The sequence below is a fragment of the Ochotona curzoniae genome, unplaced genomic scaffold, assembly GCF_017591425.1.
Source record: "Ochotona curzoniae isolate NIBS_2020 unplaced genomic scaffold, NIBS_Ocur_1.0 contig_50, whole genome shotgun sequence".
NCBI classification, from domain to species: Eukaryota; Metazoa; Chordata; class Mammalia; order Lagomorpha; family Ochotonidae; genus Ochotona; species Ochotona curzoniae.
Window position 1 is genome coordinate 6,696,402 of NW_024466446.1, and position 61,135 is coordinate 6,757,536.

The 61,135-nt window shown below is 41.8% G+C and overlaps 2 protein-coding genes across 3 annotated transcripts in view; one reads left to right on the plus strand and one right to left on the minus strand.

The window, feature by feature from the left end:
• Window positions 1-45, minus strand: part of CD274 (CD274 molecule) — a 17,200-nt gene extending 17,155 nt beyond the window's left edge. Inside the window, exon 1 of the mRNA XM_040988882.1 lies at window positions 1-45. This exon is cut by the window's left edge and continues 53 nt beyond it. The gene's annotated coding sequence lies outside the window, so the exon portion shown is untranslated.
• Window positions 46-7,467: 7,422 nt separating this feature from the next.
• On the plus strand, window positions 7,468-31,703 carry PLGRKT (plasminogen receptor with a C-terminal lysine). 2 transcript variants are annotated; one of them, XM_040988884.1, is made up of 6 exons: window positions 7,468-7,700; window positions 8,921-8,978; window positions 11,518-11,604; window positions 29,801-29,931; window positions 30,637-30,746; window positions 31,283-31,703. In XM_040988884.1, the coding sequence occupies exons 3-6, from the start codon at window positions 11,524-11,526 to the stop codon at window positions 31,402-31,404; spliced, it is 444 nt and encodes a 147-aa protein (XP_040844818.1). In that variant the 5' UTR covers window positions 7,468-7,700; window positions 8,921-8,978; window positions 11,518-11,523; the 3' UTR covers window positions 31,405-31,703. The 2 variants fall into 2 exon arrangements, with proteins under 2 accessions (XP_040844818.1, XP_040844819.1); XM_040988885.1 differs by lacking the exon at window positions 8,921-8,978.
• Window positions 31,704-61,135: the final 29,432 nt, after the last annotated feature.

The following is a 61,135-nucleotide window of genomic DNA, read 5'->3' on the forward strand; positions in this document are numbered from 1 at the left end:
CTACAGAACAGGGCAAGAGAAAATTTTGAAGTGCCAGAGAGCAGGGCTGAGGCTCCGGGGCAGTGTGGTCTCCGGTGGAGGGGGTGGGGATAGAGGGTGTGGAGAACGCTCCCTACCTGCGGACGCCGAACCCTCCGCGCTGGACGCCGAGACAGGGGTGCAAGGTGCAGCTGGCAGGACTGGCAGGCAGCCCCGCGTTCCCATGCTAAAGACCTCCTGGGGAGGGCGGGGTGGGTCCCCGCCTCCTCCTGGGGCAGCCACGCCCCCAGGAGTCAGCTTGGAAGTGGAAGAGGTGATCAGTTGGAAGATTTATTTGGTTCTTGTAAACGAAAGTGAAACTTGGACGGGGTCCTCATCCTCCCATTCCCAGCCCTTTCCAGTAAATTGATGTTCAGCAGAAAGCAATTTGCAGAGTTACTCGCATGCTTTTAAAAGCTGGACATTTGAAAGCAGATTCTTACAGACCTTAATGCGTTTATGTTCAGCATCCAGACACATGAATACATTTTGCTAGCAGGTTTTTCCCCCATGATGAAAAAAAAAATTTTTTTTCAAGATGACTGATTATCTTGCTGTTAACCCCTTCGACATACAGAAAGTGAACGACAGACCTCATAGGTTCGGATTATATTCTAGAAAGCAGGGGAGGGTATGTGTACAAGGAAATATATTTTTAAATCGTGGATTCTGTGACTTCCTCAAAGTTCCTAGACATAATGAAACTTCAATTGCTTCGTCATTAAAAATAAAACAAGCCTTCCCATCTGAGCTACACCTTTGAAGAATGTTCTGGAGTCTTCTTCTCCAGTCCTCCTTAGGAACTAGGCAGGTAAAGGTCTTTTTGGTGAGACAGGAGAGGCCTTCGCGGTGACTGGATCAGCAACAGGGTTTGCGCTGAGAGTGCTGCTGTAGTTTCCATGGTGCTGGGCTTTCTTTCGCTCTCCTTTCCTCCTCTCTCCCCACCTCCCCCTTTCTTCCTAACATGATTTGATTTTTTTTTAATTTTCCTGTTTTATTTCAGCTACAATTCAAAAGAGTGCAGGATGAAGGAACACTGGTATGTCCCCCAGCTTGGGTACGGTGTCGGCTTCCCGTAGAAGAATTTCCACACTCAGCGTCAGAGTGTCATAGGTTTTTTTTTTCTTTTTTGTCTTGGGAAATACTGAGGACCGTAGAGCCTTAAAGATCAGGTTGGGGGCGTGGAAGTCTTTGGCCTTAGTAAAAACTGTCACAGATTTTTAAAACCTAGCTCAGACGCTTCCTGTTTCACATCTCTTTTGAGGCCACCTACTGGAATACAGCAGTTTCCCCAAATTTCAGTGGCTGTGAGCTATACTAAAATACAGATAGTGCAGGAAGCCAGTTTACAGTACATGTTTATGTATATATGTATGCACACATATTTAAACAAGTTCCTTCAAACAAAACGTAAAACTATTATCTGTGCTATCTTCTAGCATTTTCTATTTCTTTCCTTTTTCTAAATGCTATGGTCAAGACCCTGGGCATAAACTTCATGGTCCGCTAATGCGATCGTGACTTTGAGATCTGATGTGACTCCTTCTGGAACTAGTTATCTACCACTCCAATGCTGAGTTGTCCTGTACAAATAATTTACTGAAAAATCAGGATTAAGCCCTATCTTCTTGGATGGCCTCTATGCTATGTGAATCATCTGGAAGGCTGAGTGTGTGTATTTTACAAAGCACTTTTCAGGACCTTCCGCTAGGTCCACAGGAAGGCAAGGAGTGAGTGAAATTTGCCTTCATCTGAAGTTGTTGATGGGAACTGGAGATCTTCACTCGGTTTGTGGCTTGGTGATTTGTGTATTAGTAATCTGAGGCTATGTGTTCTCATTCATCCCTCCCACCTGTTTCCATACTTCGGCCCTTCATTTTCTCCTACAATGGATCATACACCTTAACAAAGCTTTGGGTAATCTCCAAGGGTAGAAAAACAGGATGTGCTTTGAAAAAGAGAACTTTTTTTTTATCTGCAAGGAAAAAAAAAATCTGTAAATCAAAAAAGACAGTGAATGTGGCATGAGTCCTAACATGTTCTGCTAAGTTTTAGGATTTGGAGAAAATAGATAAAGTGCCGGGAAAGAAGAGCAGCAGTGGCTACAGGGCTGAAGAGCTGGATGTCGTGGTCGACTCCATTTTCTGATCATATCCCTACCCTGCTGTATTATTATTTTTTTTAGAGGGAAAACTCATTATGGCCATGTACCACTTCTTAGAGTATTCCTAAGAGTTACTTGCTTCATGGTTGACTAGGAGCAGGTGTTTCAGAAACATATACCAGGCATCTGCTATGGACCTGCTAAGACCACAGCTCTTGAGGGGTGGGCCTGGGAACTGTCACTCTAATATGGTCCCCAGTTGAGTAATGCTCACGCTAGAGATTTGAAAACTGATAGTTTAAGGAAAAAGTTGGGCCAAGAGAGTTCTTGGAAAGTGCAGCTGTACCTCGCCTTCCTCCATCTAACGTGGCTGATTCATTTCATTGGACTCTGTTGTTTTTGCCTTTAAACCAGAGAAATGAACCTCATGGGAACCAATCTAGAAGGATGATAGAGTTCAATGTGTTACCGACGGGTCTGATGGGAAGGGAAAATTCCTGGTGCAGGAACACTCAATTCCCAAAGAACTTTGATCTCCAAAAGCAAGATGTGTTAAAGGCACTCTCAAAACAAATTTTAAAAATTAATGAACAGGGGCAACATGATGGCATAACAGGTCAACCATCCAGTTGCCATCACAGGTATTCTGTATGGGCACTAGTTTGTGTCCCTGCTGCTCCATTTCTTGATCCAGCTCCCTGGTTATAGCCTGGGGTAACAGTAAAAGGTAGGTCAAGTCCTTGAGTTCCTACATCCATGTGGGAGATCCAAAGGAGGTTTCTGGCTCCTGGCTTTGGACCAGCCAGCTCTGGCTGCTACAGCCATTTGGAGAGTGAACCAGTAGATGGAAGATCCATCTGTCTCTCTCTGTAACTCTGATTTCCTAAGTAAAATAAACAGATTTTTTAAAATTAATGAACAGTTTTACTCACTCCTGTTAATTAAAATTTAATTTTCTTATCAATAAAGACTGTAGGCAGATTTGTCCCCATGTTCTATTTTAGATTGTGTAGGGTTGTGTACTGCCTTTTTCCTACTGTTCCCACACAAAATCTGAGCTTTGTCACTCATATCCTTGTCACAGATTCACATCCTGTTGACTTTCTTAAAGTCAATAAGACTTCAAGAAAAGTAATACTTTGCTCTGAGTACACAAAACAGTGCTTTGATTGATAGGAGTCAGTATGGGTGTGCTCAGCTCAGCTCATGGGAACCCACTTTCACATGTACCCTGGCCTCCCACGGTCTCTTCTTCTTGTCCCAGCTTGGAGAAGAGCTGGTCAGATAAACCCCACCTCTTTTTTTTTTTAAAGATTTATTTATTTTTATTGGAAAGACTGATCTACACAGAGAAGGAGAAACAGACAGAAAGCTCTTCCATCCACTGGTTCGCTCCCCAAATGGCCCCAATAGCCAGGGATGAGTTGATCTGAAGTCAAGAGCCAGGAGCTTCCCCTAGGCCTTCTACATGCGGCCAGGGTGCCAAAGACTTAGGCCATCCTCTACTGCTTTCCCAGGTTACGAGCACAGAGCTAGATAGGAAGTGGAGCAGCAAGGACCTGAAACAGTGCCCATATGGAATGCCAGTGCTTGGCGGTGGAGGATTAGCCAATTGAGCTATTGTGCCGCCCCAGGTAGAGCACTTTCGAATTCTTTTCTTTTTTTTAAGATTTATTTATTTTCCTATTGGAAATTCAGATTTACAGAGAGAAAAGGTCTTCTGTCTGCTGGTTCACTCCCCAAGTGGCCACAATGGCCAGAGCTGAGCTGATCAGAAACCATGAGCCAAGAACTTCTTCCAGATCTCCTACATGGGTGCGAGGTCCTGAGGCTTTGGTCCGTCCTCAACTGCTTTCCCAGGCCACAAGCAGGGAGCTGGATGGGAAGTGGAGCAGGGGATACGAACCAGTGCCCATATGGAATCCAAGCGCATGTGTAAGGCTAGGACTTTATCCACTAGGCTACTGCACTGGATCTATGCTTTCAATTTTAAAAAGTAGCTCTCTGTAAGACAAAGATGAGGCTTCCAAACATGTCCTCTGTCCTGGGTGATGTCACCAACCCAGACATGGAGTGTTAGCTCTTGGATGGGGTTTTGGGAATGCTGTTCAGTAAATATTTTAATTTTAGGGCCTTTCCAACCATGAAAGGCCACTCAAGTTTCTAATTAGAAAATAATATTTTCTAAAGAATATATGATTGGTTTAATATCCTAAAATTAAAAAAAAAACTTAAGTGACTATCATATAAATCAAACAGCCAGCTTGCAAGTAATTTCATTTAGTTATAAGAACTTGTCCCTTTAAAAAGGCCTCCACAAGCATTGTTTAGTTCTTGAAAGGTCCCTAGTCATTAGGTGGTCATGGCGATAGAGGCTGACCCCTGGGGTGAGCATGGATAAGAGAGACTGACCAACAGAGTGGTCATAGGTGATAAAAACTGACCAACTGCAATCTTGCCAATTGTTCATAGAATCCATGGCCTATTCCTAGAATTGTAGCCAAAATCCTGTATAAACTATGTTAAATGTATGGTCAGCGTCCTGGTCAAGACTCCATTGCGTTGGGTGAGACTTGGACCCTAGCGTGCTAGCAATAAAGTTCCTTGGCTTTTGCATGATCTCATGTGGAACTCCTCTATTCAAGGTGGTGGGATAAATGCCAGACCCAGCAGCGGCAGGCACCAACTGGCACTCATGTAAGATGACAGCCTTCCAGGTAACAGCTTGACCCGATGCCAGCTGCTGCCAAACAACTCATTTTGAAGAGAGCCGCTCTTGCTTTCTGGTATGAGTAGGTGTTGAATCAGAGATCACTTTTAGTCATGCAGAGAACTGGACCAAGATCCTGCTCAGCGTGCTATTTACTATTGTAGGGTGGCCAAGAATGTGTTTTTTTGCCCTACCCCTTTTTAAAGTGACAGCATGTCTTTTTTATCCTGAAGTTGATACTCTCTTGAACAAGAAAGTAAGACAGAACAACTGGGTAGAGTGTGCAGGTGGGCATCTCATGTAGTGGTCAGGGCATGCACGGGGGGGATGATGTTTCAGAGACGAATGGTGATGATCATCATGAAAATATTTGCAGAAGATGCATATGTGACAGCAGAAACAACAGGTTCAAACACTACTGAGGGGAAGATAAGCTTGGCAAGAGTGAAACAGCATCACTGTGACCAGTGGATAGAGTGAAGGGAGGGCTACTGGATCCTTCTTAAAGGGCCATGAGGACAAAAGCGCAGCTGGATTCTAGCCACAGTGGAAAGCCACAGCAATTGAAGGCAGCTGAGTTATCCGATGGGTCATCTGAAGTTCTCACTCTAGGGGTGGTCTAAAAAGCAGAATGTAGATGGGCCTTACATTTATGGGAACTGCAAGACCATTAAGAGCATATTCCTGTGGAATTCACTCAAAATGGGATTTGGAAGTAGAATCAGTAGGATTTGTTGTTGATGGATATTAGTACTAATAAAAACAAGGGGGCAGGTGTTAGGTGCAATGGTTATGGTTATGTTGGTGCTTGGGATGCCCCAACTGTGCCTTCCTGCTAATGTGGACTCTAGGGGCAGCTGGTGATGGCCCAAGTGTTTGGGTCCTTGCCACCTATATGGATGACCCAGATGGAATTCCAGGCTCGTGGCTCAATTCCACGCTATTGTGAGAATTGGGGGAGAGAATCAACACATAAAAAAATCTCTCTCAGGCTTGGTGCAGTAGCCTAGTGGCTAAAGTCCTAGCCTTGCATGCGCTGGGATTCCATATGGGCACTGGTTCATATCCCCTGCTCCACTTCCCATCCAGCTCCCTGCTTGTGGCCTGGGAAAGCAGTTGAGGACGGCCCAGAGCCTCAGGACCTTGCACCCATGTGGGAGATCTGGAAGAAGTTCTTGGCTCATGGTTTCTGATCAGCTCAGCTCTGGCCATTGTGGCCACTTGGGGAGTGAACCAGCAGACAGAAGATCTTTTTTTTTTTTTTTCTCGCTCCTTCTGTCTATAAATCTGAATTTCCAATAGGAAAATAAATAAATCTTAAAAAAAAACCTCTCTCTTTTTCTCTGCCTTTCAAATAAAAATGAAGATAAACAAATTTTAAAAAGGATAATACATACATCTCTCTCAATATATAATATATAATATTATATATAATATATATATAATGTGCTGTTCCAGAGCAGAATATTGCAGCCAGATAACCTATACTATAGGATTTCACAATGTCATGTGAGTTCACTAAATTAAGGAAGTATAAGCACAAAGTTCAAACTTTCCCGCTCAAAGAGCAACCAGAAACCAGTTTTAGCCAATCCGAAGAAGAAAATGTGCTCCTTTTCTGGAAATGAAGAAGAAGTTGGAGGCAGTGTTCTGGGAATGGCTTCAAGCCTGAACCCTGTTCCTGAGGCTTCCTGTCCAACAGGTTCAGCAGTGACTGGATAAGGTCATTTCCTATCGGAATTAGCCAAAGGTCATGGGGAAGCCCGGACCAGACATGAGAACAGAGAGCTGTGAGTGAAGCTGGGATATTCCTTTAACAAAGTACAACCAGGGAAAAGCCTTGCAGGTTGTGGCTCTGGCATTGAAGGGTGTGGACACCAGCTTTGGGCAATGAATCATTTTATTTCCTTACAGAATATGGCAGAGTGAGAGTAATTGGAAAGTGCTGGCTCAATGTATGGCTGTACTTGAACGTGCCAGAGGAATATCACTTCTTTTTAAAAACTATCAAATTAACAAAAACAGAATGCAATGATAGTAATTAAAAAAAAAAAAAAACAGCAGCAATAGTAAAATGAAGACTTAAAATTACCAAACACTATCTTGGTCATTCACCTATGCCAGCACGTTCAGATTTGCCAATCATCATGCCATCTGTCTTAAAGAGGTGGGGACTGAGGCATGGAGCTTAGATAACTTGAAGTGCGCTCGACAATGGAGAACGTCTCATATAGACCCAAGAGGAGAGAAACCATGGGTACAAAAGAGAAGAAAAGAAAAGAAAAGAAAAGAAAAGAAAACCTTAGCAATATCATTCATGATAAGAAACGGAGGCAATCCAAAGAAATGTTTCTGAATTTTGAAGAAATAAACAAAATTTTTGTACACTGAGATATTACTTCACCACAGGAAGGGCAATACTACTACATAGTAAAACCTGAGTGAATGCTGAAAGTATTTTTTTCAGTTGGAGATAGATGCAAAAAAAGGCCATGTATAGTGGGCTTGTCTTTCTATGAAATATCCAAAATAATAAAATACTGGTAGGCCCGAGAAGAAATGGATCTGAGTAACTCTGATCACATGTTTTGTTTTTTTTTTCCTCTTTCCTGGTCCCACCCATCTGTCACTTTCAAGATGATCATTGTACAAGGCTTTGCCATTCTGCGGTTCTGAGATGGCCTGGTGTACGCTGCCATCTCCCGTCCACGCACGTCTCGCGGCTTCCTGGGTGCTTTAAGCCCAGGGATGCGCTGATTGGCCGAGCCCGTCACCCAGTGTTCGGCGGCTCTGCAGGGACAAGGCACGGGCTCTGGGAGCCGGAGTCTGCAGGCCTTCTCTCTGCGATCGCCTGGTCACTGCTGCCCAGTGAGTGAGCGCCGGCCGCGGGCGGGGAGGGGAGGGCGGGCCGGCGCGGCGTGAGCGCCAGCTGTCCACCCCGGATTGTCCGTGAGAGTCTTCGGATCACGGTCGCTGGGGATCGCTACCACCGAGTCCGGGAAGGGCGGGCAGGGCCAGTCAGCATTCCAAGGCCAGCCTGGGGAATGTCCCAATGATTGCGATTGAAAGCAATGCCGGAGGGTGGAGCTAACGACAGAAAACTCCCCCGGAAGCTGCGGTCTTCGCCCTGGAATTTGCATGAGGGGAAATGGCCTAGCTCGAGTGGAATCCAGTTTACTGAAATGGTTCTGAGTGTGTGAGGGGATTAAAAAATCCAGGTGATGTGTCCTTTGATCCGGAAATGAGTTTAGAGCACGTCATTATTACTTTAGGCACCATAGCAATTCAATCTAGATTTCTCAGGGGTAACCAGGGGAAAGTGGCTTTCATTTGCAGCGCCAACTCTGCTCCCCAGAAATATGAGGGTACTTTACCATATTTTCCACGAACTTTGTGTGAAGACACTTTCCTGCATGAATTTCGTCAACTTGGCAGGGCCAAAATCAGATTTACTTTTCATTTCGTTTTCCCATGAACTTTTTGAAGTGCCCTTGATAAAACTGTCATAGCAACCTACAGCACAGATGAGGCCAAGATGTTACAGCCAGGAGCCCTTCCAAGGTCTCAAGGGTCACCAGGGGGACCCTCTGCCCTCTAGGCTCCCAGTGTGAATTACCAGCGACAAGTCTGTTGCCTGAGATAAAGTGTTTCTTGCCAGGATGGTTCTCATGATCAGGGCGGGGCCAGGCGGAAGCCAGGAGCCAGGAAGACCCCACCAGGGTCTCCCACCTAGGTGGCAGAGCCCCCAAACACTAGCGCCAACTTGTGCTGCTTTCCCAGGTCATTAGCAGGGAGCTGGATGGGAAGTGGAGCAGCTGGGTCAGGCAGGAATGGGTCCCCATGGCAGGCTTTGCAAGGCAGTGGTTTTACTTAAGCTGCAACACTCGAATTTTTGCAAGACTTTACCTTACACAAATGAGTGAAACCCAAGTTATTGCTAGTGTAAGACTGCTGATGTTCTGATGTATATTTTTGTGAGCAGGAACGGAAAAGCTGAGAGGGTTGGGTTTACTTTGAGGAATACTTGGACCTAGGGAAATGGCTTTGTGAGGGAGAGGGCAAAGTTGACAAGGTGTGGTGTTCCATAGGGTGACTGTTCTCTCTGCCAACCGATTACTAACACAGATTCAAGGCACCAAGAAGGAGGTAAGTCTGAATCCTAACTTTCTAGACAGTTCTACTTCTCCCCATGATTGCTGCTCCCCATTGAAAGCGCACGTTACCCTCTTCCAAATAAGAGCACCCCAAGGAACAGCAGCTCCTTGATGTGCAGGCTGTGTCCCTGGGGCGGGGTGGCGAGGAGCACAGCTTTCTGCTAGATGCCTGCAGTCAAAGGAATGTCTTACAAGCGGGAGAAAAACAAGTGGTGGTAGGGAGTCTGCGCCAAGCTTTTGCCCTACTCAAGCTTTTTAAAAAATACATCAATTTATTTTATTTTTGATGTTGTTTTACATAGTGGAGAAGCTTGTATACTCATGTGGACCACTGATTAGGGTGGGGAGGGTCGAGGTATGAGGGGAAAGTGCTTGAGACAATTGCTTCCAATTTTTTTCCCCCTGTATTTTGGGGGAGGGGTGAGAGAAAGGGAGAGTGTTGCTCCCAACAGAGTCACCCTGAGATCCCCAATGTGGAGCATGGTTGCTGATTTCATGGCCCCGGGCTTGAGGAAATCATTAACAGCATATGTTACTCTTATCTTGAGCATGGGGGGGTCTGTGAATGCTTGGAAGAAGGGAAAGTTGCTAGGTCTTTCCCTCCCCTCTCTCAGGGAGAGACCTGGAGGGCCTGGCAGTGGGATGGTGGTGAAGGGGCGAGAAAGCTCCCCTCCCACATGTGTTCAGGGCTTGGCCATTTGGAAGCCAACTCTGACTCGGGTTGCCCTGTTCACGGCAGGGTGTGCCATGGGGAAGCCAGAGCAGGAATGAGCCCACGCTGGAAAGTGGGTGAAAAATGGAATTAAAAGGTTCATTGATTTTGCTGCCAAACAACCCAAAAGGAAATCCATGTACATGAAGTCTCCTCAAAAAGCACAGGAAAACATGTGTGTTATATGTGTGTTATGCATGTTATATGTGTATTGTATATGTGTTATACCTATGTGTGTGTTGTGTTAGCTTTGAGCAGGTGTTTCCTGGGCTTTGACCTGGCTCAGCTCTGGCTGCTGCATCTATCTGGGGATGGGATGAACAGATAGAAGATCTCTGTGTCTCTGCTTTTCAAATAAAAATGAAAAATAAATTAAAAATGTAAAAGCAATATTATATATGGATTTCAAAAAATTATTTGCACCCTAGTAGACTTATATTGTAATTTTCATTTCTCATGAACATTTTCAAGTTCACTCATAAGGGAAAAATCTGGCTTGCACCTTCTACTCATTTGGAGCCTCATTAGCAGGTGGTAACCCAATTCCACCTGACACGGCATCCTCTCTTCCGCAGTCCTGTTCTTAGTTAGCCAGAACCCAGGATGGTAATGGTAACAATGGAAGCTCTCCCTGGCCTTCCTCACAGAACACTAATGAATCTGGGCCGTAAAATATGCAGAATGGCTACTCTGTCCTGACATCCCATAACTTATTGCAACAGCCTACTAAAGAGGAAAGTGGCGTGGGCACGGGTTAAAACTCCTGGCTACTCGGCTTCCGGTCTGGCTCCCTGGGAGGCCGCAGTGGATGGCCTGAGCACTTGTATTCCTAACACCCACGTGGGACACCTGGATGGAAATTCCAGGCTCATGGCTTCACTCCCACCACACCCTTTACCCCTTCACCTCCTGCCCCAGGCCCTGATTGTTAAGAGCATCTGGGAAGTGACTGAACCACTTTGCCTTTCAAATAAATCAATACTTAAATAAAAAACATACTGGCCACATTGTCACATACAATAGTTCTATCTTCTGAAAGTGAAAGTAAATAACTGAATAGAGGTCTTAAGAAACAGGTTTTTCGGCCCGGCAGCGTGGCCTAGCAGCTAAAGTCCTCCCCTTGAATGTGCCGGGATCCCATATGGGCACCTGTTCTAATTCTGGCAGCTCCCCTTCCCATCCAGCTCCCTGCTTGTGGCCTGGGAAAGCAGTTGAAGACTGCCCAAAGCTTTGGGACCCTGCACCCACGTGGGAGACCCGAAAGAGGTTCCTGGTTCCCAGCTTCAGACCGGCACAGCACCGGCCATTGCGGCTCACTTGGGGATTGAATCATCGGATGGAAGATCTTCCCCTGTCTCTCCTCCTCTCTGTATACCTGACTTTGTAGTAAAAAATAGATAAATAAATCTTCTTTTAAAAAAAAAAGCAGGTTTTTTTTTCTTTTCTTTCTCTTCATGTTATTCTTCTAGTTTTTTTTTACCCTTTTATTTCTTTCCTTTTTTTAAAAAAAATCAATTTTCTTCAAGATTAATAGTGAGAAGAAAAATTAGGAGATATGAAACTATAAGCTTACAGAGCAAGGCGAGATTCTGGAACTCCTCAAGTTCAGTCAGCTGGTCTTACCTTAAGTCAGAGACATTGGCCACTTAGGCCTGTGGTCACAGGAGTGGCTAAGAGCAATAACGAGACTCCCACAGTGCGTTCCTGGGAATTTTTTCCCCTTACTTTGTCATAAGCGTGTGGTCGCGTAAAGCACACAACATCAGGATGCATGGAGTATCTTGCTCTGAATCTCTTCGCTGTTTGTTTTGCACTTTAGGTCAAGATGGGATTTGTATTTTCAAAATCTGTGAATGAAAACATGAAAAATCAGCAGGAGTTCATGCTCATGAATTCTCGGCTTCAGGTACGTGTGGCAGTGCTGAACGATCGTGTGGCCCCAAGGATTCCGTTGTCACTGTGTGTGTTCCAGCAGTGTGTTTCCTCCGAGTCCTCAGGGAAGGTGATCTTGGCACTCCATCCTCAAAGACAAGACGAAATGGATGAGTCACCATCCGGTGAATGGGTCTGTGTGAATGTCCAGTCCATTCCTGTGGAAAGATCTGCAGACACACAACACAGAATCTGGGACCTGACCCCCCAGGGCCTGTGGCTAGGCTGCCTTCCTGGACAAGAGGGACATTTCAGTGTGACCATTTAAAAGTTCTCATGTGGGGAAACAGATCATCCACTTTAATCACTGGGGGCTTTGTCCTTATAAGAGAAAGAGTGAAGCAGGCATGAGAGAAGGAGAGAGAGGAGGAAAGGAAGGAAAGGACAGGGGAAGAGACAGAAGGAGAAGGAGAGAGAGAAAGAGAGAGAGTGGGGTTTGAAGATGCAATAAGGACCACAAGCCAAGGTGATACTCTTTGCATGAACAGCGCTTGAAGTCGCTGACAAAATGGCCCTTACACTGTTTGTTGTTGCTAAAAAGTGAAAACGGTGTCTTGGGTAAGAGGAACATTTCTTTTTGGGGGGGAAGGGGGTGGAGCAATTGAAAAGATGGGTAAACTAATTATTGTCACAGAGTACTGTGACCAAGGGGAGACCAAATATTAACTGGTATGAATCATTCACAGCCCGGCATGCTGCAGGAGCAGGGGTCGAGGTGGTCTGCTCTTGCCTCCTCCTCCCAGGGGACCGATGGACACGCTGTGACGTGCTGTGTGCTCGCTGCCTTCGTGTCACACTGGGCCAACGCTGGGGACACAACTGCCTTTGTGGTAGTGGGAAGGAGGCTACGCTGCAAAGAGCCAAGGGCAGACCGAGTCTGGCCTTCCTGACTTTCCCAGCTACCGTGTGGGCAGGGCGATTCGGGGTCTCCTGGCACTAACCCATGAGACCAGGGCTTCAAGAACAGCACTGAGCTCTAGCTGCCCAGTGCCAAGGTGTGACACAGCTGAACCAGGGAGGAACCACACTTAGGCACGGAGGGGAACCTCAGTGGATGCAGGGCACTACTGAGTCAGAATATTCTTTTAGGCTGCAAGGTAGGTAATCAAATTTCCCCAAAAGGGTTTGCCACTTCTTCTTTATCAGAACCTGAGATGACACTAGGCCAAAGCCAACCATGCCCCTCAAATACATGGTTTTCATGTGACCAGCAAATGGACTCTTTTCTTGTAGATGTTCTGTCCACGTTGGCCCACTCAACAATGGGAACACCAGACCTGAGGATCAGACAGTCTCTGCATATTTGTTTTTTTAAAAAAGATTTATTTATTTATTTATTATTGGAAAGGCAGATATACAGAGAAGAGGTGAGACAGAGAGGAAAATCTTTTGTCTGTTGATTCACTACCCAAGTGGCCACAATGGCCAGAACTGCCCTCATACAAAGCCAGGAGCCAGGAGCTTCTTCCAAGTCTCCCACATGCGTGCAGGGTCCCAAGGCTTCGGGCCGTCCTCGATTGCTTTCCCAGGCCACGAGCAGGGAGCTGGATGGGAAGCGGGGCTGCTGGGATTAGGACCGGCACCCATATGGGATTCCTGTGCGCATGCAAGGAGAGGACTTTAGCCAAGAGGCTACAGCGCTGGGTCCAACGCATATTCATTTTTATAAGAGATGAGCATCATGTAAATAACTGTCCCCTTTCTAACCAAGGTATGTTATTTGTTGACAGCAATGTCTCCCTCTGAAATATGTGTTGAAATCTTAACTCTTATTTGTGGATAGAGTTTTAATAGACAAAATTAAGTTTAAGAGAGTTATCAGGGTAGCCTTTAAGAAGGAATTGACACCGAAGTAGGCGTTTGGGTGAATATTGTGTTAATGTGAAGTCAGCCATCTACAAGACCAGGAAAGAGACTTGTAACAGATGTGTCCTTTACAGCCAAACTTGCAGACACGCTGCCTTTGGATTTCCAGCCTCCAGAAATGAGGGGGGGAAACATGTTCTGATGCCCAGGTCATCCAGTGACCACAGAATCCCTTAGAAAGCGAATAAAGAGTGTTCTTGTGGTCTGTCCAGCAGGTGGTGCTGATGTAGCAAGAAATTGCTTCATCTTCTTTGCTCTCTGAATTTTGCACTACAAGGGAACACATGAATTTAGCTACACAGTGGTATGCAGGCATAAGATTCGGGGAGGGAAGGTGGGACAGGACCATGCTTTCTTGAATTAGCTCAAGGTTCCCCAAATTCTCCACTTGCACTGGAAACTTTGTTTAAACACAATGCCTTGAATTCTGAATGCAAACCTAGCGGTTTAACCAGAGGGTCTCAGGGGTGAGCCTAGCAGTTCTGGGTGATGGTGCCGTCTCTAAGCAGGGGACAAGGTGCGGGACAGAGCAAGACAGGCAGGGCTTTTACCCTCCTCATTGCAGAATGAATACGGCTTCTTGCCCTGGCCTCTGGAGAGCCCTGCTGGTTGTAGGCATGTTGCTGTTGGCTGTCACAGGTGCCACGGGGGCTGCCCTGATGCCCTCAGCTCCCAGGGTCTAGCACACACTTCCTCCAAGGGACCAAGCTAACGAGGTGCATGCTATTGGTAGCAGTGTTCTAGGCCCTGGGTGTTCCACGGAGAGGGTGCAGATGAGCCCGTGGGGATGCTGGGAGGGGTGCAGTGGGTCTGTGAGGAGACTGAGGAAGCGGAGTTGTGGTTTCCCTTGCTCTGACTTACTAATGTATAAACTCAACCACCATAGGTCTACAGGGAGTGGCTTGCCAGCCTGCCCTGTGTCTGGGAGAGAGGCTACTTTTCAGCATCGACCAGTAGAGGACGTTCAAGGACCATGTGGATGTTTCCTTGTAGATGTTCTGTCCACGTTGGCCCACTCAACAATGGAAACACCAGACCTGAGGATCAGACAGCCTCTGCATATTCATTTTTAAAAAAAGATTCATTTTTTTAATTGGAAAGGCAGATATACAGAGAAGAGTGAATGCTGAGTGAATGCCAACAGGCTGGGCTGGCACTGAACTGCTGTTCCAGGGTTCCCCAGAACAAACACCCCCATATGGAATGGGATGGGCCAGTGGGGGTGGAATGTGGCATGTCTTTGCTAGTGCATCAAAGGAGAAGTTAAGCAAAAATCTTGATTGATATGCAGTGTCCAAACAATCCTTTTTGTCTGTGGTGGCAAGTCTTTTAACTGCTTTCCTATTAAATGGGACCCCAGGGAAAAGGGTGAAGAAAAGAAACAAGACAATGTTTTGATTAAAGAAACTTTGGGTAATCAGAGTCCTGTTCCCAATTTTTTTTTTTGAAATAAAGATAGATCACAACTTAGTATTTTCTTATTGTTGTTTTTTCTTTCAGGGAAGAGGACCAGTATTAGGCAGTTAGTCACATCTCTTATTCCAGTGACTAGGTCCTCAGTCCTAGCTGAACCCCTTTTGGGCATTCAGGCCCAGATGTATCCCTCCATGGTCAGGACAGTGGTTGTTACTTTAGGCTGCCCAAGGGGATGTGAGCTTATAAACATTAAAAAAAACACTTTAAAAAAGTGATGTTTGTATGTTCTGATAATTAAAATTATTTCATGTGATTGTTTTCCTGGAAGAGAAAATATTTGGCTCATGTTCATTAAACACACATAATTAATTTGTTTAGTAAATTCATTACGTTAGTTTTAAGTTCATGATTAGGTTCAGTTCAAGTTTATGTACCAAAGGTGAAATAGAAACATGGGGTCTGGGACCCTCACTGAGGTACACTGGCAGCAGGCAGGACTGGTGCTCCTGACAGGAGATGCCGGCATTGTAAATTGCATCTTCACCTTCTCCATCACAACGCTGCCCTAAGCAAAACAACATTAACAGTGTACACGTGTCTGGGATGTTTCTATAGGTACAAGGCTTGAAGAAGCAGCCTGGTGATTGAGACTTCATTTTGAGCTACAGAAAAATATAGAGATTTGAGGGCTAAAAGAGATGCATGGAGACATATCATGGGGAAGCAAGGGAACGAACTACATGGTGAATAAAGATTTTTTTTTTTTGGGCCCAGCGTGTTAGCCTAACGACAGAAGTCCTCACCTTGTATGCACTGGGATCCCATGTGGGTGCCAGTTTGTGCCCACCAGCACCCCTTCCCATCCAGCTCCCTGCTTGTGGCCTGGGAAAGCAGTTGAAGACAGCCCAAAGACTTGGGATTCTGCACCCGCATGGGAGATCAGGAAGAAGCTCCTGGCTCCTGGTTTCAGATTGGCTTTTGTGGCCACTTGGGGAGTAAATCAATGGGCAGACGATCTTCCTCTCTGTCTCTTCTCCTCTCTGTATATCTGACTTTCCAATAAAAAAAAATACATAGCTCTCTTTCTAATAAGGATAGGTAAAAACAAATCTCCTTTAGCAAAGGGGACATTTATACTTTCTTTTAAAGAGCTAAAGGGATAGTAGGAAACTTTCCTGCATGCGGTAGACTTTTAATTTCTCGTAGATCAAAATAATCAGGATGCCAAAGTGACATATTTTGGCTTGGTCACTTTTTTGTGGTAAAATGCCACCCAGTATCTAACATCACATTGGTGTTGTGTTTCAATAAAAATATTTAAACATGATGGAATTCTCCAAATCTTCAAGATGGAGAATGAGATGTTTCGGTCATGGATCTGTCTGGTGAGACTCCCTGAGGCACGCCTGTTTGCCATTCTCATTCATACTCCATCACAATGTGGGGTGCAGGGGGAGGGAAATGCCAGTGTGCTGATGTTATGAAATCAAAAGCTAGGGCCTGGTGCGATGGTCTAATGGCTAAAGTCCTCGCCTTGAACACCGGGATCACATACGGTCGCCAGTTCTAATCCCACCAGCCCCGCTTCCCATCCAGCTCCCTGCTTGTGGCTTGGGAAAGCAGTCAAGGACAGCCCATAGCGTTGGGACCCTGCACCCGTGTGGGAGACCTAGAGGGTGCTCCTGGATCCTGGCTTCGGATCGGTGCATTACCGGCTGTTGTGGTCACTTGGGGAGTGAATCATCAGACGGAAGAGCTTTCTGTCTCTCCTCTCTGTACATCCTACTTTGCAATAAAAATAAATAAATCTTAAAAACAAAAAAGCAAATCAAAAGCTTTCTAAATCTGAATTGAATCACTTGGAAAGCCAGTTTTCTAGAACTTTCTTTCCCAGGGGACTCAAAGCAGTGACAACCCCAAGGGAAGAACACAGCTTATGTTTTTCAGTCCCTTCGTCCCACAGAGCCTGGTACCACTTCCCTTGGCTTAACAGAGCTGATGTCTCTTTGGACCACTTCTCCTGGTCTTCTAAGATATTTCGTATCTGTGTCCTCTTTGAAACTAAAAGCATATTACGTCTGGAAGGTCGCTGGCAGGATAAGGCCCTGAACCACGCCACCCTTTCATGGTCTTGCTGTATCTGAGCATACGCCACCCAGTTACACTTTATCACCTCACAGAGTCAGAATGCTTTGCGTTTGGGAGGCACCTTGACATTCCCTGTCTGCTTCCATTTTGCTGCCACACAGACATCCTAAAGTCTCTACCACATGTCCTCTGGCAACGTGGTCCAGGTTCTTCTCTAACCCTTTCCTTCATAATGGGGTCACCATGCTGTAGAAGTTAATAATGTTAGGATAATTTAGAATCTTTGTTGAGATTTTCAGCACCATTAACTACTACTAAAGTTTTTTTTTTTAATATATCCAGAGTTTACACAATCATAATAACTAAAAATCAACTGGGGTATACGAAATATAGAAGGCCTTTAAACGTGTTACTACTATGAGATGTTCATTGTTCAAATCAGCTATTTCTTGTGATATGTAAGTAGTGGGCAGGGGAGAGAAGGAGGATACTGTTCAAACCACTCACCAAGGGGGAAACAAAAATGTGGCATCATTTCTGTACCCCCAAACATAGCTAATTACTTGTGATAAACTGTTATTGTGGAATTTTCTTGATAGGAACCCAAGATGTCCTACTTGCGGGAGTAATACAGTGATAATCAAGATGAATTTATCACTGTAGAAATGTATGATTTCCTTCTCTTAGCTTTTATTCAATGATTTTAGAACAAGTTAATGAGGCATTAACTGCAACAGACCTTTAATTTTTCTAATCACTTAGGGTCTTTTATGGTGAACATAAATTCAGCAAAGCATTTTTGTCTGGCTTTTGAGATTTTTTGTGTGTCCTTTAATTGCTGTTTCTAGAAAAATCTGCTGCTTTGAGATTTAGAATGGAGAGATATAAGTAGGCAAAAGAAGATGTGTCTCTTTTGTTACAACATTCAGACAGCTGAATATTGTTGAGCAAATGGAAGTTCTAAGATCTAGTCACTTTATACTTTGAAGACATTTCAAAAATCCACTCCCTCCAGGGTTTCCCTTCTTACCTGTATCTCTATGTTTCACAACAGCTTTGCAAAGCAGGTGTAACTGGGCACATTTCAGAAGTGGATGAAGCTGCAACTTAGGAAAACATCACAGTTAGTATCAGGCAACTGGTTCCCAAAGAAGGCTGTGTTTGAGATTTTGATCAACCCCCTACTTGATTTGATGGGTTCAGGAATGCCAAGTAGGATAAGCATTGCTTGTGAGGAGAAGGTGAGAATGATGCGATGGTGTCTGTGTGCCGCCCTTGCATCGCATGTCGGGAAACATCAGCAGGTCCTGTAACCTGTCTGCTTGAGACCGCTCTGTGAACGCTCAGACTCTAAAACTGGTCCCACATCTGGCTACCTTGGACAGTTCTGATAAAAGGGTCCTAGTATGTTTAGGTCTCCCTTTGGCAGCCTGAGGATTTTGCAAGATCGATTTTACACGAAGGAAGGCAAACAAAACATAAGCAAGAATTGAACTAGGGACAGAGTTGACTTTATTTGGATTTTAAACAAAAGTGCTCTCCTGGCCTGAAACAGACAGGTCTGGCACCTAGGGTCGAGAACCTTATTGACAGCCTACACTCATTCCTGTGACTACTGGATTTCCTCAATGACTGTTTGACTCTGAAGATGTCTTGACATGTTAGTTGCCATGCTATACCAACATTATTGGGAATTTCACATTTCTGGTATAATTGACACTCATTCCTGATTCTTCCATGGTATCTCTCTTGGCAGTTCCATTTTCCTGGCATGCATTCTGGCAGGAAGTTCAACCACGGGGAAGCTGACATTTCCACCATGTCCCACAGGATAGTGCTATTTCACCCTGGAGTATAAACTGACTCACCTCTCTCTAGAAGTTAGCAGCAAACTCCTGTCTCTTCCTGTTTTTACCCTCTGGGCTTGCTTTGGGTCACCTATGGAATTCTCAATCCTTCTGAGAACTTCCAGAGAGTGTTTCCTTTGAAAAGCAGAGATTATAGGCATGTTTAGGACTAAGCAAGTGGGAGATTTCCCAGCTTAGCCTTGCTCTAACTCCAGGTTCTCGCTCGTGACCTATTATACATATAGCTTCAAAAGTGTCTGTGAAAATCTTTATAAAACCTATCCACGTCACCCCTTTAAAGCACATCACAATCGGGGGGCTGACTGGGCACCATCAAGTGGGTTGCAATGGTGTTTTCCGGTAGAAAATAAGGAATTGCAGAGCACATCACTGTCGGTCAAGGCCATTCTACAAAAAAAGAAAAATCAAAACAATAACAAAGCCACAAGACCATTAAGTGATCATCTCCGAGTGTAGATGACAAAATGAAGGTTGTTCAAACCACAGTAATGACCAAGCATTTCCCTAAGCTAGTAAGAAGGATGTTACCATTTTTTTTTCCAATCATATCTCCCTGCTTCATTCCTTCTGCTTCAGATGATAACCATGCTTGCCTCTCCCTGACAATGCTCTGCTCAGACCATCTTTTGAGTGCTCCCCTGTGTGGGTCCTGTGATAAGCCATTTCTGTTTGCTGTTACTGAAATGCCTCCAGATAACCAAGTATTTATCTCCTTCACTGCAACGTGTTTATCTAACCCAATTTTTCTAACTCTGGGTATGTTCCTGGTGTGTTTTGCTGGAAGAAAGGGACAACATAGTGGTACTCTAACACACATCTACTTTTCATTTAGCACTTAGTGGGAACTGGGAACTGTTCAAAGCTCCATATAAATTAATGCCTGTAATCCTGGTTAACAACTTAGGAGATGAGCACTATTGTTATTGCCATGTTGTTGATGGCGCCACATATGTGGCGCTACTATCGCCTCAAGGAGAGATCCTTCTTCACAGATTTGGGAGATCATTAAAGAACAGTTAAGAGAATCATTGACTTCTCTATTTCTTTATGACCAGGGTGGCGAAGGGTTAAGTTTATTCTAGGGCCACTCCTCATGGAGTCTCTTCTTACACATTCTAGGCCATAATCTCAAGGGATGGTAAAAGAACAGGCCAGTTTGTGAGGCACTCTCATTTTTCTTTCCAACGCAGAAATACCATCTCTTGTAAACAAAAATGACCTTATATAGATTTTAATGCATTATCTCCACATGCCCTGTGATGTGGAAGGTTTTCTCTGTATAATGGGCAAGGTTTCCAATGTTTACTACTTAAAGTTAAGCCTTTGACAGTTCAGCACACCTGTCACAACTAACTCTACACTTTTGACGTAGTTGACCGCTGAGCACTCCCTCTTTAGAAAATATACTGCACACATTTCTGGAAAACCATGCCATCTCAGGTTCCTGGGTTCCCACTCCTCCCTGACTGCTACACTGTCCAGCAGTGGCCTTGGCTTAGATGGGCCTTGTTTTTTTATCTTATCATCTATACTTACTTCTTAGGCAATCACATAATTTCAAATACCACCTATTTAATACCTCCAGATGAATATTTCCTAGGCTTTGTCTATAACTAGGTTGAGCTATTAACCTTCCTACTTGACACATGGAGGTTCATAAACATCTCACAGAAATGTGTCCACAACAGAATTCTTCAATATCACCCTATTAAATCTGCTGATATGGCACTCTCCCCTCTCTCTGTAAATGGTACTACTATGCTGTTCTCAGACTGCATACCCTGAGACATCTCCATCTCTTCTCCTCTTACACCACTCTATTCAGTCCATCTGAAAATCATTTGTACCTCACACTCCAGGTATATCCAGCATCCAACTGTCTCCTCACTGTTCCCAACCCCTTGCTCTCACCTGGATTAGTGCTAACTGCTTTGTCTGTTATTACACTTGTTCTCCACAAGTTCTTTAAGATGAATGTACTTCTTACATTAAAGGATAATTTAAGGTGCACACATCTTAAGTGTACAGTGTGACTACTTTCTTTCAATCTTCATATTTCTATAATTACCACCCAAATCAACAGAACACTTCCACCACCCCAGGAGGCTTCCTAATGCCTCTCTTACTGCTAAACACAGCCACAATCTGAGCAACTGTACACTGTGGGGAGTTAGTTTTTCCCACATTCAGAGTAGTGGGGTGACCTATGAAAGTTTTGTGCATGCAGATGCTGGCCTCCAGAATCAGAGACAGAAGGCTTAAATCACTCATATCTGTAGCAGTGGTCATGTGTTAGCATTTTCTTCTGTCAGTTCCCCTCGTTCTTCATCAAGTTCCATGGGAGCCATGGAGAAGATGCAAGGAGACACCTAGACATGCCTTAGCTTGCACTACCGGAGACAAGGTCTGAACGAAGGTTTCCCAAATCTTATACAATTCTTTTCCCTTGAGGTACTTTTCTTATGTCCTAAGACATAAAAGTATCTTTGTAAACACATTGTGAGTAACAGTTGATGCCTTGGTAGAGCCTACAGAAATGTGAGAACCCATAGAGAACTGCCTCTGGAAGATGCCTTTCTATCTACAGGCCTAGAATTCTGCCTGTTTTCTTTTCCAGCACCTTCTCTGACACTTGGGAGTTCTTCCTTCCCGAAGAGACTTTTTACACAATTGACCCTGTTCTCTTTTCTGTTGGTTTTCTTCAAAATAAGCACAGATGTACTTCATCTATTAAGGTGTTCTTCCTAAGCCTTATAAATGAGCAGCTGTCAAGTCACAATAGCAAATATTAGGAGAGTTTATGAAGGTGGAGATAACTTAAAAAGTTCTTATAATACTTATTTACTCTTTTTATTTTTATGGATCCAAGAAGACCTAACTGTGTAATGTTAACATGTAATGATAACGATGTGTTATTTTTTTGCTCTCTCAAAAATTTCCACTGGCTTTCAACATCACTGAGAGAATATCTGAAACACAATGACCCGTGAGGTCCTGTGAGATCTCCCATCTTTTCCTTCAGTCCTTGCTGCCTGACCTTCTTGACCTCTATGTTCCCATCTCTGGCATCATTTCCCCTCAAACTGGCTTTTGCAGTTAGTCTCATTTATTCTGTTTTTCAAGAAAAAGATTTTATTATTTTTGTTGGAAAGGCAGAAAAGCAAGGAGAGGAGAGGCAGAGAGATCTTCCATCTACTGGTTCACTCTCCAAATGGCAGCAATGGCAGGAGCTTTGTCGGCCCAGAGCTGGGAGCCAAGAGTTTCTTCTGAGTCTCTCACATAGGTTCAGGGTCCCAAGGACTTGAGTTATTCTCCACTGATTTCCCAGGCCAGAAGCAGGGATCTGGATCAGAAGTGCAGCAGCCACTCCCTTGGTTTTGCCTATATCTGTCTAGCCACCGACATGGGGAAAGCTAGAGCTGTAAGGAAACCAAAGGCCTTGGCAACTGCCTGGTTAAGATCTATAAATCTGATGGGGTTAAGGACCTGTACCAAGGTTTGAATGTGTCTGTACGGGGAATTATCATCTACTGAGCTGCATACTTCAGTATCTATGACACTGCAAAAACAATGTTTCCAGATCCCAAGAAGACTCACATCTTCACCAGCTGGATGAGTGCAGCCTGTCACAGCTGTGGCTGGGCTGACTTCCTAGCCGTTTGACCCTGTTTGGAGGAAGAGATTAGGGTGCTACATCCAGAAGCCAGGAATATCCAGAACCAACGGAAGCTGGAGGACTTGAAGAAGGTGTCTTCATTACAGCATTTGCAGAGGCCATAGTCCTGCTGGCATGCCTTGACTTCAAACTTGTGGACTCCAGAACCAAGAAAGAATACACAGGTTGTTTTAAAGCCACCAATTAAGGTGGTTTGATAAGCCACTAATTAAGGTGGTTTGTATTGGACCTACCAATACAGAGAACAAGGGAATTGCAACTCTAATACCAAGGGAATGACTTCAGCTTCGAAGATACAGAATTCGCAAGGACTGGGAAGTTGTGAGGTGGCAGAGATGTCATCAGTTCAGTAGTCTGCCTGACCACTTGGGGGCAGCCCTGGGTCTACAAGGCAGAGAGACTAATGATCTGAAACCCAGACAAGATGTCCATGTAAGAGCTGCCAACTGGAGAACTTCCAGCAGCTATCCATTGATGAGCATGTCAGAAGGAAAGGACATCATTCAAAGACAGCCCACAGAAGGAAAAACCCATAGACACCACACTGAGTAGTGGCCAGATCATGAAACACTGGGAAAGAAGAATGAGAATACCAAAATGGGACAGGTGTTCATCGGCAGAATAACAGATGGAGGCAATGTGGCATTGATGTATATAAAGGAATATTATTCAGCCATAAAACAGAAAGAAATCCTAATATTTGCAATAAAATGGACGGACCTAAAGGACTTCATGCTAAGTGAGATAAGCCAGACAAAGACATATACTTCATATCCTCCCTAGTACCTAAAAGCTAAAAAAAAAAAAAATCTCCATATGAACATAAGATAATGTTTACCAAGGCTGGGGCATGGGAGAAATAAAGTTTAGATAATAGGTACCAAATCAGAGTTTCGTCAAAAGAGCAAGTTCTTAATGGTAGTTCAATAAATATAGTTCATAATACACTGTTACATATATTTTATGAGGACGTGGAGGAGGAAAGCTTCGGGGTCCCATTCATAAAGAAATGTTAAAGAAGGGATAATGTGGATTACCGTGATTTGATCAGGACCCATTATGTATGTGTACTCACATGTCATGTTCTGCCCCTCATCTCTTCCTCCATCTTCATAGGCATTTTTTTTCTTTAATAAGGACACTACTTGTCACTGGATTTAGAATCCCCTAGGATAACACAGGATGATCTTAACGCAAGGTCCTTAGTCACATCTGCAAAGACTTTTTTTTTTTTCCAAATACGGTTATAACCCCTGGGAAACAACCTTTACTCCTTGTCATTCTCCCACATCCCAGTTCTCACCAGTTCTTACTGATTCTCTTTGGAGCCCATCTACTTCCTTCCAGAGATTTATTACTCGAACAGTCTTTAATTTTATCATTTTGAAAATAAGAGAAGTTATGAGGCTAATATTATTTTCCCCCCAGTGAGTCTCTGAGTTTGAGAAGATTAAGTAATCTCCACAACCCCATAAGAAGTGAAAAGTAAGAATAAAATTGCCTATAATTTGATGAAAGGTAGCCCAACATTTACTTTTATAACACTGTGGTATAAACTATGTGAGTTCTACTTTGTGGAATTTATTTGTATATTTTATGGTAGAATAATACAGTGTCCTCTGAATGTCTATAATGTTTTTTCTGTGTTTATTGAGCCTAATGTATACACATAATTAAGCTTGTTAATTACTTTGCATTAACCTTCAGCACTCTTATTTTTCTTATAAGGTCTGTAAATTTCTGAAAGCAGTTGTTAAATTTTACTATTATTATTTATACTTTGCAAATTGTCCTTATTTATACTAAAGTCTTGATTCATATATTCTAATGCTAATTTATCTATTGTCTAAAGATTCTTCATTGCTGTACCTTCTTGATTAATTATGTGTGATGCTTGTCAATGTTAAAGTTCGAGTCGTTTTCATGGACTGAACATTTTCCTCAAGCCTTACTCCAACGTCTTCTCCCATTATTCTGACTTCCACCTGACTTTCCATGATTTGTACTCTTTGGTATTTACCCTCTTTGTTCACTATTACAAATATGGAATTCACTCACGTTGTGGGTACTGACATCACTCTTTCTGAAGGCTGCCTCGGTGGAGCCTAAAATGGCAAATTGACTAGAGAATTTGGTGGTCCCTCAGGGGACCAGAATTAGAGAAGGAAGATTTGAATCACATGGACCCCCATTGTTCTATACTGTCCTGAATGATCTCTGACTCCCTACCCTGGGTACCTTATTTCCTTAATTTCATTCTTCCCTAGTGTGCTCTTGTTTTCCTTCAACTGTCTGATAGCCCTCTATTGCCTGTTCATGTGTATGTTGAAGAATTAGGTTGCTTAACATATATAACTTGAATAGATTGTCACTGTAGCTTGTGAGTTTTATGGGCTGGACAACATTGGCTAACATGGGAATGTCCTTTCAGAGTGGATGAGCCGATAGTTTATTTTTTATGTTGATGATTCCGAAGTAGAAAAAAAAAGAGGGAGAAGTCTGCATATTACTACCCACGAGTCTCTACTTGTATTTTTCCTTTTAACAGTTTTTAAACAGAAAAGTAATGAGTGACTCAAGGCAATGCATATGATATATGTGTACACAAAAGGAAAAGATTACCACGCTGCCACTATGCCATTACAGCCATAGCTGACATTTCTTCTAGTCATTTTGTATTACTTTTTTTTTAAAAGTATTCCCAATTGGTATCATATTATCTGTGAAAATTTATATTATGATTTTTGCACATGGCACTGTATTTAGTACTGTGCATAGCTTTCATAACACATCATTGTCAAAGCTGTAGGCTATTTGATTGTGTGAATATTCCATTAGCTGCTTATCTGCTCCCCAGATAGCTAACTTCCTAGGCCACCTGGGGACAGACAGATTCTTATTTCTTTGTTTATAAGACAATTACAATTTTTAAAATATCAATTCTGTGTACACGAATCACACTTTTGAAAAAGCACAAAGGAATATACAGTGAAAGTTTCCTTCTATTCCCGTGCCAACAGATATGAGTCACCTCCTCAAATGAGTTTCTTAAACACTCTTTCAAAGACAGCATATAAAGCCAGACACATTTTAATAAGAATAGTTGATGCATAGAAATGTGAATGTGCTTGAATGATAAACAGTAGCATATTTTATCCTCTGCTATACTGTTTCTTCCATTTAACAAGCTGATTGATTTGTCCACAGCTAAATAGGAACAATGATGATGATGAAGATGCTAAGCAGGAGGAAGGGACTGATATGGTGTATGACACCTGCAATGACAGCATCTTATATGAACAGTAATTTGAGTCCTGTCTATTCCATTTCTGGTCTGGATCCCTGCTATTGCTCCTAGTAAAGCCGTGGAATGTGGCCCAAGTCCCAGGTTTAGAGGGGGAAGGCAATTTATATCTTCAGCATGGTATTTAGCACATAGTCAGCCATGTTATTTTTGTTATTGCATCAACTAGCAAAGTCAAACAGAAACAAATATACCATTGTTTGTTTCTGACTTTATTTTTTTGAAACCTACCTTTGTTCTACGATTCTTAGATTTGAGGACTGCAGGACAGACCTCTTTCTGTACTGTAAGGACTGACACAGTGAAAGATGATCAAACTAAGAAATATGTCCTTTACAGAGCAAGGAAACCCAGGGGTAGTAGCACTGTGGCACAGTGAGTTAAGCCAGTGTCTGTAGTGCTGCTACCAGTGGGCACTGGTTTGAGTCCTGGCTGTTCCACTTCTATTTCAGCTCCCTGTTTATGGCCTGGGAAGGGCAGTGGAGGGTGTCCTTGCCACCCAAGTGGGAAATCTTGAAGAAGTTCCTGGCTCTTGGCTCAGGCCTTTGTGGCCATCTGGGAAGTGAACCAGCAGATGGAAGAACTCTCTCTCCGTGTCTCCTCCCCACTACCCCCATCCTGACTCTGTCTTTCAATCAGTAAATCAGTCTTTCTTTATTTACTAACTGAAGAAGCCCTTATGATTTTTATTTAAGTTCTGAAATTCTCTTCAACTTCACTTAACAGTTCTTGTAACGGGTCAGACTCTGTTAAGAGCTGCGGCTTTAAAGAATTTAGATAATTGAGAAGTTCATGGTCTTTTGGTTTTCATTTCCAGGTTCTGTTATCTGCTTAACTTACTGTTCTCTTCTGATACTGCTGGAGAAAGTCCATTTATGTTTTTATCTATAACTTAATATAAAGTTTTTTTTTTGGCTAAACTGCTAATTTTATCTTTGTGTATGGTAACACTTTTGCTTATAATAAGACTTTTGATCTCAAAGTAAGAATGATGTAATTATGTTGTAATCTTTGTTGGAAGGTACATAACAAGATGTTGTCACTAATTCTTCTAAAGTCTGAATAATGCAAAACTGCTTATATTTAATTATTTTTAGTAGTGATTGGATTAAAATGCCCCTTCACTTTTTTCTTTAAAAAAGCTCCGATTTCTACTTATTTCCTTATCCTGATTCTTCCTAAAATATTTACTAGACATTAAGTATATAAAATATTTATAGAGGGCATGGTATTTAAGCTAGCAGTTAAGATACACATGTTCCCTACTGAAGCAGCTCTGTGTGATGGCCGGCTCTGGCTCCTGGCTCCTGATTTCAGCAGGTCTGGAGGTCAATGTTAATGCCTCAGGAAGTTGGGGCTCTTCTGCCAATGTGGGAGACCAAAATTGAGTTTTTGGCCACTGACATTAGCCCAGCCAAGTCCTGGTCATTATGGACATTCGGAAGTGAACCCACATATGGAAGCTCTCTGTGTGTGGCTCTCTCTCAAGTAAATAAAATGTCTGTAGAACAAATTGAAACAAAAATGCTCACAGCTTTCCCGATAGTTGTATTATTTTAAACATTAGTCTAAGTTTTTTTTTCTTATCTAAAATACTGATTTTGATTTGGTTCCGAGGTATTGTCATGTCTATATTGCCTTAACAAAGACACAGCAAATAAAAAATTCTCATTTAATATAAAAAAATCCCAAGTCTTTGAAGAATCCCCAGGAGATCTGTTTGGAGTCGAACCAAGGTTGTGAGTTATTTCCTTTCAGGTGGTGGTTCTCACACTGAAATTACCTGTTTTTTATGAAAACAGAAAGCCTGATTCTATTTCACAAATCTGTTTAATTAGTCCCGCCTGGTTTACCTGGCCTGCAGAGGGAAGTCTGAGCATTGAGACATTGAGAAGCTTCCTAGATGCACACAGAATGCTGCCATGATTCTGAACCACTGGGCCTGGACTCTGCTGTGTCTTATCAGGATCTAGCTTATTTTTGATAAAACATAAATGCTTAATTGCCACATTCATATCTTTGGGCAATATTATGAATTATATATTAAGTTTTATGACTAATGTAGCAAGGATACATTTCACACATTAATCAGTTATGCAAAACACAACTTATTTTTTTAGTTACTAACAGGACTTAAATCTCAATTTCTGCTGATGAAGGCAACCATAATTTGGATAAATAAGAGATTTCATTATTTCTACTTCTAAGAGCATTCTTTCAGGATAAATAGTTGAATTTAGTCTGCTCCCCTTCCCCTCTGTTCGTTATGAACATCAGGGAAGTTATACCTGGTTGAAAGAAGCCTTCTTGTGATTATTTTTTGTTGGATCAACCTGGGAAGGCCTCTTATAGGCTGGTCCTTTGTGAGCCCCAAAACCTTGGGGATTGTCTGACAGGTTGCTTTCTCTTAGCTCTCACTGCTGCACTCCTCACCAGGTGACATCAGAACCTTGGAAGCTTTTCCACACTTCCTGGCAGCTTGGAGTGATCAGAGTGCCCCCTTGAACTTGCTCTATGCCCAAATCTGATCTCCAACTGTTTCTGCTCTGTCATAAGTGATAGCCACAAGAATTCCCCAAAGGGTTCAGGCTACCTATCCTCTCTGTTAGAGGATTCCCAAATTCATCTGAGATGTCCTTTACATCCCCCAGTTCTTCAACCCCCAGGAGGAGCAAAGAACTGAACCCCCTGGTTGTATCTTAAGCTTCCATTCTCCTCTTCCTATCTCTCCTCTCAGCAGAAACAGGGCCAGGGGCGGGGGGAAGAATGAGTCATGTTACCACTTCTCCCCAACCAATGGTTGGCACTATGGGTTCTCCACTTTCTCCTTTCTGCTTTGGCTATCAATCTACAGGGCATGATTTCAGAACTAAAATCACAAACAAAACCTACAACATAACACAAGACAACACTTCTCCTTCAAGAGCATCACTCTGCAAAAGTTGAGCTTGACTTTTCTGTTGAGCTTGACTTCTCCACTTTGTTTAGAAAAGAGGTCATTCATGGGCCCGGCGCCGTGGCGCAAGTGGTTAAGTCCTCGCCTTGCACGCCCGGGATCCCATATGGGCGCTGGGTTCTAATCCCGGCAGCCCGCTTCCCTTCCAGCTCCCTGCCTGTGGCCCGGGAAGGCAGTCGAGGGCGGCCCAAAGCTTTGGGACCCTGCACCCGCGTGGGAGACCCGGAAGAGGCTCCTGGCTTCGGATCGGCATAGCATTGGCCGTTGCGCTCACTTGGGGAGTGAATCATCGGACGGAAGATCTTCCTCTCTGTATCTCCTCTCTGTATATCCGCCTTTCCAATAAAAAAAAAATAATAAAAATAAATCTTTAAAAAAAGAAAAGAGGTCATTCAGGTACTCATTCTGCATCTGCGATCTGGGCTCTACCTGCCTTAAGTTTCAAGCAGTGAAAAGCACTGGCCAGTGCTCAAGGACGTGGAGCAAGTAACAGATGGTAAAGAACAATCTATTGATGTCTCCATGTAACAGCCCTCTACCACCCTATCAAGCTGTGATTTAGACCTAAGTACTTCAAATGAATTTCAATTCACAGTAGGATGGGTCTGGAAGACAAAATTATTTCCATGAAAGTAGTTAATTTATGAAGTCCAATAAGCTGTTTTTGTGTTTAAAGACCCCTAGATCGTCCCTCACACGTAATAGAAAAAGTTACATATGCATGTGATATTTGCATAGAAGCTACAGATCAAACACAGTCGAGACTTCCAGACACTGAAACTGACTATCAGTATATGTTCTGCATATAGTAGTTCAGAAAGATTTCACTGCCAAGGAATTTTTGGAAGTAGCTGTCCAGAGGGACTTTAGTAAAACTTGGGATTTTAATAACTGAAGGAAAGAAACAGAAGAAGGAAAATCCACTGGCAAAGTGACTAATTCTATGTTATTTTCAAAAAGTGAGTAACCACACTGTATCTTTTGCTTTGTCCTCAGCTGGAAAGGCAGCTAATGTTACAGAATGAAATGAGGGAGAGACAAATGGCCATGCAGATTGCTTGGTCTCGGGAGTTCCTCAAGTATTTTGGAACTTTTTCTGGCCTTGCAACCATCTCACTAACAGCTGGGTAAGTTTGCTATTGACTTTATACAGTTTTCTTAAAGAATTTGCTTAATTTTATCTTTACCAGTACCATATTATTAAGTGGGCTATTTGGTCCATGTAGTATACATGTAAACAGAGCAACCTCTTGCAGCCAGTCTTTGGGGATTACTCTGTAGAACCAGGGTAGTCATACTTAAAATAGTTTCATGTATTTCTCCTGCCATTTTCTCTGTCTCATTGAGAATGGAGGGTAGGAAGAAACAGAGGAAGAAAAATGCCTGTGATCGATAGAGCAATGCCAGGGCTGGAACCAGGAAATGAGAACACATAGGAAGCAAGAATCCAGTGAGTTAGGTCATGACTTCTGCCTCCCAGGGTTTGAAAAGCAGGAAGCTGGAGCCAGGAACCAGAACTGGGACTCAGTCACTTTGATATCGGATATGTGTACCAATCACTAAGTTAAATGTTCACTCCCCTTACCTTTTAAAAAATGAATCTGGGCCTCAAAAATAAAGATGACCAAGTCATAAACCTTGACCTTAAGAACTGTACAATCAGATGAGGGATACTGGATAAGAAAATTCTAGTTCCCGAGAAGTTACAGATGAACTTTATAACTTCTGAAATGGTGAACTTTCTTCCAAAAAAAAATAGGCAATTTTTCTGCAAATATATGTATGTGTATATATGTGTGTATGTATTGGTTGCTTTTTTGTTCTTGAAACAGAGCAATAAAACGAAAGAAGCCAGCCCTTCTCATCCCTATTGTTCCATTAAGCTTTATCTTTGCCTACCAGTGTGACTTGGGGTATGGAACCCTTCTACAAAGAATGAAAGGTAAGTCTTTGATAAATCCGAGTTCCTACTTTCTGATTTTTGTTGTTATTGTTGTTCAAGGACCCCCTGAACCTATGACGATTTCAGTAAGGCCCTGTGACCAAGCTTCCACTGGCCAGCTTTTTGGTTCCTTCACACACTAGCTCAGAGGAACTGACCATTTGTTACATTTCCATAAATTTTGTAAGCCGGTGACCAAATAAATATTTATTTAAAATTAAATGATATAAAGCAAATATTTAATTGTATAAATGCTATACTACTCATAGTATAGATGCTATATAATCATAGTAGTATAGAATCTATTAAAAATTATTTGTATTAATTATATGTTTTATAGAAATGTAAATACAATTTAAGTAAGTACATTACTTCTCTTAAGGAATATGGCTGAAATATTGAATTATGATATTTGGGGACATAACCCCATATAGTGTTATTGCCTGGCACTGGAACAAAATAGCAATCAGGTAAAAAAAAAAAACACCTCCAATGACCCTTTTGTCACTTTCCATTATTGCTATACTTAATTTCAGGTGAAGCAGAGGACATACTGGAAACAGACAAGAGCAAATTGCAACTGCCAGGAGGAATGATTACTTTTGAAAGTCTTGAAAAAGCCAGAAAGGAACAGAGTCGATTCTTCATAGACAAATGAAGTTGTATTGACCTACTGAATCTTAGAACACAGAATAGGTGGCTTGACTCGTGGTTTTTTTCTTTTTTTTTTTTTTACAACTTTTTAGATGCTCAAGATTTTGATAAATGAACTTAATTTTAAAATATTAAAATGTAAGATGAGTTTTGTTGAACTATCTTGAAATAAAATATGTAACAAACAGCACAAATTATAGAGGTACATTAAGCTGCTTTTGAATTTACTGTGTATGTGGGTTTTACAGATATCCAAATTGGAAAAATTAATAAATTATGTTGTTTTTAAGTCTTGGAAAAAAATGTCCTGATGCTTGAAGTTCTCTGTTAAATAGACTTTCTTTGTCACAGTCAACTCCCTTCAATGCTCCTGTTGTTTGAATGGACAGCTGTGTCCTGTCTCCACACAATAGAAAACAACCAGTACACATTTGTTGCAGTTACTATGGCAGGCGCTGGTTTGAGCATTTTGTACACGTTCTTGTGATCATCCCAACAATTCCACGGAAAAAGCATCAATTTGTGAATGTAGAAACAGAAGAACAAAGATATTGGACTATTTGACCAAGGTCATACATGGGCAGAACTTGGATTTGAATCTAAACAAAGGTTCCAGCGTTTATGCTTAAATAGACCTTGAAAAGGTCAGTACTTAAATAATGTTTAAGAAGCAGAGAACAGGGCCCAGCGCGGTGGCGCAAGTGGTTAAGGTCCTCACCTTGCACGCCCGGGATCCCATATGGGCGCTGGTTCTATCCCGGCAGCCCCGCTTCCCTTCCAGCTCCCTGCCTGTGGTCTGGGAAAGCAGTTGAGGACGGCCCAAGGCTTTGGGACCCTGCACCCACGTGGGATACCCGGAAGAGGCTCCTCTCTGTCTCTCCTCTCTGTAAACCCGCCTTTCCAATAAAAAAATAATAAAAATAAATCTTTAAAAAAAACACAAGCAGAGAACAGTTATGAAAGAGAAAAGGATAACAACATTTACATAATGATTATAAATCACACGGGAAAGAAGGGGAGGTTGATTAATGTGTCTGCCTTTTTTTTTTTCCAGACACATCAGGAAAGCTATCCTCATAAAATACTGCTAGGTGTTCTCTTTCCTCCAAATGCAACCCCTACATAAAAATCACTCATTCCACCAGTATTTATTGATTTCTGCTATGTGCCCTACACTGTCACAGCAGTTACAGCGGTGAATGGGTAGTTAAGTTCCCTTCTAATGAAAAGCATATGTTATAGTGAGGGGTGTCTAAATTAGGAAAGACAACAAACAAACATATGCATTAAAAACACTGAGAAATACTGGGGACAGAGAAGGACTCTCAAGGCACAGGCTTGAAAGTGTTAATTGTCAAAGTGACTATTTGCCTGGAAGTCTGGACCCTCCAGAGATTAGCCTGCACCCTGTGACAAGAACACTCTGCTTCCTGAAATACCAAGAAGCAAATAGGAGATAGGCAATTCCTGGGAGTGTTAAAGACTTCTGGGACAGACAGCATTTTGTATACTACTCTTTGCATTGAGGTGATAAGGTCAGAAACCTGTGCTTATACATTGCTCATCTTCACTAACTGCTTTCTGCTTTATGTCACGTAGACACCCACCATCACATAGATGACCACTGTCATGTAGATACTTACTAAAAAACAAACAAACAAACAAACAAAACCCCACTCATTTTGTTCGGGCTATTTCTTTGCTCATGGCAAGAAGTGGCCACCTGACTGAAGAATAAAGACATTTCCCTCACCTTGGAGTCTTGCTCTATTTCTTTGGGCCCCAACACAGACTGAAGCTGGAGGAAAAGCTCAGAGGTGTCATCAAGCCAAAGAATAGAAAGGTCAAGGAGAGTAGTAAGAGAATGAAAGAGAAGAGAATGGAGATCCTATCTCAAAAGGAGCTAATAACAAACCTATGTGTTGCCTTGATGCATTTGTTAGTTGTAAGAGAACCCGTTTGGAAGGATGTATAGAAGTTCTCCATGAAGACAGACAAACAGCAAGGGTGTCCCAGGCAAAGGTGAAGCTTGAACAAAGAAAAATATACATCAAATCCAAGAAGTTGCTGCTGGATACTCACAATGGCTATGGCAAAGGGCTCTTCACCAGAGATATGTTTTTAAAAATGAGTCTGTGCCTGGCCAAGCTTTAACAGCAAGTATCTGGGTGAGTAGAGACTCTAAGGTGATTATGTCAGACAATGGACCTTGGAAGGATTTCTTCAACCTTGGAGCAACAAAATTAGCATCACCTCAGAACTGTTGAAACCACTTCAGCAGTACCATTGGAACATGTTCTACATTGGGACCCTGGGGTGATTATCAGATGGCAATCCCCCATCCCCAGGTACTGACGTAGTTAGGCTGCCTAGAGCAGCCCTCTTCCCTGCTCTCCCCTTGCTCCCAGATACAAGAAGAAACAAGTCTGAAGCAATTGTCTCATCTATTTTTCCCCAGTCCTCAATCCTTCTCAGCATAATCAGTGATCCAAGTGGACATGCATCCTTCTCAACAATGTAAACATCATCAAAAATAAAATATGCTCATTTTTTAAAAAAAAAAGAAATGAGTGTGTAAGTCAGGGGGTTAAGCTGTCTTTTCGGACGCTGGCATTTCTTATTGAAATACCACTTCGAGTCCCAGATGTTCTACTTCCATTATGGCTTCCTGCTAGTGTTGCTGGGAAGTTAGAAGGTGGTCTACATACTTGATCCACTGCCATCCAGAAAAAAACCTAGATGGTATATTTAGTCCTGGCTTCAACCTGGACTAAACCTCACACTTACAACCTTTGGGGAATGAACCAGCTGATGGAAGATTCTTTCTCTCTGCCCACCTCTGTCTCTGTCTTTCAAACAATAAATTAAAAAAAAACTTTTTAAAAAAGAGAAATGAAGCTGATGGTACAATTCAATACCTGAATGCCCTTGAGTGTTAACAACAAGGAGCTTGGCCACTTTCTTGAGAGGGATGGGGATGGAAAAACACAAATTAGGATTTTGTTTAATTAGTATATTGAAAAGAAGCAATGCCAGAGCTCAGGTAATAAAGAATTACCTTGGTTTACAAGAGTCCTGAACAGGACATGAACTAAACAAACAGCCATTGGGATGGATTCAGGAATATGAAACCAGAATAACAGAACCAGGAAACTGGTGTGAGACTATAGATTGAGGTGACTGTAATTTCCCCTCACTTACTCCGTATGGTTTATCTAACCTCTTAGAGAGAGAACATGGGAAAGAAGTGACTGGAAGATGTGCTAGTGGGCTAATGGATGCCCAAGATCTAGGTCTAGTTTGTACATCATGCCAAAATCTAGACTTGCATTTCTTCCTTCTTAAATTCCATTGTGCTCCATATAGTTTTAATATAGTCTAGCTAGGGTTCACCATGAATGGGGTTAAGGTTCCTGAGAGGGCTGACCTGACTAAACACTTCACATAGCATTGTGTTGCTGTAATCCTCTCTATACTAAGTACCAGGCTATTTGTCTTGATTTCTTGTCCTCGTGAAGACTGAGTTCATTAATAATTTCAACTCAGAGTGGGCATTTGACATAGCTGTTAACATCCTGCCTAAGAGACCCACGTTCCATATTGGCAGCCTGCACTTAGACCCTAGCTAGGTTTCTGATCCTGGTGTTTCACTAGTGCATGTGCTGAGAGAGAAGAGGCTATGGTTCAGTGGTAAGACACTCTGGCTTGGGATGTGGGTATTCCAAGTGGCATCTTTAATGTGCCACATGCTTGCCCTCCCATTTATTTTCATGTAAAGCAGTTTGAAATCCATGTTTGGTCACAATTCTCTGAACACGTTTATTACATCAAGTTGATATGTTTTACACAGCACTGTGTTTGGGGATAAAGCTGAAGGTTTCTTAAAGATATGATGGTTCTGATTCTTTGAAAAGATTATTGCAATGACTACAATACTCAAAACAGTTGTAATGACAGCGTCTAAAATGATAGTGATATTAAATAAGGAAAGAAGATCTTAAGAAGCAGTTTAGTCTAATCCTCTACTTAATATTTGAGAAAATGGAGCCCCTTCATAATTAACCTAAAAGTCTATTTGTATCAACAATACTCTGTACTAAAACCTTATTGTTTGAACCCCTGGTAGAATTCTCTTCAGTGCAACCTGCTGCCTGACTCTGGAAGGACAATAGCAAGGATTTTTTTTCTTTAAATTTAAGGAACAAGCATTTGGCTTAGTAGTTAAGAAAGATGGCAATGTCTCATTTCAGCGTGTTTTTCTTTCACTCCTGACTCCCAGTTCCTTTTTCTTGTTAATGCATATTCTAAGAGGCAGCACAATATAGTTCAGGTATTTTTGGTCCCTATCCCCCTTTTAACAGATCTAAGTAGAGATCCTAGCTTCTAACTATAGGTTATGCATAGTCCTGCTGTTGTTGGCATTTGGGAGAGAAGCCAGTGGGTGGGAGCTCTCCTCTTTGTCTCTCAAATAACATTTTATAAAGCAGTTAAGAAAAAAGCCCCTATATGTCAAGCCTCACAGTGATTGAAGGTGTCTTACAGTGAACTGAAATGCATGGGTTAGAAGAGGATGGGGAAGGAATAGATTTACATTGCAAAAAGAAACTTCAACCAATAAAGTGAAAATTTGAGGATTCTGATATTGACCTTATATTTCAAAGATTCCAGCAATTTTAATACATGAATGTCCAAATGTTATATTCCATAGACACTAGCCAGAATCTACTTGTTTTTCTATTCCACATTGTGGGAAAAGAATAACTTTCTGAGAAAATATTACTAAATACAGCACATTACTCAGGCATTATGGTATCATTTGGTCTTGGGGTGTATCTGCTCTACAAGAGAACTTCAAATGCACCCACAAGACATTCATACATGCATACCACTAAATGTCCAATTTACAGAAAGCAGTTTCTAGAATTTTCTTCATGGTAGATTGTTTCACATCTCTGATTTTTCTGCTGATAACTTTGAATCAGTCTTGTGGTTCATGCTGTTGTTTTAACTTGTTCCTCTGACCTTTTATAGAAGAAGTGTGGGCAAGCAAGTGCCAGGATGGGTCTTGGCTTACTTAGTCAATGAGAGGGGCAGCAGGACCATGGTATCAGTGCATATCCAGAGGGTTGAGATCCCCTTGGTTTTGGCGTATGCCTTGACATCCTTCTGTCTCGATGGCACCTTGAGAGCCCTGCGAACCCATGCAGTTGGCAGGAGCCAGAGCCATCTGGGTATTTCCCTTCTCCTCAACCTCTTCCAGTAATTTAGGTACTTTTCAATAGCTTGGTTGCCTCCTCCCCCTGCCTACCCTGGCCCATACTCATCTTTTGGTAATCTTGTGATAGTCTTGTAATTAACAAGTCTAGGATATGGTGGGTTGCATCATAAGCTGCATCAAACACAGCGCCACCTGGCAAAGAACATGACAGTTGTACTGATTGGCTAGTCTTATGTGATAGATACTTACATCCAATAGAAATATTGTTACTACCCTGAGGCTTGTCTCCCTGGGTTTGCTCTATATAAGTTTGTGTTTGGTTGCTAATAAACGAATAAATTCACCAAAACTGTCCTCAGTACTTCTCTATTGAGAATGCTGTCCCAACACCATGCTACCTGGGTGGGTAGTCTACAGCCATGACACCCACAAAGGAGTGTGGCTGGGCAGAACAAGTTCATCATGACTACTGATAAAAGCAATAGAAAACCTATTGATAAGCACTCAATGATGTCACTGATTCTGAGTTTTAGATGTCATTTCCGATCCACAATTTCTCATTCCACAGATACCATGTGGCTCAATTACAGCATGCTAAAAATGCTTCATCAATGTTCAGCAGCATTTGGAGAACATTCTATTTTGTGCCTATACATGAGGCAGAGATAGAATCTGACTTTGAGCTGGCTTAGGTATAACATTTGGTGCTAAGAGAGCAGAATTCAGAGTGTGTTATATGATGTTATATGCTAGGTAAGAATTGGAAATTTGGGATTATTGTTTGGTGAGTTTCAAAACACACAACCACAAACTAGTAAGAAAACAGTTTTGACTCTATATGAAAGATATTGGGCTTGAGATAATAGTAGGCATTGAAATACGACTAGGGAGGTATGTGAAAAGCTGTCAGAATAAAAAAACGGGGTCAGACTTTGAGGAAAATATGTGTATTTTCCCTTATCATTTTGTCAGTTTAGTATCGTTGATTTACTGCTGGTGAGGATGCAACTTGAGTTGAAGGTAGTACTAACTCTACTCAACAGATGATGTTGAAGAAAAATGAGGGAGGAATTCAATACCGGGTCTGAGATATTGAATAGTTTCTTATCTTCTTAAAAAATACTTTAGAGCTAAAAGGTCTCTGGAATACTTTGTACCCTATCTAATGTTATCTGTCAGCTATGTAACTAATAAAAAAAGAAAAAACAATCATAAAAGGGTATCTGAGGTTTAATAAAGTTTGTTCATATAGATTGTTGCTTCTCATAAATTCAGTAATTATAGGAAACACAAACACTGGGCTGACCTTTCAGCCAATTTAGTTATCTTAGCTGAACACTCAGATCAAGTGTAAATTTTTGTAAAACCTGTATCTCTGAAGTATTCGAGAAATCTAACTAGGGGAGGCTCCAGCGCGGTGGCTGTAATAGCCTAATCCTCCTCTTGCGGTGCTGGCGCCCCAAATGGGCACCAATTTGGGTTCTGGCTGCTCCACGTCCAATCCAGCTCTCTGTTTAGGCTCTTGGAAAGCACTGGAGGGTGGCTTAACTCCTTTGGCCCCTGTATCCATGTGGAGACCTGGAGGAGGCTCCCAAAGCTAATCTTAGCTTTGGAGTGACTTAGCTCTGGCTGTTGAAGCCATTTGGTGAGTGAACCAGCGGATGGAAGATTTCTCTCTTTGCAAATCTGCCTTTCAAATAAGAATAAAGTGAAGAATAAATAAGTTTTTAGTCTAGGTAGGGAGCGAAAGGAGGCCCTGTCTAGTCTCAGACCTCAATAAAGGCCATTAAGCAGAGAAGTCAGTCATTTAGGTAGTGACGTCAATTTTGTCCTGCAGTTAGAGTGTTGTAGGAACAGGGGAAAAATCAAATACCTCAGTGGTCACAATTGGGGGGAAGGTGTGAGGGGCATGAGACAGGAGGTCAACACAATAGTAATCAGAAACTGCATCCAAGACCATTTTTGGTTTCAGCATAACTTTTCTTCCTGAGGTCCTCTCATAGGGAATGCTAGATCCCCTCTATATGGGTGCTCATTTGCATTGTCTCACGTTTAATCTCTTGGAGACACTTCTAGACTGAAATACATTTAATAAAAGTATGAAGTCTTCTAAGACATCATAGATTTCACAGCTGTAACTTCCATATTTCTAATCATAAAAGCCACTTGAACAGACAGAAATGCATTCCTTTTTCTTTCTTTCTTTCTATTATTTTTTTGACAATCTTTACATAGTTAATTAGGGTAAAAAGGCTCAAGGGTTATAGGAAAGTGGGTAAGACTATTATTTCCATATTGTTTCCTTCATGTATCTGAGGTAAAGGGGGATATTGAGGGAGAAGCTCCACTCCTTTTTAAAGTTGCATTTGTTGGGATTTGAGGGAAGAGAAAGAATCCCATTTTATGGTTCACTCCCCAAATGTTTGGCAAACAGACACTCAAGCTAGATTTCCTATGTGGATAGCAGTCACCCAGCCACCTGAGGAACTGCCTTCTGCACCCCAGGGTCTCCACCAGCAGGAACCAGCTTTGGCAGCAGAGCCAGATGTGTCATGGACTATGCAAATCCCACATTGTATCTTAACCAGTAACTCAAACACCAATCTATCCATGTATTTCTTATTTATTCGAATGTTTCTAATCTCTCGTATCACTGTAGGATATAATTCAGGGTACAGAAGAATCTCTGTTGTAATATATTTTGCTGAATTATTGCATTACATTTAAATTAAACACCAAACATTGGCATATGTTTAACTATAAATGTATGCTACCTATTAACTCTCTTACTTTGTGTTCTCTGGTATATATCAGTGATGACTTTACTTAAACAAGCCTTTTGGTGCACAGTTGCTGCACACAACTTGAAATACTTCAATTTACTATTCAAGCTTTAACTTTTCTTCTACTATTTTTATTTGATTTTATTAAGACAAAAGGCATGTTTAGGCAAATTATCCTTTAAATCACAAATAAAAGACATTCTAATTCAATTTATATTATATTCAAGATGATGTTAATCTAAGGTAATCATAATACTATGACCCAAGAGGGTTGGGGATTGGCTATAAAGGGATGGCCAGGTTATTGGAGGATACACAATTAATAATATCATGAGAAAGGCATAACTTGCACTGGTATCCAGATTTGTCAATATTGCATTTCAAGATATATTATGTTTTATCTCAAAACTATAATTATCACAAGCATCATTTTCACTGTCAACATTGAGAGGAGGTATATATACATACACATACATGTATATATATACATACACATATATGTGTATACATGAATATTTCAACATGTTTGTGAAATGGTCTAACATATGGAACATCATATAAAGCCGATGCTTTCTTTTTCATTTTTTTTATTATCATTTATGATACAATTTCATAATCTCTGAGATTTCCCTTACCCTTTCCCAAAACCCCCTCCCCATGCACTGAGTTCCCCCATATTATTACAATAGTATAGTTCCTTATAAACAGTCATAAGTCCATCTCCTGGCTCACTACTCTTCTTTTCCTGTGATCCCATGCGGAGCCTGCACCATTGTCAGCACAACCTTTCTCACACTTCTGGTTCAAGTGGTTCCCAGGATTAGGGAGACATTAGGTTATCTAAATAGGTAGATTATGGTGGTGCTGATCTTGTCTGAACCTGCTGGCCATTAGGTTTAAGGACCACAGGGATCTATTTTGAGTCATAAGATGCCGAAGTCACTATTATTTTTGATGTGGGACCAGTGCAACTCACTGAGTGAACTCACTGAGCTCAGTGAGTTCGCTCCCAGCTCATTGCATGCACAGCTCATTGTTGTCCCTGCAGTCTCACAGGCTTTGCCACAACTGTACAAAATGGAATGTGATGTGCCACTGATGGAGTTCTGGATCTGCTGGCCATTAGGTTTGGGGGCTAGCCGGATCCATTTTGGGTGGAACCTGCAGGATGCCACATCGTTGAAATGCACTGAGCCAAAAATGAGTTTGCTCCCGGATTAGTGCATGCAGTACTGTCCCACATGCTTTGTCTTCCTACAAAAGATGGCACCTGATTCGGCTCTGCTGGGGGTCTGGGCTGTGAAATCCGCCCTGTTCCTGCATTGCCTGTTTGAGATCTGCTGCTCTGTCTCTGTTTCTGGCCAAATCAAACAGATCAGCAGAACAGGCAGATCTTTGCCTGGGTTCACCTTCTGAGTTCCTGTAGAATTCCCCTTCCCACCTGGCTGCTGGTGGAATTCTGGCTTCCAGTTTGCTGAATGATGCTGGGATAGCTGGTCACTGCAAAACCACACTGTTGTCTCCACTGCTTTCTTGTGTCCATCAGTTTCCAGGTGCCTCTGCCATTTGTCTGTCCTCTTCTATTTCCTGGGATGTGCCCTCTCTGTTTCACCCAGCTAATGTTTCCGCATCTGTTTAAACATGCCCTTACCCTAGTCCCTAAGCTACTATTTTCAACATCAGCATTGCATATTAAAGTGTCAGTTCAGATTCTGGCTACTCCACTTCCAATCTATCTTTCTGCTTATGTACCTGGGTAGTAACAAAAGCTAGTCCAACTAATTGGGTCCCTGTCCACCATGTGAGAGAACACTTCTCAACTACGTCTAGATTTAGCTTTTGAGATTATAAGTGGAGTGAACCAGTAGAGGGAAGCTTGCTTGCTTTCTCTTTCCCTTAGTCTGTGTTGTTCTTTCAAATAATAAACATAGTTTGCAGAAAAACATGGTTGAAACATCATTTTATTTTAACAACCTATTTATTTGAAATCACATACACCTTTTTTCATGGCAAAAATTTTCCCAAAGTTTTTGAAAACTGTATACATGTGTCTAAGCATATATATTTATTATATATATATATTTGTGTGTATGTGTAAACAGAGATATAAATGTAGATACAAAATAGTAGTAGAAGATATAAGTGAAACAAGAATTAAATCGATGAGAGGAGTAACTCTAAGATGATATAGTAAAACACAGATTCATCTTCCCCCATCCACACAAAAACATGTAGATCACTACCTACAAACCAAAATAGCCCTAGAATGCTCAAATCCTCATCAGAGAATCTGCAGCACCAAAGAAAGAACAAAGGAAAATGGAGAATTTTCAACAGAAAGGATTAGTGGTTAGGTCTGCACATCTGAGATACCAGGACAGCTACACATGATCAAAAAGATCCGCAGAGGTTATCTCTGGTAGCCAGGCAGCCCCCCGCCCTGAGGTTCATTAGAAGCTGGGTCGGCTGAGGACACCAACATCTTTCACTTTCATTGTGGTAATAACAGCTATTCTCAAATGGGAATCTGAAAGAGAGGAGAGAGAGAGAGAGAGAGGAGGGGGGAAAAGAGAGAGAGATGAGAAAGAGAGGTGGGAGAATGAGAGAGGACAAAGAGAGAGAGAGAGAGAGAGAGAGGAGAGAGAGGGGAAAAAGAGTGAGAGAGCAGAGAGAGAAAGGGGGAGAACAGAGAATGAAGAGACAGAGGAGAGAGAGAAGGGAGAGAAGTGGCGGGGGGCGGGGGGAGCGCGAGACAAGAAGGAGAGACTACCTGCACAATCACCCTTGGCACATCTCCCAGTTGTGTGCATGCTAATTCCCATCTACAGCTGTCCCAAGTGTCCACAGTAAAGACCTCTGCTCTTGACTATCCTGCCTTGACCATATATGAACCAACTGCAGTGGGCTACTTCAGGACTCCCTTCACATTCTCTGAGCATCAAGTCAGCTGCCTTAGAGGAAACCCTGTCCCAAATCCACAGCCTCTATAATTTTAAGTATGCACACACAGTTGTGTTGTTATTCTCAGATCCTGTGCCACTGGCAGTCAGATGTCTACTCTTGGACCTGAGCACCATTGCTGCCTCAGGATATAATCCCATACTGTGTATCCCTGTTTCAAATCTCACCTCCACCAGGCGTCCTATGGCTGGCACTTCCCAGACACTAAAGCCAACACTATTGCAAAAGAGCCTGCCAATTGGAGTCAGTGCCCAGCTCCACTCCCCAGATATTACTTCTACGGTGGGAAATAAAGCACGTGGCACAACTTTAACAATAGAAAACTTCAACAGCTCTTGTTACTACTCAGAGAGCACTCAGAGAACTGGTAGCTGGGTGTCTCTAAAGGCTTCATCAGTATTAACTCCATCTGACAGAACTGCATGGCGATCACACAGTTGTACCCTTACTAGTGCCAGAATCACCAAACCCTATTTAGCCAATGCCCTTGCAGTTTTATGATGGAGATATCTGTCCATAAAAATCTGAAAGGATGACTATCTCACTAAATGTACAGACATCAAAATAAGGCAACAGGGATACATATTCCAACCAAGAGAACACAGCAATTTCCCTCTTTCTTACTCCAGCAATGAACTGTTTGATGAGGAATCTGAAAGAGTTGCTTTAGGGAAGCTCACTGAACTTCAATTTTAAAAACAAAACAAAACAAATATAACATTTAGATCTGCAAAATACAATGAGTAAGATGAAAATAATGCAACACAGAATGTCAAAGCAGAACTGTCAAAACATAACAAAGAAATTGTGAACCTGAAGACAGGTTATTTACAAATATATACTCAAAGGAACAAGAAAGAAAAGGAATGAAAAATGCTTGTCTGTTTATGGGGTAGCATCAAAACAATGAATGTTTAAATTATGGGAATTAAAAAAAGGGAAAGCAAGTGTCAGGAAGACCAATTCAAAAGTAATGGGTTAAAGCATTCCAAATTTGAGAAAAGATACAAATGTTCAAGAACAGAAAGGTGAAAGGTCTCCAATAAGAATCAGTCCAAACAAGACTACATCAAAACATTATTGGCTATCATCTGAAAATCAAAAACAAAAAATGCTGGCGATGATGTTGGGGGTGAGGGGGAAAGGACTTTGACCCACTTTACCCATGGGTGGGTATATAAACTAGTGCAACTGTTACGAAAGATGGTATGGAGACTTCTCAGGTTTCTGAAAATAGATCTACCATACAACCCAGCCATCCACTACTGGGAATTTATCCTTGAGAAATGAAATTAGCATATGAGAGAGCTACTGTACCCAATAAATAAATTCACAATAAATCAGTTCAGAATAAATAAGAAATGGAATAAATTCAGATGTCCATCAATGAATGACTGGATAAAGGAAATGTGTTGCATATACATTATGGAATACTACTCATCTATTTAAAAAACCCTTGTCTTTTGCAACTAAAAGGATACAAGGAAAATCATTATGCTTAGTGAAATAAGCCAGACCAAAAAAGACAAATATCATATGCTTTCCCTAATCTGTGGTAACATATATATAGAATACAAAAAAATGTAATCTATTAATGCAAAAGTAACACTCTGGGATTCGATTATTGTGTATAGCTTTGTACACCTGAGAAACAGGGGGGCGGGGAGGAAAGATACATTCATGCATTCAAGGATGGGTGGATAATGTTCCACTGTCAGTTTATCTTAAAATATTTGGGGGAAAAACCTCTCTTTGTCTTATACTTGCAACTTTCCTCTAAATTTAGAACCATTTTAAAATCAAAACAATATAAATATGTTTAAGATTTATTTATTTTTATTGGAAAGGTAGATATACAGAGAGGAGGAGAGACAGAGAGGAAGATCTTCCATTTGCTGATTTATTCCCCAAGTGGCCTCAATGGCTGGAGCTTTTCTTTTTCATTTCTTCATCAAAGCATTAGTCATTCAGTAGCATGTTATTTCACTGTATGTTGTTGTAAAAATATTTTTTCCCTCACTGTTGTTGATTTTGTTATACAGCTTTTCATTTAAGGCAAGGTATAGTAACTACGTAACAGAGACAATGGTATCCAGTTGTGAAGACACAATACAGTGGGCATCCCTACTTCCAAATCAAAGATGGAATCCCCGCGAAACTGTCAAATATATCTTGACCATAGAATGTTGGGTTCTCTGCCACTGTCCACACTTTCAATGTTAGGATACACTTAAACAGCATATTTATGGACATATGACTGCTTATGAAGGACTGTTATATATATTATATTAAATATATACATATTATATGTATATGTAATAGTTATATACTATTGTAACAACATAGGGGAAACCTGCAGGGAACTTGCAGGGGGAAGAGGAGAAATTCCAGAACCTAGAGAACTGTATCATTAAGTAAACAAATAACCATTTTATAGCAAAAAAAAAAAAGGATAAATTTTTGTAACCACAAGACATAGTAGTTCCTATTTCAAAATTACAATCCATTTCAAAATACCAATATAATATTTTGTTGAAAAAAAAAACAATTACAATCCTTCATTGAAATGAAACCATCTAAGACCCCAAATAGCCAAAGCAATCTTGAACAAAAAGAACAAAGTTGGAAACACCAGAATACTTGACTTAAAAAAAAATATTAGAAGACTATACCAGAACATCATGGTACATAAAAACATGATGGCATAATAATAAACATATATGCAACAGAACTGAATAAACAGCTCAGAAATAAACCCAAGCATTTTCAGCTAAATGATTTTCAACAAAGCTACTAAGAACATACTACGGAAAGGACACTTTCTTCACTAAATGGTGAAGGGAAAGCTGGATATCAACATTTAGAAAATGAGTCCCCTATCTTTTATCACACATAAAAACTAATGGGAAAAATATTTTCAATTTCTTTGCCTGACGAGAGGTGAATATTCAAAATGTATATGACACTAAGAAGCCCTCAACAAGTCACAAACAACTGAATTAAAATGGGTCAACAATATAGACATTTCTTACAGGAGATATACATACACACATACATGGATAACACATGTGAAAAATGTGTAATATCACTAGTTATTTGGGAAATGTAAAACAAAATCACAGTAAGATATCTCATTCCACTGAGAATGGTTAATAATGAAAAATGCAATAACTGAAACATGCTGGCGAAGATGTTTGGAATGGGAATTAATTATGAACTGTTAGTGAGAATCTAAGTTAGTGTAACTAACATGCACAACAATAGGGTGCCCCACAAAAATAAAAAATGTAGGCAACCTATGATCAACAATGCCAGCTTACATGCCCAAGGGAAATGAAATTAGTCTATCAGACATCTGAGCCAAGATGTGTAACTGATGGAACTGTCCATTGAGAGATGAGTGAATTTTAAAATATGGTATATGTGCGTAATGGAATACTGGTCAGTCATAACAGGCTGGAATGCTATCATTTGATGTGGCAAGTATGAACTTCGTTTATAATAATTGAGTGACATAAGCCAGGCACAGACAGACAAATACTGCGTGATTTCACTCAGGTGAAGGCTTTGTAAAAGCTGATCTCATGGAAGCAGACAGCAGAATAGTGATTACCAGTGGCCAAGAAGTATAGGGGAGAATTACGTATGGAGGAGACTGGTTAATGAGTACAAAATTAGAGTCCTGGAGCAGAAGTTAATTCTTGTGTTCTGCTACATAGATGGGGATTATAATTAACGCATTATCATCACCAAAATTTGAGAATGCTTAAAGCATGGATAATGTAATTATCCTCAATTAATTTGCAATGTATATAATATAAAACATACTGTTTAAATGGACACTAAATATACAATTACTAACAGGTAAAAAGGAGAAGCTTGAAAACCACCACTCCATTCTAAGAAGCAAAAATCTGAACAAACTGAAAAATCAATAGTTAGACCCATAAAAGAAGTGGGGTCATGGAGCAAACATGGCCCCCCAAATCAGAGAGAATGACAAGTATATACGGGGACTCACAGCTCACTCACAGATATGGAGTTGAAACCTCTTTGGGAAGCCTGAAGAGTGATGAGTGAATTTCTGATTCTCAGACGGGATACATTTCAGGGTTAAAACTCCAGGGAAACCCCACACTTTTGTGAGCTTTAACCTTCTGGTGTTCTAATTGGTTATGATGATGAATACTGGAGGAAAGTTCCTTCATAGCTCGAGCAGTAGGGGCAGAGACGCCATTTTTAAATACGCCAAGGCGTTCTGATTTTTAACAAGGACTGCTCTCGGGAAAAGCTACTTAGTGAGACCCTAATGTGTTGGAATTTCATCAGAACCTAATGGACCTGGGGAATAAGAAGCACCCTTTTGCAGCTTAATCTAACTTTCATGTCTCATGCAGTATGGAAGAAAACACACTAAGAGCACCTGTGAAATTCACAGTCCATAGCACCATCTGCTCATCAAAAGAACAAGACAGAACGACAGGGCTTGCTTCCTTCTATGATGACCTTACTAATGGCCTATCTAAGCCAATTTCTTTTACTTGGTACAACATACCTGGCTATCAGCAAAAGGGAGAGAGCATATTAAAAGGCAAACAACATAGTTTGAAGAAAAAAAAAGTAAGCATCAAAACTATACTAACAAGTGGAGCCAGGTAAGTCTGGTAGCGGAGTGGGTACCTTACTCTGCCAGCCATGTGGCTGTGGCTGGGAGAACCTGTGCCACACCAGGCTGCCTCCTGGGGACCTTAGCTCTGCATCTACCACTGCTGGGTGCAGGTAATCCTGGGCTTCATATCTTCCACTGGTAAATCAAAGCACCAGAATGGAGTGTGGGTCAGACTGGATCAGGATGCAATACCAACCAGTCCACATTAGGGTCAGGACTGGCGTCTGGCAAGGCTGGGCTAGCCCCCACCAGTATAAGCTGGAATAGGGGGTGCACTGGGCCTGGCCAGGCTACAGCACCCACTGGCAAATGCCGAGGTGGGGCAGGTTATGCCAGACTGGGTCACATCACCCAACTAGCACATGTGAAACCCGAGGGTAGTGGGGGATGGACTCAATGGGGGGCTGCTGGGCTCTCCCTACTGGGCCACTACTCCCATTGGTGAGTATGAGATGGGATTGGGGGCAGACTAGGCTGGGCAGGGCCACAACATCTGATGGCCTACATGTGAGCTGGATCAGGGAAAGGCAAAGCTGGGCTAACTGCACCTTCTGGTGCATGCATAAGCCAGAGTCGGTGTAGGTGGGTTAGGCTTTGATGCAACATCAGCTGGCAGATGCTGGCAGGGGGCAAATTCTGTCAGGCACAGATAGTGGTACCTGCTGGCACCAGTGTGGACTGGATATTGGGCTGGTTGAGATGAACTGGGCTTCAATGTACTATGTACATTGTACAATATACAATGTACAATGATATGTATGGGATCCAAATGGGATATGGGACAGACAAGACCAGTCAGCTATACATACTGACAAGCAGGGGTACCAGGGTAGAGGGGCAGGCCTGGTGGGGGTTATTGTGGGTCGCTCCGACTAGGCTGCAGCTCCCATTGATTTGTGTGAAGGTCGAGTATGTGGTGGGCAGGATCGGGCTGCACTCCAACATCCTTTGATTTGTATAAAACACGGGACTGGAGACAGAACTGATTCAGCAGTTGCAACTACCAGTGTGTGCGCAGGCTGACTTGGGTGATAGACTGTGCCAGACCCTGTACTGGCAAACACACACAAGAATCAGTTCTGAGATGACCTCAGATGAGGTTTCTTTGGCGATTCCCTACCAACTGAACCACTGGACTCAGAACCCCAACCATGGAGAGAATTACAGATTCCATGGTCTGACCATGGACTGAATGTGTCAGAGCTGGTCCTCCTCAGTGGCTCAGATGGAGCTGTCACAACATATCCAGTTGCACATGGAGGATATGGCAGCACAATGGAGCCTCCAGAGGACACCTGGCACCATGGCAGAGGATGGAGGACAGAGCAAACTGATCAACTATTCCAACTAAGCGACGACAGTGAATATATGGGCAGACAGAGACTCTAAGGTGGACTATAACAGTCAGTGGATTCTTGAGAGATCTCATCATGATTGGAGTGGTGAGATCGACATCAATTCAGGACTTTTGAATTATCAAAACTTCCTGAGAACTTCATGGTGTTGTAAATTTCTATTTTTCTTGCTGTTGTTGTTTTTGTATTGTGGCTTTTCACTTAAGGGGATGTATGGTAACTGTGTAATGAAGAATATCATATTCAGATGTGAGGATACAATGCAGTATGCATCTCTAATTCCAGATCAAAGATGGACTCCCAATGAAACTGTTTACTATATCTTGACAATAGGATACTGGATTCTCTGCCACTGTACATGCTCACAATAATGGATATATGACTGTGTATGAAAAACAATATTATAGTAATAGTATAGGGGAACTTGAGCGGAAGGGGGTTTGGGGTGAGGGTAAAGAAACAAGGACTAGGAAACTGTATCATAAAATGATAATAGTAATAAAAAATTAAAATAAACAAAAATCTATAGTAACATACAGCTCTGATATATGGGAAACTAGTATCAAAAGTGGCAGTTTAACATGCTACACCACAACCCACAAGGTTTACTTAAAGAGGAAGCATACCTAGAACAGCGAACATAATACAGAAAAGGAAGAACAAATTGAATTAACTGATATAACCCAAACACTAAGATTTTCTATAAAGCCAAAATAATCAAGACAGCAAGGTGTTGGTGAAAGAATATGAAGACTACATGAAACAAAATGGGAACCCACAGTTAGATACAAATAAATTTAGTCAATTGTTCTTTGATAAAGGAGCAAATCTAACAGACTGAGAAAAGCCAGACTCCTAAGAAATGGTGAAGCAAACTATACATTCCAAAAATGATGCAGACACAACCTAACATCCTTCACAAAGACTAACTTAAAAATGAACATGAACAATGAAAAAGTAACTTGAAATAATAACAGAAGAATTTAGATTACTTTGAGCTTATTGATATTCTTCAAGATGAAACTAAAAGCCTGATCCATGAAAGAAATAATTAATAAGTTAGATTTCATTAAAATTAAGAATTCCCAAGGTCAGTGCTGTGGCCCTGGCACCCCAATGGGCACAGGTTCATATTCTGGCTGCTTCACTCTCTGTTCTTTTCCCTGCTTATGACCTGGGAAAACAGTAGAAGATGATGCAAAGCCTTGGGACCCTGTACCTGCATGGGAGACCTGGAAGAAACTTCTGGTTTCTGGCTTTGGATCAACTCAGTTGATCTGGATGTTTGGGGAGTGAACCAGTGGAGGGACCATCTTTCTCTCTGTCTTTCCTTCTCTCTGTGGAGCTCTAGCTTTCAAGTAAAAGTAAACCATAAAAAGTGACAGTGTTCTGCATGTAATGGCAGAGACTTGGTACACAGATGCTCAAAGCTACAGAAGGCACTACACTAAGAGGAAACCCTAATGTAAATGTTGGCCTCTGGGGATAATCATACATCAGTGACTATGGTCCAGTAACATCTGGACCACTTACATAGAGGTATATTGATAATGAAAGGCTTGCTTCTTTTAGGGAAGGCTGTACCTTCTGGTTCAATTTGCTTGAACCTGAAGCTGCTCTTCAAAACAAAGTCCATCTTTTTAAAAATGCAAACTATAGTTCATTTTAAAACAATTAAATGTAATACCTACTTCTGAATGTTGCCTGCTTTGTAAGCTGTAAGGAGAGCCAGCCCTTCAGTTTGCAGAATTGAATTTGATGTCTGAAGTCTCGGGCTTCAGCACATGACTGCTGTGTGCGTAAAACCATGTTTATTAATCTGTCAAGAAATTTCTCAAGGGTTAAGCACCTGAGCTAGGCAAACAAGGCATTCTCAGCTTGATTCTTTACTCCCTCAGGCCCCAACCCTGAATGTGTAACTGACACTTGTTCCCTCTATTCCTGTTGCCCAAGTTCAGAGTTACCAAGATTCCTCAGCTCAGAAGAATGCCAAGAAGGAAGAAAATGAGATAAGATATTTAAAGTATTCGCCGGGTAGCAAGTACTCATTACTTTGCATTATCACTATTCTGTTTTGCACTGTATCACTGTCCTATAAAACACATTTCTCTGTGCCACATCACTTGATGAGTTCTATTTCATGAAACTGATAGCTAGCAACTCACTTCTGCTAAGTAGTTGTTTGACTCATATAGTTCATATCTCAGAAAGTGACTGCACATTTTCTTTGGACTCAGTGAACGCATTTGAGAACTAAAACTAGAGTAAGGGGCAATATTTGGCAAATTTACATGAAAATATTAATTAGCATTTAACTATATATTAATCAAATTATAGTTACTTAAATAAGGACCATCCAGAATGGACATATATGGAATGAATCCCTTCTTCAGTAATCTTAAAAACTGTAATTAAAGGGGAGTTTTGGGGTCTTACATTCAATGGCTAAATTCTCGCCTTGCAAGCAGCGAGATCCTATATGGGTGCTGGTTTGTGCCCCAACTGCTCCACTTCCCTTCCAGTTCCCTGCTTAAAGCCTGGGAAACAGTAAAAGGTGGCCCAAAGCCTTGGAACCCTGCACCTGTGTGAGAGACCTGGCAGAAGCCCCTGGCTACTGGCTTCAGATCAGCTCAGCTTATGTTTGGGGAGTGAATCAGTGGATGGAAGATCTTCCTCTCTGTCTCTCCTTCTTTCTGTAAATCTCATCTGCCTTTCCAATAAAACAAAGTATTTTTAAAAGAGTTTTAATAAGATGCATTTTTATTCACTTATATTCACTTTTAATGGAAAATCCAGAATGAGAAGTATTGGCCAGTGAACAATCTGAGGGTAGGGAAACAAGATATTTAGTGAAAGTTTTTGTTTCTATGGAATTGTCCTGAGGCACTGAAAGCATCTGTTATTGAGTGTAACAGGCTCAATTGCTGGAAACAAATCAGAAGGTTTCTATATTCAGTGTGATGACATGAAATATATGAACATTGTCATAGAAAATATTGTCATAATACCATTTCTTAGACATCCCTGGGTCATAAGGAAAGATGTTTCTTTCTGTACAGGTCTCCCATCTGGGTGGCAGAAGCTCAAGTACACCAACCATCACTTGATGCTTCTCAGGCCTTTTGGCAGGAAGCTAGACTGCAAGTCTAGGTGATGGGACACAAAAACATCCTTAACACAAGAACCAAAGAGGGTACAAAAGTTGATAGGCAGCCCAGGGCTGCTATAGGTTTTTGGGAAGTGAACCACCAGGTGGGAATTTTGTCTCTTTCTCTTAAACCAACTTTACAAAAAGTTAGAGGACTTAGGAGTGCCATGAAATAACCTCAGAGCCCCTTTCTAAAACTATAGTTTCTCTACACTTCTGCCAAGTGTGCCATCCTATTGCTTCTTTCTGCCTGCTCTTCTATTTGCAAATTTTCTGCAGATTCCCCTCCCCACCCCATTTTTTAACCTGTCACACTACTTCACTTCCCCTGATGTAAGAGGTGAATAACCCTAAGATTGGTCATCTGGCAGTGACCCTGACCTTCCTCTGTGTGTTGCAGAATCCATAATCATAGAAACCCAGTTTTTCCCCAGTTCTAACTCGGGTCTTGAATGCCTTTTATATTCTGCAGCCAGATCATACCAGTTCCAGCCATAAGAAAGCTAACTCTAAATCATTATGAGCTTCCTAGATTTCCTTTATCCAACATGTACTGAATGGCTACTGTGGACCTGCTGCTTTTCCCAAAGAGCTTGTAGTCTAGTAGTGGAATTCAGAAAGTAAAAGGCTGTAACTGGCATCATTTTCTTCAAGAAGGTGGGCAGGATATTTCAAAGTCCTTATGTTACGGCAGGCCTTTCGATAACCCATAATTTGTTCACCAGATTTTTGGGTATTTCGTTTCCCACAATCTTTCCACATAGTCCCAATTTGCCACGATTATAACATTTAAGTCTACTTTGTTTTAACCCAGTGCTTAAAGCAGCAGCCATCAACTTAGTTTGTACCCTTCAGAGCTAATATTCATACATGTCTTCATATTTTGGGGGACCTGGGACTGGGTCTGCCTCCCATTTCCCTGGCTGAGTACTCAAATTAGATTGACTTTGAGGCGATAGAACTGTTTCATCATTGTGGAATTTAGACCAGCAACTCTTTCTCCAATGAAATCCCTTCTCACACCATGGACAGATGGTGTGAGGAGGATTCAAACTGGGTTCAGGAGTGTCCATATAAGTTTTTTCCTGTTTGGAATTTTGAGAGGAGTTTCTGGTGCAACAGCTGTGGCTGAGATGCCCTACTTTGCCACAGGGATAACAATTCTTTCTTTTTTTTTTAATTTTCTTGATTACCTCTTATGTTCTTTAAAATCCAAGTGGCAGTTCGACCTTGAAGAGCTGCAGCAATAGTTAACCCTTGCATGTAAGATGGAGTTACCTCAGCACAAGCTCGAACATAGTCTGACAAGTCTCCTGTCCTTCTCACTGGCTGAATTAAGGTCTGGCAAGTTGGAGTAGCATTTTCAGAAGCTAACTGTTTAACTATGAGATCTGCAGCTGTATTGTTAATTATTGTCCGGCGCACTGCTTTGGTGAGTCAAACTACAAATTCTTCAAAAGGATCCTCAGGTTTTTGCTTAATATTTACAAAACCTAAAGACTTTTGATCCAAAGACAGTAGGTGTTTCCATGCTCCTAATGCCAGGGCAGAGATAAGCTGTAATGTCTCCTTAGGCAGAATAGTTGTTTTGAAATACCAAGATGAGTGCCCTGTCCTAAGAGCATGTCTAAGATAAAAGGTTTGCCGCACCTCACAGATCCCTGAGACTTTACTTCTGCTTTAGCTAATTCCTCATATTCCATTTTCTACAAAAGGAAGTTCCCTCCTGTGAGGCAAGCCTTGGCAACCTGAAACCAATCATAAGGAGTCATCCAAGTTGCTGCTAATCCCTCCACCATTGTCATAGTGTATGGGGAGTTCGGTCCACAGTCAGAGACAGCATGCTTTAGGTCTTTAATACATTTATAAGGCAACAGTTCCCATTCAGGTTCATCCCATTCATAGATACAGGAAAACAGAAAAAAATCACTTTCCTTTTGTGCCTGCTGTATTGCTCCTCTCAAGCCAATCTTTTCTGGATATGGTCTAGCTGGAAAGGGCTCACACAGTTTAGAATATCTTGGAGGCTTATCATCAACAGCAAGGGACCACCTATGATGTACCAACTGTCTGCTCTTTTGTAAAATCCCTAACCCTTGATATAAATATTTCTGGTTTTAAAAGATCTTCCTCATCTGTAAAACCTTCTCAATCATTTTTACAAGATTTTATGTCATCTTTAGGAAGGACACTTTCTATAGAGCCATAAGTGAGTTTGAGCCTCCCTTTTGCGACCAGTCAAGGGAGTATGTTCCCGAGGTACAGCAGTCGGGGAGGATGGGGTGTATGCATCTGTCCCCATGTCTTGTACTTATCTCAATACTGTCCAAATAGCATAGGCTGTGCAAGGCATGCCAGCACCCCCGTGACTCTGATACCACCTCTTCATGTCGTTCCCTACCTGATCCCATGTCTGTGCATTTGAAGTTCCCTCCTCTCGGAACCATGGGCTAACTTTTTGTACAAATTGTAATAACCCTAATAATTGCTTCTCACTAACTTTAATGCCCTTCTTCTGTAAGGTATGTTTAATAATAGCATATAAACTTCCTTCTCTAGAAGCACTCTGATCCATTTGTACAGCACAGAGGGTACACAGCTTCTCAACATACATCTGACTATTCAATCCTTCTAACCTGACCTTCTGTCAGGGGGCCTGCAGCACCCTGGATGAAGTCCTATCCACGCCGCAAAGAACAAGAGAGAAAAGACCTATCTTCATTAAGTCCTCATGTTGGGCAGCACTTACCGAAGGCCAGTCCCAGCTGAGTTTGGAGTTCAAGAAGGATATGTGGAGTCGGCCTAAAGAAAAGACATGGACACTGTCAGTCAGTGCCCTCCTGTAACAGCTCAAGAAGATGTCCTTTTTAATTTACCCAGCCACATCACAAGCTTCTGCACAAACATTTAAGTGTTCTCTTTCTACTTCATGACTAAGTGGGTATCCACAGACATTTGGTCACTCTGCTTGTACTTCATGGCTAAGCAGGTGTCCCTAAAGATAATTCTGCAAAATACGGGATTCATATTCTTCAAAGCAAGCCATTGTTCATTCTTCAGTAGTAACAATGGAGTGACAGCCAGGACTCCAAGTCCAAGACACATGCAATTACCTGCTAATCAGTAATACATCCCTACCACATTTCTATTTCTACAGTTTATCCATCACTTAATAGGAAAAAAAATATGTCACAAAGGAAAAAAACATAAAAATTCAAGACAAAAGTTTCAAATGTTAAATTCACCCTCCCCCCAACTACAGGCTCTACAACCTCATAAACAGTCAAACAAAAACCGAAAACGTATTTATTTGTTATTAATAAGATTATCCTATAATTCCTCTAGTCATAAAACTGTAAAAGTGGCTAACACAACTACATTTTCTATGATGCAAAGAATTGTAAGGACAGACTAACCTTTAGGGCACAGTAACTATATACAAGTATTTTTTGCCATAGTAGTTTCAGCTCATACTCCCATCACTTGCATTAGTTGGTAAGCTTATCAAGCCATTTCCCAGAAGGCATGCTGTATGTCTGGGCCAGATTCCAGGGCAAACGGGTAGGCACACAATAAGGTGTCAAGAAACAGCATGGGCTTAATTCTACTCCTGTGTGTAGCTAAAGGCCCACTCAACTCACTGAGAGATTATCAGTAACATTAACTCCCAGCTCACATCAGTTGCAAAAGCCATCTTACAGGAGCAAACAACAATGCCTCAATAGATTGCAGAATTCTTAATGGGGTGGTAGAGTGTCCATGCAAAGGGGGGTGAAATTGTGTTGAATTGGTCAGACATTCACCAGGCCTTTCCATACAGCTGGAAGCCCCTCATGATCCTGCCAACAGGGGAGCTGTTCTCTTCACACCTTCATGTCATCCACACCCACCACACGGACATAAACACGAAATAAAACTGTTAACTATATCTTGATAATAGCATGCTGGGCTCTCTGCCATTGTCTATGTCCACAATGATGGACATCTGACTGTTTATGAAGTACTATACTATTATAATATAAGGGAACTCAGTACAGTGGGAGGGGATTTGGTGAGGGTTAAGGGAAATCTCAGAGCATATGGAACTATATCATAAATTATTAATAATAAAAAATGAAAAAAAGGGCTATAACTGGGGACAATGTTGTGGCATAGCAGTCAATGCTACCACCTTTGTCTCCAGCATCCAATTTAGGCACTGGTTTGTGTACCGATGGCTCCATTTCTGATCCTGCTCTCTGACAATGGCCTGGAAAAAGAAACACAAGATGGCTCACATATCTGGGCCCCTGTCAGTCATGTGGAAAGCTAGATGAAGCTCCAGGTTCTAGCCAGCTCAGCATTGCCCACCACAGCTATACGGATGGAAGATTCTCTCTCTCTAACTCTTTCAAGTTAAATGTCTTTTTTCTTAAGGTTATTGTAACTATTCTTATTTGAGGAACAGACTATGAAGAACATGAGGTTAGCCTGCTGGGAAGACTGTAAGTGAAAATTCATAGAATAGTTGGTGCTTGACCTGCTTCTGAAAAGGAAATAGTTATACAAACACAGGGAGGCACAGGAAGGTCCGGGAAAGAGGGATAGGTCAGCAAAACCAATGGCATGGGAGCATGGACTATGGGCATGTTCTCAGGCAGTCAGTAAGACTGAGCAGGGGGCTGTGGAAGAGGGGGCTTTAAGGGACCTTCAGGAACAATGGCGTTGAGACTACATGCTGGGGACAGTGGGAAGCTGCAGCTGAAGGGCTCACAAAGGGGTTAACGTCTGACCTCCAGGGGAAGTTTTTTGGTCCAAAGGAGGTAATGCAAAGGGATAGAGTGGGAGTCGCAGAACATGTCATACCCTCTGAACTGTGTCCTTGTTCGTACAGAAGCAAAGATGAGGAAGAGATAGATTGCCGTGGCTGGCTGTTTCACTCATTTCCTTTGCACCCTGTTAGGGAGGGAGGGGTTCCTGCCTTAGGTTTGTACAGACCACCAAACATGCAACAACTGACGTGATGGGACAGACAAAACTGACCAACAATTTATTTCATGTACTCAGAGTATGTGTGAAGAGAATACTGATTGCCATGCAAAGTCACATGGGCGCTATCACTGACAACACACCAAAGAAGCAGGGGCTGTCTGAGGCAGGCTTTATAGATGCAAGAGGGTAGGGTGACATGTTTAGCATGAGAGGAGGTGATTGGCTTCTCTGAATAGTTTTGTGAACTAGCAGAGAACTGAGTTTCTCTACTTAAGGATAAGCAGGCACTGTGCCTGCTTCTTCTGATAAGGAATGTTGTTTGTCTGGGGAACTTTATCTGTGGATACAGTAGGGAAGGGACTTTTGACCAGGCCATTAGAGGTTGCCCCAGTTTTATACAATATCAAGGTAGCCCATAATAAGTGGCATTCATTTTAGGCTTTATACCACATTTCACCGCTTAATGTCTTGATGCCAGGTTAAACCCTGAGGTTGACCAATATTTCCAGAGTGAAAGATTAGATCAGCTACCTCCGTAGGTACATCACACAGGGAGGTCCAAGTGGTTATAAGGATTAGACGTAGGGTTTGGAAGCCTGTGGAAAACCAAAGGTTCTGTTTGGTTGGGAACAGCCACGAGAAAAGATCTGTCATTTCTGGGACCATTGATATGCTATTCCATATTTGTATAATATTATGAAATATTGTAATGGCAGCTTTTATCTAATTGGAGGTGCTGCGCTTGCCCAGTATTGCTGTCTCCTACATTTCCAGCGACTAACACAATTCTTGTCTGCTTAGCAAACAGTCACAGTAAGTAAACGATCCCCTGAGACTAGGGAGTCTGGCTCTCAGTGAACAGGTTGGTACCGCTTGAAGTCAGGGACATGGCCGCGTGACGACTGCGCTAATGCGGCAGTGCGCACTGCTACACTGAGGGTCCTTCCCAAAAAGGGGTCAAGAACAGAGCAGCTTGTGCGATAGGATTGGAGAAGACTGTAAAAACTGGTAAGTTGCAAAGATTGAGTTTTGCCTGAGATGTTTTTAAAATGGACTTACCATTTTTTTTTTTCTGATTTATTTATTTTATTGGAAAGGCAGATTTTACAGAGAGAAGGAGAGACAGAAAGATCTTTCATCTGCTGGTTCACTCCCCAAGTGGCTGCACTGGCCGCAGCTGAGCTGGTCCAATTCGGAAGCAGGAGCCAATTCCAGGTCTCCCATGCAGGTGCAGGGTCTCAAGGCTTTGGGCCCTACTCTACTGCTTCCCCAGGCCACAAGCTGGGAGCTAGACTGGAAGTGGAGTAGCTGGGACAGAAACGAATACTCGTATGGGATCCTGGCACATGCAAGGCGAGGACTTTAGCCACTAGGCTACCACGCCAGGCCCTGTGCTTACCATTGTTACCAAACGAAAAACAGGGCGTTGCCCATTTGCTTCTCTTTTGGGATCTCCATTTCACAGAGCACCCTTCCTGCTTTGTTCCAAGCAGCGGATGGCTGAAGTCCTACAGCCTCTACTGACTTCTTTGGTTCGTGGTCTTGTGCCGAACTACCTTCCAGCTGCCACAGCTTCCAGTCAAGAGAGGCCAACAATTCTAAGAAAGATCACAAGTCTGGTCTTTTTTTTATGTTTTGCTACTACTCTATCCCCCTAGCTTTTGTGTTTCCTAAAAATTTTCTTTATTTTCTCTGATTTGTTAACAGCAAGGAATCCATATCCATGGAGCCTAATGATAATCGGCGCTGAGTTAGTTCTATTTTTATTTCTGTATATTTCATTGAGCTTTAGGAAAAAACACAGAGGTAAGTGCATATTTTTTTCAATGGCCTCTTTAACATTTGCCGTTCAAATTAACTTCAACTGAAACTGGATCCAAAGTATACAGAAGGGGCTTTGGGGTACAATGACTTGGATTCCATCTTCAGCACCTGTTATCTATATGCATGGACACATTTTTTTTTTGTTTTCCCTTAAAATTTTTGTTAATAACATGAACTCTTTTCGTTTTTGTCTATAAAGGTTGTAGTTTCCACATTTGCCTATCAAGCACTGACCGCAGACTGGGTTCCCACCTGGTACGTCCATATCTGCAGCAGGTACTGGCTCAGGCTACACTGGATTGCTACGTGTCCTCTTTTTTTTTTTTGGTTAGGCTATTGAAACTGATCATGTGTATTTATAATCACTTGCACATAACGCTATCGTTACACATAGCTGAGCTGAACTGAACATACAGTTTTCCAAAAGCATGACTTTAAATGAATTTTCATTGAAGAGATGCATACACCCATGTGCATATTAACAACTTTCAAGGTTCTCCAATATATATTACTTTTGTTCCAAATACATGCAGTCTGAAAAAAAAAATGAGCAGGATTGATTTCAAGAATTTCTGCGTACTGAGAGCCCGAATTTGGCCTTATAGTTGAGCACACCACATCAAAACTTGATTTCTGATTCCCAATATCAGCTTCTTCTAATGAATCTCCTCTGAAAGGTGGATGATGGGCCAGGGAGCTAGGTTTCTATCATCTTCGTGTATCTGGATTTCATAGTGCTCACTCTTAATTTGCTTCCTTTCTCTGTAAGATGGAAAAGTCATGTAGTTGTGAGAACGCTATAAAACCACTTAGACCAAGTTAAAAAAAATGAAATGTTCTTAGAAATTTATACTTTTCAGTGAATGATCTGGAGGACAAACTTGAAAATGAGTTATTTTTTCAAGGACTGTGTACTCACAAGAATACTTTAAAAGTATTTATTTATTTTTATTGGAAAGTCAGATACACAGAGAGAAGGAGAGACAGAGAGGAAGATCTTCCATCTGTTGATTCACTCCCTAAGTGGTAGCAATGGCTGGAGCTGTGCTGATCTGAAGCCAGGAGCCAGGAGCCTCCTCCTGGCCTCCCACGCGAGTACAGGGTCCCAAGGCTTTGGGTTGCCCTGGACTGCTTTCCCAGGCCATAGGCAGAGAGCTAGATGGGAAGCGGGGCCGCCAGAATTAAAACTGGCGCCCAAATGGGATCCCAGAGTGTGCAAGGCGAGGACTTTGGCCACTAGGCTATCACACTGGACCCACAGGAATACTTTCAAGCTTCAGTTTCTATAAGCCTTTCCCAAATTGCTTTATCTTCAAGAAAATCAGTTTAAATAAAAGCATTGCCTCTATTCATCTCATAGCTTTGGTCAGTTTTCTTTCTTTCTTTTTTTTTTTCCAAGAATTAACAATACATTACTTGAGTAATGCTGATTTGGCCCTCTGACAATTAGCAGTAATCTAGAAATTAGAATGAATTTACTCCATTGCTGCATTAGTCACAAAGAGATTATTATTACTTTGTTTCAAAGCTACCCTAACTTCCTCCTACTCTTTCATATCCCTGGTAGAGCTGAAGTTATTCTAGTAGATGATGAACAAAAGCAAATAAATTCTCTTTAGAAATGGAGCTGAGGCAAGAGGCAGCCGGGATCTGAGAAAAACAGCAAGAGGAAAATTCAAACTGATAAAGTTAATACAGTTTTACTTGCTTAAACTAAAATTCCTTGCTTACAGAAACTAGCTAGCTGCTTGTATCCAGATGAACCTCGTATCAAAGACCAACCCAGCCAAACCCAGGGCCAGATGAGCCAAAGCTAATCTTGGGTGACATATGTGGTACTGTTATCATAACACCTCTAGACAACATGTCCCTGGCTATATCTCCCCACCTCAAACTTGTACCCGGAATTCCTGGATAATGTCCCCTCTCCCCTCTCTAAAAATTTGACCCGAAATTGACAGTCAAAATTCAAGTTGGCCCTGAATTTCTTTGTACAGGAATGCTCCTGGAGTCTTCTGGTACAGACTTTGTGGACCTGAACTCAAATCAGGGGTCTGCTTCCATGTCTCCTTGTGAAGTAAACTTCACATGCTATAATAAATCTCCCTTGCCTACACGTGCTGTCTCTGCTTCTTCGATTCACTTATTCAAATTTGAAGAACCGGTGTTCCATGTCTACAACAAATATATTTGCACTTAAATATTTACTGTATGACCGGAAACATTGCTTAGTAAGCGTATTATCTCAAAAACTGCACTAGATTTTTTTAAAAAGTTAAATTAAATGATGTTACAATAATCTTTAAGTGGGGCCAGCACAGTGGTGTAGCTGGCTAATTCTTTGCCTGTGGTGCGGCATACCATATGTGCACTGGTTTATGTCCAGCTCCCTGCTGATGGCCTGAAAAAAGCAGCAGAAGATGGATCAAAGACCTTGGACCCCCGTAACCAATGTGGGAGACCACGAAGTTCCTAGCTCCTAACTTTGGACTGGCTCATGTCTGGCCGCTGTGGCAATAGGAGAGTGCTCGGAGAGCTCAGTCTGCTAGCCCTCTCTCTGAATTTTGACTTTCAAGTGAAAAAAGAAAAGAACAAACTTTGAAAATGTCTTAACAAAATTAGAAAAGTGCTGGAAACAATGATACAAAGGTTCATCTGGAAACACAAAAAACCACGAATAGCTAGAACCATCCTGAAGAATAGGAAGCTAGCAGAGGGAATCACAGTTCCGGACATCTGGACATACTATAGGGCGGTGGTTATTAAAACAGCCTGGTACTGGCACAAAGATAGAGAGAAGGATCAA

Bases quoted from the DNA above. Each gene is read 5' to 3' on its own strand.
- PLGRKT (XM_040988884.1), top strand. From the start codon at position 11,524: ATGGGATTTGTATTTTCAAAATCTGTGAATGAAAACATGAAAAATCAG. The intron at 11,605-29,800 runs GTACGTGTGGCA...CTTTGTCCTCAG, and splicing joins TCATGAATTCTCGGCTTCAG to CTGGAAAGGCAGCTAATGTT. The intron at 29,932-30,636 runs GTAAGTTTGCTA...TTCTTGAAACAG, and splicing joins ACCATCTCACTAACAGCTGG to AGCAATAAAACGAAAGAAGC.